General features: G+C 44.7%; 2 protein-coding genes across 2 annotated transcripts in view; both read left to right on the top strand.

The window, feature by feature from the left end:
• The first annotated feature begins 9,925 nt into the window (after positions 1-9,925).
• Positions 9,926-48,871, top strand: LOC116981660 (interferon-induced protein with tetratricopeptide repeats 1-like). The gene is made up of 2 exons (XM_033034748.1): positions 9,926-10,049; positions 47,431-48,871. The coding sequence occupies exons 1-2, from the start codon at positions 10,045-10,047 to the stop codon at positions 48,869-48,871; spliced, it is 1,446 nt and encodes a 481-aa protein (XP_032890639.1). The 5' UTR covers positions 9,926-10,044.
• An 18,844-nt stretch (positions 48,872-67,715) lies between these two features.
• LOC116981033 (interferon-induced protein with tetratricopeptide repeats 1-like) overlaps positions 67,716-70,598 on the top strand; it is an 8,076-nt gene continuing 5,193 nt past the window's right edge. Inside the window, exon 1 of the mRNA XM_033033653.1 lies at positions 67,716-67,783. The gene's annotated coding sequence lies outside the window, so the exon portion shown is untranslated. The remainder of the gene's footprint in view (positions 67,784-70,598) is intronic.

Genomic DNA, 70,598 nt, shown 5'->3' with positions numbered 1-70,598 from the left:
CAAAACGATACGATGAGAAGGATCAATTCTATATGTATTAGACACTTCACTGGAATCATTAAGGAGTACTTTTCTTTCAATGCTGTCACTGACGGAACTCATGCTACTCACCTCCCAACAGAATTCCTCGATTCACACGAGATCTCTGGTTTACCACCACACAAATTGGAGTTGAAAATAGTAACTCCGATCATGTTAATAAGAAACTTGGAACCCCCAAAGCTATACAATGGAACGAGGATGATTGTGGAAGAGCTACACAATCATCTGATTGTTGGGGTAGGAGATTGCAACCTTCACGTGGTCGGCCCTGTTTCGACGAATGCAATCAACCTGGCGCACACAATCCAATAAGATCAAATAGAACAAGTTGTCCTACAACTTCAGGCTGTGCACGCCATACGCAAGAAGAAGATCTGATCATTGCAAGAATCAACATGGGAGCCTTCAAAGATTACATTATTCATTCCTAGGATAGCACTCAATTTGACAGGTGAAGACATTCAGTCAACTTTTGATATGACAATCCATAAAGCACCTGGACAAACCATGGAGAAAGTGTTGATATACCTCAAGAAACCGGTATTTCAACATGGACAACTTTATGTGGCTCTTAGCCGAGGAAAGGTGAAGGAAAATGTCAAAGTTTTCCTGAAGGATCGAACATCGACCAAGGACGTTGTCATTAAACGCGTGCTGGTTGAACGATGACTTCTGAGATAGTCTCAGATTTTCTTCAAGTTAAAGTTTGACCACTCAATAATGTCTCTGTATTAAAATGATGTGTCTTTTTTTTCAACAGCTAGGAGACATCGAGACGCAGTGAGAAGCAGAACGCAAAAAGATACGCAACAAGAAAGAAGTGAACGTTAAATCTCATCTTTAACGTTTAAATTGTTGTATTTCAAGAGTTATTCACATTTTAAGCTTTAATAAATCCCTTTTTCACTTGCCGTGCCCATCAGCTGTGCCTGCGCAGTAATACTTGCGTGTTCTATGTCACAAAGGGAACCCAATGGGCAGGAATAGCTGCGCCACTGGAGATCCACTAAGAGTGGATGGGGGGGGGGGGGGGAGAGAAGAGCTAGGGGCAGAGTGGGGGGGGGGTTGAGGGAGGAGGGTCTATCAGGGGAATCACAATGGGAACCCGTCAGCCGCGCCTGCGCAGTTGGGGGCTATGGGTGAGTGGTGGAATATTGCGTTGGGGACCAGGTCTCCCATGTGACAATGGGTCCCACATAGTCTATCCATAACTAAAGCTCTGATCTTATGCTCTTCCAGTTTGTGCGGTTTTTCTATTTGTGCAAAAACGGTACACGATAGCACTATGGTTTTTCGCCAGCTCACTCACCGTTCTGCTGTGCCGTGAATGCGTGTAAAAGTTAGCTTGGTTTGAAAAACTTTAAAACCGCGCATGCACATTTCGTTCTTCTCTCCTGCCAATCAATGCCGCATGGATTAGTCTCTTCTCCTGTCACTATCATGGTCCGCCCCTGTAGATCAGTGTCACTCATGTCATGAGTCATGCTTTTGGAGTTACGCCCACGAGCTTTACAGTAACCTTCCCTGCTTGGTTCCCGCATTAATAGAAAAATGTGCTAGCATGAAGTTACCTGTGCTATGTCATTAATAAAGACATCGAAATCTTTGAAATTTTTACAAAATTATTTAAAATAAAACTGAAACCGAACGCAGAATTAATTATTTTTGGAACAATGGAAGCCAGCTTTGAGCTGACTGTTTCAAAAGAGCTTCCTTAATTACGGCTTATTAATGGCAAAAAAACTTATACTTAAATTCTGGAAAAACGCTCCCACACCAACGGTAAAAATGTGGATTTCAAATATGTCCAAAATGTTACACCTGGAAGACATAAGATTCTTCCTAGCAGGCAAATCAGACCATTTCCAAAAGATTTGGTCTCCATTTATCGACTTATTACAAGTATAGGGTGCAACATAACTGAAAATAAATGGTTTCAGGAGCTGGTGAGGGGTGTGTAAAGATACGAAGTAGGTATATCCCTTTTATCTTATTTTACTTTCTTATATCTTCTGTTCTCTATTTTTCTCTTTCTTTTTCTTTGGTTTTCTTTTTATCTCTTTTTCATGTTTTACGTTTCTACGGGCCTCTCTTGATCACTCTTTCACGCACTTACTATCATATCTAACTCTCTCTACTTTCCTTCTTTATAAAATTTAAAACAAGAGGTGGTACAGGAAATGTATTATGTTAATTTTACTTCGGAGTCACGTGAGTGACTACGTGAAGAACCCGCTCAGTGCGCAGGCGCGGCATTACGCCAGCAGTGCAACAGCGGCCTGCAATGGGAGTTAGGCTCTCCCGTTACAGAATGAACCGGACCGTCAGGTGAGTACCCTGAGGTCGGGTTTTCTTTTACAGGTGAGCCTTTTTCTGCTTGTGTTTTTTACAGGCAGAGAAAAAGGCTCTGGAACAAAACTGTCCCCCGTTTTCCCGTTGGGGAGGGGGGCAGCAACAGGCGGTAGGAGCGTTTACCCGGTGTTCCGTAATTCCCCGACACCGTGCCGAGGCCAGCCCGCTAGTACCTGAGCAGCGGGCTGGACGCATAGCCACTCGAGAGGCATCCGGCAGGTGTTCCCGATGTCGGACGGGACGTCTCTCCACCCGCACGGGGGGAGAGAGAGCCGCCTGAGCCGCTGGAGAGGCTCACGGAGCAGGTGCCTGCGAGACGCGCTGCTTGAGGGGCGCTCTCGCTACTACAAGGCACAAAAGCTCCAGAAGAAGGCGGTAGGAACAATTACCGGGCGCCCCGCTATCCCCATCACCGCGCCGAGCCCAGTCCCGCTAGTGCCTGAACTGCGGGCTGGATGTCTAGCCATCCGAACAGGCATCCGGCCGGTGGCGTCCGATTCGTCGGACGGGGACATGTCTCCACCTAAATGGAGGAGAGACAGCCGCCTGAGCTGCATCCAACAGCAATTGGAGCAGCTCCAGCGAGATGCGCAGAAAGAGCGCTCTCGCGGAGGGAGGTCAGGCACCCCCTCCACAGTGTTCTGTACACTGCCCTCTGCTCCCTCATTACTGGAGGCTAGCATTGGTGACCAGGGCTGGGCTGGTCTGGAACAGGGGCAGGCGGACAAATTTGGGAGTATGCCAGGGGTGCAGGAACATGAAGAACTGTTGGGTGTGATGGACCGCTTGTAGCAACCCCACGGGCTGGAGCACGGCTGGAACCAAGAATGGCGGCCAGCATCAACCATTACTGGAAAAGGTGCTCGCTGAGGTGCTGAAACAACACAGCACCAGAAAACGGTGTGGCCCTCAAAGTAAAAAGTGTCAACAGCCAAATCTGGGGGCATGTGGGTCACACATCCGGACCCAAGAACTCAAGCTACAGCGGATCCTAAGGCTCCTGACGTCGGCCATCACAGCCTTTGCTCGTTCCGTGGAGACCACGGAGATGGATACCTGCCAGCAGGATGTGCTGGCATTAATGTGTACCACACAATTTGAGATCAACAATCTCCGGAGGGAAACATAAGACCTGCCCTCAATCCCAAATTTGCTGGCTTGTGTAAAGCCCCAGCTGCGGAGACGGACGCGCTGCTATTTGGGAAAGATTTCAATAAAAAACTGAAGGAGATGCAGGAAGCATCAAAAACCTTCGGCCTAATGAGGGCAGGCCCCGGGACGAGCAAACCAAGACCTCCGATACCCAAGCGGCAGCACCCCACGGCATCCACCAGTCGACGTCCGCAATATGGGACTGGTGAACGCTTGGGGTCCGCACATTATCCCCAAAGATCTTTTAGATCAGGGCCCGCAGCGGACCCTCTGGAAAATGCGCCTCCCCCCAACATCGCCAGCACGTCAGAACAAAATCTTCAGGAAAATGAAGAAACAGAATCGCCAATAACCATGGAGGTAGGTGGGTCTGGTCCCTACCAGCATATAGAGAATAAGGGTGCTTTATTAACAGGGGGGAGATTACACTTGTTTAAAGAAGCATGGGGTATGGTCACAAGTGACAAGTATATACTCAACAACATTACAGGATATAAAATACAATTCATGTCAGAAAAAACGCCGCCAGTTCAACAATGGCCCCAAAGGGTATTTCTCCCTCCGTCAAAGAGAAACGTGAGGGACAAGCTGAACTGGTGAGACTTATCACAAAGGGGGTCATCGAAAAGACCAAACATGAACCTTTGGAATTTGTATCGAATATATTCACTAAAACCAAAAAAGATGGTGTCTGTCGCATCATCATTAACTTAACATCACTAAACAAATTTGTTAAGTATATACATTTCAAAATGGAGACATATGTTACTGCCAAACAACTGAATTCCAAAGGACACTTCATGGCAAGCATTTATCTTAAAGATGCTTACTATCTAGTACCCATATACAAGGATCATCGCAGATACCTAAAATTTATCTGGATGGTACAAAGCATTGCCCTATGGGCGAACTTCAGCCCAACATTATTCACCAAAATATTGAACCCAGCCATGGCAATACTAAGAAAACAAAAACATATTGTCATGGCATATCTGGAGGATATTCTGATAGTAGGGAAAACGATGGAATTGGCTGTGGCAGCAGTATCAGCTACAAAACAGCTCCTCGAAACTCTGGGGTTCGTCCTACATCCAGATAAATCTAAGTTGAAGCCATCCACTATCATGGACTACCTGGGCTTCACAATTAACTCAGTCCATATGACTGTTACCTTGCCAAAGGCAAAAATGGTTGAATGAGCACAATCATGCAACAAATTAATGGTCAACGAGCGACCAACTATTCGACAAGTAGCAAGAGTAATTGGGGAAATGGTAGCAGCATTTCCGGCTACACAATTCGGACCTTTGTACTATCAAAAAATTTACAGAGAGCAAAGGTACGGGCAATAAAACGACATACAGGTCACTATGATCGTGTCATGAACTTACCCACTGAAGCAATATCAGAGCTACAGTGGTGGGCAGAAAACGTTTGGCATAGTTTCAGCCCTATCTTTATCACTAACCCTACTTTAGTTATTCAAACTGATGCCAGTGCTCAAGACTGGGGAGCGACTAACTCCATATCCAGCACAAGTGGTAGATGGACTAAACTAGAGTCATCATTACTACTTACACTGGGCATTAACTATCTAGAGATGTTGGGCGCCTTTTATGGTTTAAAAGCATATGTATCTAATATGCAGCACTTGCATGTTCGGTTACAAATTGATAAATACTATGGTGATGGCTTATATTAACCATATGGGTGACATAAAATCATTATCATGCGACAAATTGGTCAACATGATTTGGCAATGGTATGTCGAAAGACATATTTGGCTATCAGCTACTTACCTACCAGGTAAGCTAAACACCCATGCCATGAGAAAATTAAACGCCTGGGTTGCAAGTTTGAACAGACCTTACCTGGAACTGGGATTGTCCAAACAAACCATCACCACCATGTTGGCATCCCTTCGAACATCCACCAAGAGGCAGTACTTAACTAGCATCAAAAAAGGGAGAAGTACTGCCAGGAAACATGGACAACATACGCAACAGCTACAGCCACCAACATACTGGAGTTCCTGGCCTATCTACACCACGATGTAGGGATCAGCTACAGTGCCATCAACACAGCGCAGAGTGCTCTTTCTGCTTATCTCAAACCAGCGCCAGGACAACAGGCGATGGGATCCCATCCACTGGTAGTAAAACTGATGAAGGGCATTTACAATATCAAGCCCTAAGCCCAGGTATACCCATATTTGGGATATCAGTGTGGTCCTGACATATCTCAGGGAATGGCCACCAGCCAGATCCCCCGGCCTCGAGCAAGCTACACTAAAGACGCTCATGTTGATGGCACTTGTATCCGCTCAGAGGGTCCAGTCACTACACCTATTGCGACTGGACAACATGATCACAGCTCCAGACCAGATCTGTCGTTATCCAGCGACTGGTCAAACAGAGCAGACCAGGAACACCTAATCCAGTCGTGGCTTACCCACCAGAACCACGGTTATGTGCCATGACCCACCTACTATCCTACATAGACACAACCAGAATATTCGAGGGAGATGAAAAGCCTTGTGGGTCAGTCACAAAAACCTTATGGTGGGGTACGAGCCAAACCATTGTGAGATGGCTCAAGCAGATGCTAGAAACTGCTGGGATAAACACTAACATGTACAAATTTTATTCCACCAGGGCAGCATCCATGTCGACGGCTAAAGAATGGACATGCCTATAGACCACATCCTGGCTACAGCAGGATGGTGGGAAGGGAAAAGACCGTTCAGAAATTTTATAATAAGCCGTTGGCAAAACCTGGTTTATTTGCAGTAAAGATTTACGAACTGCAAATATTTAATTTAAGCCCAGGGGAGCAACTTAATTCTTTGTTGTTATTGTTTAAAAAATACCATTGTGTTTTTCTACAAATAGACTCATTGGTTCATTACGATAACACTTCCTCCCTCAAGAACTTCGGCAGTGAGTGAAATGAAACTGTTACACGGTTTGAAATCACAGAGCTTTGAAATCTTCACGTAGTCACTCACGTGACTCCGAAGTAAAATAGTAAGATTAAACGAGAACTTACCAGTTTGAAGTTTGATCTGTATTTTATGAGGAGTTACGATGAGGGTATTACGTGTCCTCCGCTCCCACCCTCATTATATGGATCAAACTAATAAATTGATGTCTCCTTATCTTTACTATGTTTACTTCAAAATAACTGTGTCTATCTGTGATTCCACACCGCTGCTTGGAAGTATGCCGCGCCTGCGCACTGAGCGGGTTCTTCACGTAATACCCTCATCGTAACTCCTCATAAAATACAGATCAAACTTCAAACTGGTAAGTTCTCGTTTAATCTTACTATTTTGTCATATCACTGAAATGTACATTACTTCTAATAAACAAAATATTAAAAAAATTTAAAAAAAAATCTTTGAATCCGTGCGTGCACAGATCGATCTTCTCTCCTGCCAGTCAATGCCGCACAGATTAGTCTCTTCTCCTGTCACTATCATGGTCCGCCCCTGTAGATCAGTGTCACTCATGTCATGAGATCCTTTTGTAGTTACGCCCACGAGCTTTACAGTAACCCTCCCTGCCTGGTTCCCGCATTAGCTGAAAAACGTGCTAGCATGAAGTTACCTGTGCTATGTCGTTAATAAAGTATTTGGACCTTTATCATAGTGTAAGGCTTCAGTTATTTGGACAGCCGCAACACAACAGCCCCTTCCTGCGAATCGCGTCTTAACTGGAGCTGAGAGACGCTCTGGGTGGCTGGTGGAGGTCCACAACCGGATCATCTTTGGAGAGACTGGAAGCGGCGCGGCGTGGCGCGGCGGATGTCCCCAAACAGATGTCCCCCTCGCTGGCTCCTGCCCCCACCCCCGTGATACCCCCCTCTCTCATATGGCTATTCCCCTGTATTGTCTTCTAGCTCTCCCCCCACCCCCCACACCCCCTCCTGCTCACACGCCAGCGCGGCCGTTGCTGCTGGTGCTTCCGGGCCGATCCGCGGCCTGGCCCCGAGGGCTCCGAAGGCTGATACTCCTCCGGGGCATGTAAGAAGGGAAAGGAGTGGCAACCACGAGAGGTGGGAGAGGTGGGGGATAAGAGGGATAGGAGGGGGGTAGGGAGGGGAGATGAGTTATGGAGGGAGGGAGGGAGTGACTGAGGGTAGGGGAAAGGAGAGGGAGAGAGTGGTTGGGGCGGAGAGGATGCGAAGGGATAGAAGAGTGAGGGTGAAGAGGAGGGGGAGAGAGTGCTTGGGATGAGGGGAAATTAACTGTGAATGTGCGTTGGGGGCTATGAGTGAGTGGTGGAATGTTGCGTTGGGGAACCAACGTGACCCTGTGTGACAGGGACCCAATGGGTCCCACTTAGTCTATCTAGTCATTTAGTCTTTTCTGAACTAATCTAAATCTGAAGCACAGCCTCCATTGAGAAGCAATCAGTGCGGACAAGAACTGGACTGCATCAACTAGTGCTTGAAGGAGAAATCCACAATTCCGGAATTTCAACATTGTTGTGATTATCATTCTGAATTCAAATGTTGGCCCTACACGTTTAGCAAGAACAGTGTGTTGGTGAACTAGGAGCTGGACACACCTCACTGTGCTGCCAATCCCAATGTATTCAGCATTCCTGGTTGATGGAAACATGAAACTTTCCCACCACACAATTCATTTCTAGTGGAATATCAGGCTTGTCGGTTTCAGTTTCGATTTCCCATTTCAGACAATAATTCGTAAATCTCCACCCAGCCCACTGACTATAAAAGTGACCAGAGAGCTGGATCGTGTCCACTCGCTCTCTGCTGAGCTCTGAGGCATAGCGGCAATCGTCAACAAGTATCGTGAGGTGCGTTGCATTTTCACTTTATACCGTTTCATTAGAAATCTGGGCATTCTGAGACAACGACAGTAACGTCAGCGTGGGCAAGTGAACCAGACACATCTAATGTGTCTCTGTGACCATTGGGGTCCGCAGTTTGGTCTGATCTCGGGTTTGTGGGCATTTGGGGAACACGTTTGTAACCGGGAAGTTTAACTTAGCCCTGGGATCTCAGAACTCCTGGAGATATTGGGGTCATAATGGTTATGAAACATAAGATAGATAGATAGATAGATAAATACTTTCCGTTATATTCCGGGCCGGCTTGTAGCATGCTTACTTGTACCGCCCAGGATCATTAGACTTGTACGTGGCAGTCATAGCCTTCACATGGTAGTGTAACTCGTGGTTCATCCATGGATTGGGGAACAGTCCGATTGTCTTCATCGGCACGCACTCCTCTACGCACTTGCTGATGAAGCCAGTCACGGCAGTGGCGTGCTCATTCAGATTAGCTGCAGATTCCCTGAATATGGACTCAAAGCAGTCACGTAGAATGTCATCTGTGTCTGCAGACCAGCACTGAACCGTGTGCGGACGTGGCGTCAAAGAACGAGAAGCCAAAGCAAAGAAGTGGAAGCCCAATAACTGAATGGAAACAAAGCCGAAACGCCAAATAACCGAAAGCTTACGAAGCTGAAACGCCAACTAACCAAAAGGGTGGGACGCCTAAATGCAAACGAACGGAAAGGGGGGCACGCCTAAAAGCCAACTAACCTAAAGGCTGCGTCGCCTACAAGCCAACTATCCGATTGGCCTTTCGGTTATTTGACTTCCACTTCTTTGCTCTCACCCTTCGACGCCACGTCCGGGATCCATTGAACAACTCTCTATGCCAGATCCTCCTGCTTCCATTTTTCTCTATAGGCAGGGAGTAGATGCACAGCTAGATGGTCAGATTTACTGAGATATAACTGAGGGACAGAGCGGAAGGCATTGTTTATTAATGTGTAGCAGTGGTAGAGGGTGTACTGGCACCTGGTAGTACTTTGGTAGTACCCCCGGAGGTTGGCTTAATTGAAGTCTCCAGCTACAACGACCAGGGATACAGAGTGTTTTATCTCAAGCCTATTGATAACGGAGTAAGATTCATTCAGAACAAGCTTAATATCCACAGGAGGATGAATGCAGACTGTTGGCAGGATAGCTGAGATGAATTCCCTCATCACATAGTAGGTAGTCATTTACAGACTTCTGAACTAATCTAAATCTGAAGCACAGCCTCCATTGAGAAACAATCAGTGCGGACAAGAACTGGACTGCATCAACAGTGCTTGGGGGAGAAATCCACAATTCTGGAATTTCAACATTGTTGTGATTATCATTCTGAATTCAAATGTTGGCCCTACACGTTTAGCAAGAATAGTGTGGTGGTGAACTGGGAGCTGGACACACCTCACTGTGCTGCCAATCCCAATGTATTCAGCATTCCTGGTTGATGGAAACATGAAACTTTCCCACCACACAATTCATTTCTAGTGGAATATCAGGCTTGTCGGTTTCAGTTTCGATTTCCCATTTCAGACAATAATTTGTAGATCTCAGCCCAGCCCACTGACTATAAAAGTGACCAGAGAGCTGGATCGTGTCCACTCGCTCTCTGCTGAGCTCTGAGGCATAGCGGCAATCGTCAACAAGCATCATGAGGTGCGTTGCATTTTCACTTTATATCGTTTCATTAGAAATCTGGGCATTCTGAGACAACGACAGTAACGTCAGCGTGGGCAAGTGAACCAGACACATCTAATGTGTCTCTGTGACCATTGGGGTCCGCAGTTTGGTCTGATCTCGGGTTTGTGGGCATTTGGGGAACACGTTTGTAACCGGGAAGTTTAACTTAGCCCTGGGATCTCAGAACTCCTGGAGATATTGGGGTCATAATGGTTATGAAACATAATGTTGGTGATTCCAGGATCGGGTACGAATTCAAGGCAGAGTCTGTGCCGCTGGGTCACTGAAGTGTAAAATAGACACAAACAGCGGGAGAATCTCAGCGGGACAGGCAGCATCTCTGGGGAGAAGTGTAAGACATTTATTAGAAGGGAAGACACCAAGAGGACATTACGGAGCATTTCCTCAGACTGAACGAGGCGATTAACGGGATCTGACCGGAGAATCGGCTTTTGGCTTCCGAGAGCAGGGACAGTGAGTGAGATTCTGTTCATGGATGTCAATAAATGATGCAGTAAATAGAGCAGATGGCGATGTTTGTGAGTGAATGAGTGTGTGTGAGCTTGTGTTTGTGAGTGTGTGTTTATGTGTGAGGGCGGGTGGGTGAGTGTGTATGTGTGAGTGTGTGTGTGTGAATTTGTGTGAGTGTGTTGAAGTGTGGGTGTGTGTGAGTGTGTGTATGTGCGTGTGTGTCGGGGTGTGTGTGCCTGTGTGTGTGCGTTTGTGCCGATGTGTACGTGTGCATGCATGTGTGTGTGCGCGTCAGTGTGTGTGCGTCGGTGAGTGTGTGTGCATCGGTGTGTGTGTGTATGTCTTTTTTTTTTATTTTAATTTTATTTATTAGAAGTGAGTACAATGCATTGGTACAAAACGATGTTAACATATTACATTCTCTGTACAACTTCCCTTTTTTATTTAAAGAGAGAAGTGAGAAAGGAGAGAGGAAAAAGAGGTTGTGAAAAGTGAAGAGTAGATTAATGAGCGTGGGTGAAAAACCAATAAGGAAAAAGTGAAAGAAAAGGAATAAGTGAAGAAGGAAGGTACACAAAATTGCTGGAGAAACTCAGCGGGTGCAGCAGCATCTATGGAGCGAAGGAAATAGGCGACGTTTCGGGTCGAAACCCTTCTTCAGACTGATGGGGGGTGGGGGGGAGAAGGAAGGAAAAGGGGAGGAGGAGGAGCCCGAGGGTGGGTGGGAGGAGACAGCTAGAGGGTTAAGGAATGGGAGGAGACAGCAAGGGCTAGCAAAATTGGGAGAATTCAATGTTAATGCCATTCCGGACGCAAGGTCCCCAGGCGGAATATGAGGTGCTGTTCCTCCAATTTCCGCTGTTGCTCACTCACAGTGAAGAAGGAAAGCAGGAGGGAGATTATTCCATTACCACAGTGAGATGTTTTTTTTTTAAATATTCTAAATCATCTTTCACCCATACCTGAAACTGTTGGTTTTCATGATACTATGTCACCACATGAATCCAAGAAATCAATAAATGGGGACCAACTCCTTAAGAATAGGTCTTGTTTGTCTATTAGGAGGAGTCTCATTTCTTCCAAATGTGCTGTGTCCAGCATATTACTGATCCACATTTTAAATGTTGGTATATTAGCATTTTTCCAAAATTTAAGTATACGTTTTTTTCCTGTTATTAACCCATAATTGAAAAATGAGTTTTGGTGTGTATTTAATTTGTTCCCATCTCTACTTACTCCAAATATAATCATTTCAGTGTTAGGTTCCATTTTTGTCTTAAATAGCTTTGAGAATATATCAAATATATCACACCAAAATTTATAAAGTTTTGAACAAGAGACAAATGAGTGCGTAATATTGGCATTTTGAGAAAGACATTTATCACAAATGGGAGAAATATTTGGATAAAATTTATTCACCCTAGTTTTGGAATAATTTAATTTATGTAATATTTTAAATTGAATTAAGTTATGTCTAGCATTGATCGAACATTTATGTATATGTATCAAATATTTTTCCCATGTTTCTTTTGAGATTTTTAGCATTAATTCTTTTTCCCAGTCTTCTCTAATTGCCTCTGTTGATGGTAATTCTATATTTAAAATACTGTTATACAAGTATGATATTAATTTTGTTGACATTCATTACTTCTTCCAGTGGGTCTAAAATTATACTTTGGTATCTTGGTATATATTTCTTCATAAAGTCACATACCTGTAGGTATTTAAAATATTGATTGTTATTCAATTTAAATTTTGATTTTAGTTGTTGAAATGATAATAAATTTCCCAATACATACAAATCACCTACCTTTTTAATTCCCACTTTTTCCCATTGTTTATATGTTTTATCCATACCAGATGGTTTAAATACTGGGTTATTCACTATTGGTGTTAACGCTGATAAATTTCTTAATATTAAAGTTAATTTTATTAGTTTCCAGATTCGTATTGTATTTTGTATAATTGGATTCTTCTTACATAACATATTCTTCAGCTTTATTGGGGAAAAAATGATCGCTCCTAGTTCGTAGGGGGCGCAATCCTCTTTCTCCATTCTTATCCATTCCAACTGTTGAGCAGGACTGTCCAACCAATAAATTATATTTTTAATATGTACTGCCCAATAATAGTATAGAAAATTAGGTAATGCAAACCCCCCCCCCCCCCCCCCCCCACCTCTTTGGGTTCGCACAAGTGATTTCTTTTAATTCTATGTGCTTTATAATCCCAAATAAAATTAAAAATATTCTAATCTAATTTTTTTTTAAAGTGTTTTGGTATATATATCGGTATAGATTGGAATAAATATATTATTTGTGGTAGCGCTATCATTTTTATAGCGTTTATTCTGCCGATTAGTGACAGTGGGAGCGTTCTCCAAAATTTAATCAGTGAGTCAAATGTATTTAATAATGGTATAAAATTAGCATTAAATAATGATTTATATATTCTAGTAACTTGAATTCCCAAATACTTAAATTTTTCCGTTGCGATTTTAAATGGAAATTTTAATAGATCATTCGCTTTCTGGGGTTTTAATGACATAATTTCACTTTTATTCCAATTTATTCTATAACCGGAGAAAGAGCCAAATTCCTCTATTAAATCTAATACAATAAATTCGGGATGCTCGTTTGGGAGTTTGTAATATATAAAAGTATATCATCTGCATATAGTGATATTTTATTAATAGTATCCTTAGTATTACATCCCTGAATATCTGGATGCCTTCTTATCCTTTCAGCAAGCGGCTCTATCATAAGTGCAAATAGCAGGGGAGATAAAACACAGCCCTGCCTATTGCCCCTCGATAATTGAAATTTAGAAGATAATATATTATTAGTTAGTATTCTTGCCATTGGTTTATCATATAGTAATTTCACCCATCTGATAAAATTCTCTCCCATATTAAATTTTTGGAGTACTTTGTATAAATACTGCCATTCTACCTGATCAAATGCTTTCTCTGCATCCAGAGATATAACTGACTAGTCTTCCTTTTCCGTTTTGTATGAATACATTATATTAAAAAGGCATCTCAAATTGTTAGATGATTGTCTTTTAGGTATTAACCCCGTTTGGTCCGGATTTATCAATTTATTCATGTATTTACTCAATCATCTTGCTAAAGTTCTTGCTAAAATGTTCTGATCTGTATTTAGGAGTGATATGGTGTGTATGTCAATGTGTGTGTGTGTGTGGGTACACAAAATTGCTGGAGGAACTCAGCGGGTGCAGCAGCATCTATGGAGCGAAGGAAATAGGCGACGTTTCGGGCCGAAACCCTTCTTCAGTGTGTGTGTGTGTGTGTCAGTGTGTGTATAGGAATGTTACAAAATTTTGAGATTTTATAAATCAAGCCTGTAATTTATCCCATCACATAGAGCATGAACAGAATTTTAATTTGATACCTAATTCACTTTCATATCTTCTATATTAAAAAAGTTATGGTCATTTTCATACAGAAATTAGCATCTTGTTCCCTATTGCTTTAGAAACATAGAAAATAGGTGCAGGAGGAGGCCATTCGGCCCTTCAAGCCAGCACCGCCATTCATTGTGATCATGGCTGTTCGTCCCCAATCAATAACCTGTGCCTGCCTTTTCCCCATATCCCTTGATTCCACTAGCCCCTAGAGCTCTATCTATATCTCTCTCTTAAATCCATCCAGTGATTTGGCCTCCACTGCCCTGTGGGAGGGAAGTCCACAAATTCACAACTCTCTGGGTGAAAAAGACACTACATCTAGAAAAAATAAGGCTTGTCTTGACCGACAAACCAGATCAATTTTGCAAAATATGGTCTCCTTTTATTGAATTTCTTCAACAACATAATGGTTGAACACAAACTCAAAACCGATGCTAGGGTCGGGTGATGGAAGGGCAGTGGGATATATCTCCGTTTCTTTCACTTCTTTGTTAGCTCTGGAGTTTTTCTTTTTTCTTTTCCGTGTCTTTCTTGAAATTCTTTCTTGTCTCTTTCTTTTCTTCTCTCTTTCCCTTTTTTCCTTTTTCTTTTTTTCCGATTGAGTTATCTATCTATATTACTAAAAGTCTGATCTTGACCGCTTTTGGCCCACTGTGCTGCGATTTCCGAGAGAACGCCGCCACCTACGGCTGTTATTTTTGGCCACCTCGCTCAGAGCCCCGCTTCACCTTCCGGGACTGGAGGATTTTTCCTATCGATGAAAAATCAGAGAGATATTAATGTTTTTAAAATATTCGCCATTCTGTCTGCTGCCCCCACTGGCGGCAGGGGGGAGGGACTATAAAACCCGGAAGTGTAATCCCTCACTCAGTCTCTGCCAGATCCAGGGAGTGAGACGGTCATGGCTCTCTGAGCTGCTAATAACACTGAACGCACGTCTACTCCACGATGAGTCCCCTCTATGCAGCTCTAAGGTGGCTGCTGCCCAATTGTTTGCCTCGCCTTTTTAAAAAGTTTGTGTTCACAAAATGAATTTTGGTTGTCAGGTGGCTGCTGCCCAATTGTTTGCCTTGGCTTGGCTTTTAAAATCGTTGCAACAGTTGGCTGCCAGCCCAAGAATCCATTCGGCCCACAATGTCTATACTAGCCCTCTGGAAACCAGTACCTTCGTCCCGCAACACCAATACTAGTGCAACAGAAAGCCCTCCCCCCCCCCCCCCCCCCCCCCCCCCCACTGACGAGCAATATTGGAGTTTTTCTTTTTTCTTTTCCGTGTCTTTCTTGAAATTCTTTCTTGTCTCTTTCTTTTCTTCTCTCTTTCCCTTTTTTCCTTTTTCTTTTTTTCCGATTGAGTTATCTATCTATATTACTAAAAGTCTGATCTTGACCGCTTTTGGCCCACTGTGCTGCGATTTCCGAGAGAACGCCGCCACTGACGAGCAATATTGGAATTGGTGGAGCAATGGAATATTGCGTTGGTGACCAGCTCCCCCGTGTGATGCTGGGACCCAACTGGCCCCAATTTGTCTAGTTAGTTTATAAAATGTTAAAACTGAAGCAGTACGAAAATTGTATAACTGTTAAGTCGATTATTTTCTCTTTGTACAATTGCTTCTAATAAAAATCAAAAAATAAATAAAATGAAATAAATGATTTGTAAGAGGGAATTAGGAGCAACACGAGCAAGTTTGTGGATGACACAAAGCTGGGTGGCAGTGTGAACTGTGAAGAGGACGTTAGGAGGTTGCAGGGTGACCTGGACAGGTTGGGTGAGTGGGCAGATGCGTGGCAGATGCAGTATAATATAGATAAATGTGAGGTTATCCACTTTGGCGGCAAAAATAAGGGGGCAGATTACTATCTCAAAGGGATTAGGTTAGGCAAGGGGGAGGTGCAGCGAGACCTGGGTGTCCTTGTGCACCAGTCATTGAAAGTTGGCGTGCAGGTACAGCAGGCAGTGAAGAAAGCTAATGGAATGTTGACTTTCATAACAAGAGGATTTCAGCAGAGGAGTAAAGAGGTTCTTCTTCAGTTGTATAGGGCTCTGGTGAGACCACATCTGGAGTATTATGTCCAGTTTTGGTCTCCAAATTTGAGGAAGGACATCCTTGTGATTGAGGCAGTGCAGCGTAGGTTCACGAGATTGATCCCTGGGATGGCGGGACTATCATATGAGGAAAGATTGAAAAGACTAGGCTTGTATTCACTGGAGTTTAGAAGGATGAGGGGGTCTCTTATAGAAACATATTACATTATAAAAGGACTGGGCAAGCTAGATGCAGGAAAAATGTTCCCAATGTTGGGTGAGTCCAGAACCGGGGGGCACAGTCTTAGAATAAAGGGGAAGCCATTTAAGACTGAGGTGAGAAAAAACTTTTTCACCCAGAGAGTTGTGAATTTGTGGAATTCCCTGCCACAGAGGGCAGTGGAGGCCAAGTCACTGGATGGATTTAATAGATAGTTATATAGAACTCCAGGGGCTGGTGGAATCAAGAGATATGGGGAGAAGGCAGGCACGGGTTATTGATTGGGGATGATCAGCCATGATCACAATGAATGGCGGTGCTGGCTCGAAGGGCCGAATGGCCTCCTCCTGCACCTATTTTCTATGATTCTATGTTCCATGTGTGCCTGTGTGCGTCGGTGTGTGAGTATGTGTGTTGTGTGTGAGTGTGTGTGAGTGTGTGTGTGTGTGTATTAGTGCATGTGTGTCAGTGTGTGCGTGTGTCTGTGTCGGTATGTGCGTGTGTGTGTCGTGTGTGAGTGTATGTCAGTGAGTACGTGTGTGTATGTTGGTGTGTGTGTGTGTGTGTGTGTCAGTGTGTGCGTGTGTCTGCGTCGGTGTGAGTGTGTATTGGTGTGTGTGTGTGACTGTGACTGCATTTCCCCCATTCACAAGCCTGTGGTTGGGGATCGGGCTGATCATTGATGCCTGTAAGTGGATGTACTGGGATCTGCGTGGCACGTTGGAGAGAGCGCATCTTGCAGCCGCTCCACCAACGTCCGACCGAGCGTGGCCTCACCCCTCTCCCTCAACCCCAACTCTCCCCGCCCAGGTTCATCCCCCAAGCCGTTGTACTGGGAGCCATTGCTCAACCTGTTCTGCCCAGCCTATGTGGAAAACCAGCCCACACTGATCTGTTCCAGATCGGGATGGGGATGGGGATTAACGCGCCTCCCTGTGCGGGAACATTGTCGTGAAGGACCATGGATTCGCACCTTTACCATTCCGCCTCCATGACCTTCAGAAGACAGGCACAAAAAGCTGGAGTAACTCAGCGGGACAGGCAGCGTCTCAGGAGAGAAGGAATGGGTGATGTTTTGGGTCAAAGAAACATATCAAATAGGTGCAGTAGGCCATTCGGCCCTTTGAGCCAGCACCGCCATTCAATATGATCATGGGAGGGGGTCCATTTCAATCATCGCTGATCTCTGCCTCCTAACCCCATTTTCCTGCCTTCTCCCCATAACCCTTGACACCCATTCTAATGAAGAATTTGTCTATCTCTGCCTTAAGAGGGAGCACTCTTTAATCTAATTCCGTGGCCTCCACACTGGGCATGTTGTCCAAATCCTTTGGTCAGTTGTCTTAGAAGACCAGGCTTTCATAAACTGTTCCAAGAGGCTTAAATAAATGAATATTAAAGAATAAACATCCGAGGGGGGCTGACGACGGCTGCCTAGCCAACGGCCTGTCTGTCTTTTCTTTCTGTTTAGTTATTTTAAGTATGTGTTAAAAGTATGTTTTAGTGTTCTTGGTTTGTTTTGTGTGTGTGTGGGGGGGGTGGGGGGGGGGAGTTGGGGGATGGGTTTCAGGGGCTGTCCCATTTGGCGGCCTAATCCCCGAGTTAAAAAGAGCGTCTTCGACCTTCCAGCTTGAGGTCACTCGCCTGGAAAACCTCGAGCTGGATTGACCCGTCCGCATTGAAACCGCGAGCTGGATCGAATGACCGCACACACACACACACACACACAAACACATCGAAACGGCGGGGGCCAGGGAAAGCGGGAGAGCGCTGTCTGAAATTCACACCAGTGATGAAGAGGAAGGTAAAACATCTTCACAGTAACGGTAAGTCCTTTAGAGAGAGTGGAGGGGGGAGGGGGGGAGGGGGGGGGGGAGAGGAGAGAAGGAGAGAAGGGAAGAGAAAGAGAGAAGGGGAGAGAGGGTAGAGAAGGGGGGGGGGCGGGAAGGAGTGGAGACACTTTTAAGTACTAGACTAAGTGGGACCCATTGGGTCCCATGTTCACACGGGAGGGCTGGTCCCCCAACGCAATATTCCACTTCACCAATTCCAATATTGGTGGCCAGTGGGGGGGGGGGGGGGGGGAGGGGCTTTCTGGAGTGCTAGTATGGGTACTGTCAGCGAAATATCTCTCACAGTCCACCTTGAAGCTTACAAACTCCACCTCACTGACTACAAAGATGCTCTCATTGCTGCAAAATCTGCCCACCTCTCCTCCATATTCACCGATCCCTGCCTAAACCACAGAACCCTCTTCTCCACAGTGGGCAACCTCCTCAAGCCTCGAGCCAACACTCTCCCTACCTCTACTCCGGGTCTCTGCAACTCATTCCTCCACTTTTTCGCTGATAAAATCAGCACCATCTATCAATCTTTATCCCCTGTACCCGACTCCCCAGCATCTACTCCACCACCTACCAAGGCCCCTCCTTTCAACATCTCCACTGACCTCCTTACCGCTCCTCCACACTGCTTCCTCTCCCAGTTTGACCTGGTCACCCCTATTGAAATCTCCAAACTCATCAGCTCTTCCAAACCCACTACCTGCTCCCTCGACCCTCTCCCCACTCCCCTGATGAAGTCCTGCCTCCCCGTTCTCTATCCCTACCTCACTAATCTCTTCAACTCCTCATTGTCCCAAGGAATTGTCCCCTCCGCTTTCAAAACTGCTGCCGTTACACCAATCTTAAAGAAACCTGGTCTTGATCCCTCCTCTCTCATTAACTACCGCCCAATCTCAAACCTCCACTTTCTTTCAAAAACCCTGGAGCGTATCCCACCTCCTTGCGTATAACCTACTTGAACCCCTCCAATCTGGCTTTTGCCCCCTCCATAGCACAGAAACTGCTCTCCTCAAAGTCCTCAACGACCTCCTCACCTCTGCTGACACTGGTTCACTCAACATCCTCATCCTCCTCGACCTGAGCGCAGCCTTCGATACAGTGAACCATAACATCCTGCTCACCAGACTCAAAGACCTCGGCATTGAAGGCTCTGCACTCAGCTGGCTCCGTTCCTACCTTTCCAACAGATCTCACTTCATCTCTCTCCACAACCACACCTCTGCTACTCCCGCAGTCACTCAAGGCGTTCCCCAAGGCTCCGTACTCGGCCCCCTCCTCTTCATCATCTACATCCTCCCCCTTGGTCAGATACTCCGCCACTTCAATCTGGACTTCCACTGTTACGCTGATGACACCCAGATTTACCTTGGCACCAAATCCCCCCACAACCCCCCCCTCTCCCATATCAACTCCTGTTTGTCAGCTATAAAAACCTGGATGCAACATAATTTCCTCAAACTAAACAGCGATAAGACAGAATTCCTCCTCATAGGCTCCAAAGCCACACTCAGCAAAATCAATAACCCCACTCTCACCATCGACGGCACCACTGTCTCCCCATCTCCCCAGGCCCGTAACCTTGGCGTGATCTTTGATTCCACCCTCTCCCTTGAGCCTCACATCCGCCATGTCATTAAAACCTCCTTCTTTCATCTCCGCAACATCGCCAAACTCAGACCCTCTCTCACACCGCCCGCTGCTGAAAGACTAATCCATGCCTTCATCTCCTCCCGACTGGACTATTGCAACTCACTTCTCCTTGGCATCAGCTCCACCTACATCAACCGACTCCAACTGGTCCAGAACGCAGCCGCCCGACTCATCACCCATACCAAATCCTGGCATCACATCACTCCAGTCCTCAAACAACTTCACTGGCTTCCCATCTCCCACCGGATCACCTACAAAATCCTGATCCTCACCTACAAAGCCCTCCACCATCTGGCCCCCCCATATCTCATTGACCTCCTCTCCCCCTGCCAACCCTCACGGTCCCTCAGATCCACATCAGCCGGTCTCCTCTCCATCCACAAGTCCAACCTCTGCAGTTTTGGGGACAGAGCCTTCTCCAGGGCAGCTCCCAGGCTCTGGAACTCCCTCCCCCAACTGATCCGCAATTCCGTGTCCCTCACCATCTTCCAGTCCCGCCTCAAGACCCATCTCTTCACCTCTGCCTATCCTTAGCCCCACGTCCCCGTCCCTTTTCATCTGTGCATTAATTGCCTCATACTGTGTTTTGTATTGAATTCTGTCTTTACTTTGTGTACTAGTCATGTCTCTACTATTTATTTCATTCCACTTACATGTTTTTCCTCTACATGCTCAATTTTTATAAGGTGTCCTTGAGACTCTTGAAAGGCGCCCATAAATAAAATGTATTATTATTATTATTACTGTGGGCTGAAGGGACTGGTTAGTATGGACATTGTGGGCCAAATGGATTATTGGGGTGGCAGCTCAGTCAATCCAGCCCTGATCCAGCTGGTGGGCTAGCAGTATTCCTTGAAATTCCATTTCAAGCAGGGTGCAAGGCCACCAAATTCAGGTGCAGTTTCCTACCACTTCAAGCAGGGTGCAAAGCCACCGAATTCAAGTGCAGTTTTCGACTACTTCAAGCAGGGTGCAAGGCCACTGAATACAAGTGCAGTTTCATGCCACTTCAAGCAGGGTGCAAGGCCACCGAATGCTAGTGCTGTTTCATGCCATTTCAAGCAGGGTGCAAGGCCACCAAATTCAAGTGCAGTTTCATGCCACTTCAAGCAGGGTGCAAGGCCACCACACTCAAATGCCGTTTTATGCCATTTCAAGCAGGGTGAAACCACCATAAAACCACTATATAACCACACAAAGCACCCCATAAACACCACACTCACAGTTCAATAGACATTCAGTGTGTTCAGTTGATTCACAGCTCAGACAGTCGTGACCTCTCTCTCCCCATCTTGCAGAGACTGAGCCACACCCACACTTAGGGGTTTTATAATCCCTCCCCCTCCAACTGGAAGGGGCGTGACCTTCATGGTGTGATTGACAGGAGAGAGATTCACAACATTTTTTTAAACACTAATAACACTTTTATTTTTCATTGATGGGAAGAATCCTCTGCACCTGATGAGTGGCGAGGAACTGAGTAAGATGCCCAAAAATCACAGCCGTAAGTGGTAGCGTTTTATCTAAAATTAATATTCAGTGCAAACAGAAAGTTGTCAAGTTTCCACCAATACCAGCCATTTTTTTGTTGCCGTGCAGCCTTTCAAAGCAGTTACCACCACCAACAACAGCCGGTTTTTTTTGTTGCAGTGCAGCCTTTCAAAGCAGTTACTACCACCAACAACAGCCACTTTTTTTGCAGTGCAGCCTTAATCTATATATTGATGTAATTATTGTGGCCTTGTCAAACATAAGGGTTAGAACTACACGTTATGAATCCCAGCTGTGGAGACACTGGTATCGTTGTCTCGTTGTAGGACACTGATCATTCTTTTAATCTGGATTTTTAACTCATGTATTGTGTTTTTTTTAATATATAATTTATGATGCTTTTATAAGTAATATACTAAGATTTTATATGTACTTTACGATATTTTTTAATATGCAATGCATTTTTATGTAATGTTTCCCCTTGTCTGGACCTCAAGTCCATAATAAAGTTTATTGTTTTTTAAATTTAAAAAAAAATTATACCTTTAATAATCCTTTACAGGAAATTACAGTGCCATGACAGCTTCAAGACAGACATAACACCACACATTTCCTCAAATAGCTTCCATACTTAACAAGTTAAAATACAAGTTAAAATACAAGTTAAAATACAATGAATGAATACTAAAGTGCAGTTATTTATGCGCATTATATAACCTTATAGCAGCTGGTATACAAAACTTCCTATGTCTCTCAGTTTTGCACATTGGTGCAATCAGTATCTGACTGAAGATGCTGCTCTTGATCACCTTCAGGGCGTGGAGTGGGTGAGTGGGGTTGGTCATTATTGAACCCAGTTTGTTCAGAGTTCTGGCCTCTGCCACCTGCTGGACCGTTCGTTGCTCAGCCCCGACCACTGAGCCGGCCTTCCTGATCAGCTAGTCCAGTCTGTTTTTGTCCGCTATGCGGGCGCCATCTCCCCAACAGGCCACAGCAAAAAACAGAGCACTGGCCACCACTGAATGGTAGACACTGCACAGCAGGGGTTGGCAAATGTTAAATGACCTTAGCCTCCTTAAAAAATACAGTCGACTTTGTCCCTTCCTGTACACCGCCTCCATATGACTCTTCCAGTCCAGCTCACTGTCAAGCTGCACACCAAGGTACCTGTGGTTGGCGACCACCTCCACCTTAGTGCCCCTAAAGGTGATTGGTGTTGGTTGAGTCCTCCTCCTCCCCCTCCTGAAATCCACAACTATTTCCTTGGTTTTTGTGGTGTTAAGATGGAGGTTCTTGTGTGCACTCCACTCCACAAAGTTGCTTATTATGTCTCTATACTCCTCCTCATTGCCCCCTTTGATGAGGCCGACAACAGCTGTGTCATCCGAAAATTTCTGCAAAAAGCAGCTGTTGGTGTTGTATTGGAGTTCCGCTGTGTAGATGGTAAACAGGAATGGAGCCAGCACAGTTCCTTGTGGAGCCCCTGTGCTGCTCAGGATGGTGCTTGAGACATTGTTCTGTAGGCGCACGTACTGTGGTCTGAGGAAAAGGTAATCCAAACACCACAGTACCAGTGATGGATCCACTTTCATCTTCTCCATCTTCTCCCCTGGCAGTCGGGGCTGAATTGTGTTAAAGGCGCTTGAGAAGTCAAAAAATGTAATCCTTACAGATGCATCAGTAGTGTCCAGATGTGTGTACACCCTCTGCAGCATGTAAATGAGGGCATCATCAACACTGATGTTAGGCTGATATGCAAACTGTAAAGGATCCATTTGAGTTGACACACTAGTCCTGATGTAGAAGAGGACAAGTCTCTCAAATGTCTTCATAACATGTGAGGTGAGCGCTACTGGTCTGTAGTCATTGTGGTGAGTGGGATGGGTCTTCTTTGGGACAGGTACCAGACAAGATGTTTTCCACAGCCTTGGAACCTTCTGTAGACGCAAGCTCAGGTTGAACAGGTGTGTTAGGATACCACACAGCTCTGAAGAGCAAGTCTTCCGTAGCCTTGGGCTGGTGTCATCGGGCCCCACTGCTTTCCCTGGCTTCAGTCTGTCCAGCATCATCTTGACCTGAGCAGTATGAAGAGTCATAGGTGGGGCTGCTGGTGGAGTAGGAGGTGGGAAGAGGGGACTCCGTGCAGGTGACATCTCAGGAGTGTTGGAGAGAGGGAGGGGAGGTGGAGAGGAAGCAGCAATGGTCAGCAGACCAGGTGGGGGAGGCTGGGGTGGTGTGGGGCAGTCAAATCTGTTGAAAAATCTGTTCAGATCATCAGCCAGACTCTGTTCACCATCAGGCAGTGTACCGCCCTTCTGCTTCATGCCCGTGATCTTTCACATTCCAGCCCATACCTGCTTCACTCCATCTTGCTGCAGCTGTCGTTCTAGTTTGAGCCTATAAGCTTCTTTCCCCTCCTTAATCCTCACCTTCGGTTCCTTTTGAAGTTCTTTGATTTTATTCCTGTCGCCCTCCCTGAAAGCCTTTTTCTTCTCATTTAGTAAGGCCTTCAGGCTGCTGGTAATCCATGGTTTGTTATTAGGGTAGCAACGAATTACCCTGGATGGCATGATGTCATCATAACAGAAATTGATGTAATGGGTAATGCATTCTGTTAGGCCGTCAATGTCTTCCCCATACTCCTCACAGAACACATCCCAATCTGTTGTCTCAAAACAGCACCTCAGGGCTTCATCTGCCTCAGGATACCAGTCTCTTGATGTTCTGGTGGTGACAGGCAGCCTCTTGGCAGCTGGTGTGTAGGAGGGAGAGAGATGTAGCATGTCGTGGTCTGATCGACCAAGAGGGGGCAGTGCAGTACATTTGTATGCATTTTTCACATTTGCATACAAGAGATCCAGCGTTTTATCACCTCTAGTTGTACAGTCAATAAACTGTTTAAAAGTGGGCAAAGTCTTAGAGAGACAGACATGGTTGTAATCTCCAGACACAACAATGAACGCCTCTGGGTACTTGGACTGAAGTCTCGCGATAGTGGTGTGCAGCACGTCACACGCGACTTCCGCCTTGGCAGATGGAGGAATGTAAACAACAATGGCTACCACCACAGTGAACTCCCTGGGTAGGTAATATGGTCTTAAACTAACCACTAAAAGTTCAATGTCCTTGTTGCATATCTGTTCTTTGATAGTAGCGTGATTAGGGTTACACCACTTGTTGTTGACGAGCAGTAAAAGCCCCCCACCTTTCTGCTTACCGCTCGCTCCGGTGTCCCTGTCCGCTCGTATCGTCCTGAAGCCGGTGAAACTGATCAGAGAATCGGGCGTGTTTTGCGTCAACCACGTCTCTGTCAGGCTAACGATGCTGCTCTCCCGGTACAATTTCTGGTACCTGACCAGGGTTTCTAATTCGTCTAATTTGTTCGTTAGGCAGCGAACATTTCCCATGGTGATAGATGGTAGGGCTGGTTTAAAAGTCTCTCTCCATGTTCTCGCCAACCTCCTCTTGTTTCTCTTCACCCCTGCACGCGTTCCCCGATGTCCCCTCTGTAAGAGTTCCTTCGATATGTCATGTCGAATCCCGAATATTGAGCCATGTACCAGGCTTAGCAGTTCCTGACGGGTATATACCACGGCAGTTAGCTCCGTCCGACTGGCCGATATCAGGCACATATTTCCACTCCACTCCCGTTCCCCCAGATAGTATGGTTAAGTCTTGATTAAGAACTCAACAAGACGAAATAGTTGTAGCTATAACACTTATACGTAGTCTAGTAAAATACTAAATAAACATACACACTAATAATACTAAATAATACTGAATAAACATACACACTACACACAGCTGCACGCGACAGGCTGCCGTCTCACCGGCGCCATTTGTTATTATTATTATTACTTGTTATTATTATTATTTCAAAGCAATTACCAACACCAACAACAGCCATTTTTTTTGTAGTGCAACCTTTCAAAGCAGTTACCACCACCAACAATAGACAATTTTTTTGGACTGCAGCCTTTCAACGCAGTTACCACCACCAACAACAGTCATTTCTTTTTGCAGTGCAGCCTTTCAAAGCAGTTACATCCACCATCGACAGCCATTTTTTTTGCAGTGCAGCCTTTCAAAGCAGTTACCACCACCAACAACAGCCATTTTGTTTGGCAGTGCAGCCTTTCAAAGTAGTTACCACCACCAACATCAGCCATATTTTATTGCAGTGCAGTCTTTCAAAGCAGTTACCACCACCAACAACAGCCATTTTTTTGCAGTGCAGCATTTCAAAGCAACCATATTTTCATTTTGAAACCACATTAAGGACACTCACAGTTGAGTAGATATGTGTTCAGTGTTATTCAGAGCTCAGAGAGATGTGCCCTCTCGCTTCCTCCATCTTGCAGAGACTGAGTGAGGCACACCACTTCCGGGTTTTATAGTCCCCCCCCCTCCCACCAGCAGGGGCAGCAGAGAGAATGGCGAAAATCTTTAAACATTAATATCTCTCTGATTTTTCATCGATGGGAAAAATTATCTGGTCCAGTCTGGCAGAGGGGGGCTCTGAGCGAGGTGGCCAAAATTGACAGCCGTAAGTGGCAATGTTCTCTCGGAAATCACATCGCAGTTAGTCAAAAGGGGTCAAGATCTTACTTTTAGTAATATAGATAATAAAGTTTAGCGGGCATTTTACCTACCAGTAGGTCTTCCTTGGTCCTGAAAACTAATGAGCCAATCAAAATGCCCGGTGAGCGAAGAAGATTGATCACGCTGCCTTCGAATGCCTGTAACCAAACAGCGACCCCACTTCACTGCACTACTAGTTAAAAAGAACCATGTCGACCCAATTTTACTTGCAGAAAATGTTTTAACATGCAGAAAAATATTCTGCGACCTAGTTGAGGCCACGAGTATTCGGGAACTTCCCTCAAGCATGAAGAACAGTTCCAGCTGATAATTGCTTGTTTCTGAGCTTCCCCCCAGTCTAATTTCAGTAAAAACACTGAATCAAGCACTTGAAATGAATAAAATGTATTTTACCAAAAGCGCATCACAGATCAAACACTGTACCTATCCCCACCACAGGTTCGATCCCTGTATATGTCTATTCAAGCCCTCTAGGCCTCGCATAGACAGAGACACTCCAGAAGTTCTCCTGAGGATCGACCTTGAGCTTCGTGATCATGACCCTTTTATATGCCCCGCGAACCTGTGGGATGAACCACACAGGCGGTTGTCTTACACTTACCCAATTACAGATATCGATTAACCCCATACATAACAGACCTTTCCCAAACCCAATGATACAACAGTTCAACTCATTGTATTCACAACAGACTTCGAGATGAAGTCAACTTAGCAACATTTAACCTGATTTACAGAGTTTTAAGGCATAGCTTAACACCCCATCCAATAAACATCCAGCAGAGTCAGATTCTACAACATTATATATAACCTATTTACAAAGTGTATATCTCGTTTGCAACCACCCAATCCATTCTATGCATTTTGTGTCAGATTGACAAGGCTTGCAGGTTCCCTGTCCTTTTGCATATGAATTGTACCTAAGCTGCAGACTCTCTGGAACCTCTCGCAGCCTGTCCCAGCTCTGCAGAGATCATTCCCAATCTGACCAAATCTCCCAGCAAGCTCTGAAACGTAACCCCATTTTGAAGTCCTGACTGGTCCAATTTAGCTAGGACCTCCTAGGACCACGTGTCGACCATGCTGCGAGTTTGAAGGTCGAAGACACTCTTCTAAACTCGCAGATTAGGTCGCCCAAGTGGGACAGCCCCTTTAGGGGAAACATTAACCACTTACCACGACGGAGATGTGATTTTTCCGTGTTGTATCTCCGTCCCCCATTGCAGCCTAACATCGTGGAGCGCAATCTCTTACCTCTCCCGGAGACCGACCCGGCGCTTCAACGCAGGCGCTGCGCAGATGTACCAACGTAGAGCTGCGATCCCCTTGCTGGGGGTTGATTGTGGAGAGCTCCAACCACGGGTGTCCCTGTGGTCTTTAACATCGTGGAGCCTGGTTTAAACATCGCAGTTGCTGGTTAGAGATTGAGTCTGGGCTCCAAGCCATGGTTACTTTCAACCATCCCGATGTGGGAGTTCCATCACCCCGACGCAAGGGCCTCGGATGGCCGGTTGCGGGAGATTTTAGGGCCCCGACCGCAGATGGTTCAACAGGCCCGATCACAGGAGAATAAAGAGGGAGAGATTGCACTTTATTGCCTTCCACCAGAAAGAGGAATGTGGAGCCGATGTGGTGGATGTTTATGTGAAATTTAATTTGATGTGATTGTATATCTTACTACTTTTCACTTGGTGTGGCCCTATGGTAACTCAAATTTCACTGTACCTTATGGTACATGTGACAATAAACCCATCTTGCATCTTGCATAAGTAATGAGGCAGTAATGTGCTGGGTGAATTAGCAACATTTAATGGGAGCTGCCTGAGCAGGGTGCAAGCCCAGGTGTGTGTGTGTTAGGTCTCGCTTCAGCAGAGTGCTGCCCTCGGTCAGTGTGACGGCTGTGGGTCTGTCGGCCCTGCATCTGATCTCCGTCCACCCCAACACTCATGGGCAGGAGATGGAGACAGAACGTTGTGCTGGTGGTTACGTTTTGGAACACCGATGACTCATTACTTTGGCTCGAATGTGTACACAACTGCTTTACTCATCTTTTCATATCGGACTCTTAACTGCTGCTGTAATTTTAATCTACTTCCTGAATCGTATGAATGTAGGTTTTGGTGGCGTGGAGGTTGAGACACTTCCACTTCACACCTGGCCTTTGATGATGCCTCTGCTATTCAATTGTGGTGGCAGTTTTTCGTCATTGTTTGTCATCCCTTCTCCTGCTTTAAATGACTGATGGTTTACCTCACGTTTAATGGATTCAATGTGAAGTCACGTTGGTATTAGGCAATAAAAGTCCCGCATGATTTCCATGTTTTGGAGCTAAAGTGTGGTCTGTTCCTTTAACAATCACAGATGCAGCTCCTGCAGATAGTTTGTATAATGAAAGCTCTCTTGAGCGCAGACTTGGTAGAAGTATATAGAATTATGAGAGGCATAGATAATGTAGACAGTCAGAACTCTTTTCCTAGGGAGGAAATATCCTACACTAGAGGGCATAGCTGTTAGGTGAGGGGAACGTTGAACTGAGATGTGTGGGGCAAGTTCTTTACACAATGGTGAGGGTGTGGAATGTTGCCAGGAGTAGTGGTGGAGGCAGATAAGATAGTGGCATTGAAGAGGCTTTTTGATAGGCACATCGAAGTTCAGGTAATTGCAGAATATGGATCATGTACAGGCAGATGAAATCAGTTTAACGGCATCATGCTGGGCACAAACATGGCGGGCTGTACTGGTATGGGTTCTATGTCCTATGTTGAGTAGACCACACTAAACAATATAACAATAAATGTTACAGCATATTGACACATTATGCAGAAGAAGCCTCATTCTTCCACATTATTTCACCTAACAAATTACTTACTCATACTCGACTCATTGCATCTCTTTAATTCACTTCTGTTGAAAGGTCCTAGATCTGAAGATGACTGTTTCTCTTTCCACAGATGCTGCCTGACCTGCTGAAATATTCCAGCATTTCCTTTTTTTAAATCATGCAGAAGAATTGATGGATCTGATTTAGTCAGCCTTTCATTATTCTAATCCTTGCAATTCCTTATATTGAGAAGGAAATATCCTCAATCTGGACATATTATTAGTTTGTGCATTGGACCTCTCCCAATGGACAGACATTGTAATATATTTGACCATTTCAATCTGACATTTCATTAGTTGTTTTCATTTCACATACATCTTGATGAACCATTTCCGGTGTGGTTGGTATTGTGCAGACAGTTCACTTAGTTACCAATGGAGATTAAAGGACATATTGGACAGGATGTTGCCATTCTTTCAACAGTTGCTTCCTCTTTCTTTGTTAAAACATTTTATATCCCTGAGTATTTTCATCTGACAATTGGGTTTCACCCACTAGACACTCCATCCAATTGCCTCATAGAAGGCTTGGCAGCTTCTCAGCCCTATCCCCAGTCCCTTAATCTGAAATATATAAGCCCTGTATTGATACAGAAACGGTGTTAATTGATTAATATAACCTTGAAACTCACTCTGTCAGTTCCTGAGTCAGATACATTACTGGATTGAGTGAGTCCTTAACTGGGTGACAACCCTTCCATGTGTATTCAAATGCACGATACTACCTACATAGTATCTAGAGGCTAGTCATGAGTTACCAGCACCCGACTTATGGTTATCACAACATAAGAACAAGCTGCCATAAAACCCTTATGTTTGTACATTCATTTATTCCTAGGAATGGTGGCACAATGGCACAGTGCTAGAGTTGCTGCCTTACAGCGCCAGAGACCCAGGTTTGATCCTGACTTCAGGTGCTTGTCTGAACAAAGTTTGTACGTTCTCCCTGTGACCAGCGTTGCTTTTCTCCAGAATCTCTGTTTTCCTCTCACACTCCAAAGACGTACAGGTTTGCAGGCTAATTGGCTTGGTACAATTGTAAATCTTTCCTAGTGTGTGTAGGATAGTGTTAGTGTGCGGGGATCGCTAGTCGGCGCGGACTCGGTGAGGGTGGGCTAGAAAATGTTGGCAGTGGAGGATGTTCAGGTGAAGTGGTGGGGGCAGTGAGGGGTGAGAGGAAAAGCCACGCAGATAGTGAGGCGGCAGAAGATGACCAGATGATGGGTCAGCACAGGGTTAATGGTGAGGGTCAGACTGATGATTAGGATCCGGGGGCTAGGGAGTGGATGATGATGGGTATGCCTGACATGACTCACATTTGAGCAGATGATGGGAAGGTCTTCGGAAGTTGATGGAAGACAGAGGTAGCTGTAGGAGTGGGACAGGGCTAGACAATGCAGAAACTTTATTCATTCTGCCACCACAGCATTACAGTTTTGGGTCTGAAGAAGTGTCTTGATCCAAAATGTCTTCTATTTCTTTTCTTCATAGATGTTGCCTGACCTGCTGAATTACTACAGTTATTTGTGTCTACTTTCAGTGTAAACCAGCATCTGCAGTTCCTGCACACTAGTTTTGTATGGTGTTTAGTTTAGTTTTGAGATCCAGCATGAAAACAGGCCCTTAAGCCCAACAAGTCCACACTGACCATGGTGATTGTAGGGGTTTTGTGTTTCCCTTTACTCCACAAAAAGGATTCCCCTAGGTTCTAGACCTCGGAATTATGGTGGGATATGATAAAAAGGTTGAATTGACCAGAGTGTGCTGATGAGAGAAAACAGAAACCAAGATGGACTCAAAGCAAGTCTAAATTACAGGCTTTATTAAACAATGAGAAATCGAATCTCACCAACACTACATAATCAGTGGCTAAACTTATGCATTAAACTAAGACTATGGATGGAAAACTAACGGGCACGTCGTGAAACTTACTTTAACACAAGTTTACTCCCCCTCGACCTCTATCCTATTTCGGGAATTTTCACCAGGTCACCAAGATACTCACAGCTAAGTCGATGCAGGCTCACGGGCTGTCCAGCAGAGCAGGAAGAGCAGGAAGAGAGAGAGAGTTCTGGCTTGACTTCGACTTTTATACCTGAGCTTCCTTTGAAACCCCCAGGTGGTCCTCTGGATAAAAGGGGTTCTTTTGATGTTTCCCAGTTTCGATCTGGCATGAACAATAGGCTTCCGATGATAAGGGGTTTGCTGATGTCATGATCCCTCAGCCTGATCGTTATCATCCCCGATGGTGATTGTGCTTGTGCTGGCCTGTTTACCACCGTCTGCTGAGGCTTGGTTCCTCCCTTTGTGTATCCAAGAGAATCTCGTTATCTCCGTCTCAGCCTTTCCTGTTCACACCGTTGTGTGATGTCCAAGTCCACAGGCCAGACGGGTTTGATTCTTGATGTGGATTGGGGGGGGGGTTTCCGTTGCAGCCAGCAAATTTGTCTTTTAAAATATCCATGTGCTTATCCAATTTCTTCCATAATTTTGGAGGATTTGCCCAAATAACTTACATGCCCCTACGACACGTCCAGGCTCGCACGGACCGTGTCGATTGACAAAGTTAGTGGGCAATCCTCCAGCCTCAAGAGCTGTAAACACTCCTGGTGAGAAGGTGAAATTATGTACCCCGAAAGCCCCCTTAATCGCTAAACTAGGCCCTCGAAGCACATTAACTTACACTATACACCTTTTACTTTACATCAATCCCACAAACCATACAGTACCCTCACGACCATTCCCTGAAAATGCAGGGATTACAACTTATGTACAAAAACTATTGCACTAGAGTACAGACATTTTACAGTGATGGGGTGTCGTTATGGTGACGTCGGGCGGCTCGATTTACCAGCTGTTGTAATTTGGCCATCCTCCTCCGCCTTTTAAATTTGCAATTAATGCATAGCAAATACACCACAATTATCATCTGGCAGATGATCAGAACATGGGACACGATGCGGACCCATGCTGGTACTATGATCCAGGACTCCAGGTCCCACCAACTTGGAGACTTGATCTCTTCGATCTCCCTGGCGATATCCAGAGTCTTTTGTTCCAGGGAGAAGAAGTGTTTGTGCGACAACTCGACCGCCACCAGCAACTCTTTTAATTTTTCATTCACTGGGGGAATATCATGCCCAAAATGGGCAACATAATTAAATAAGTCAGTTACATTTTCTCGTACCGAGAGGTGAACCGAAGAAGGTTCCGGGATGGGTAATATTCGCTGTTGTGCCACATGGACTTCTGCCCTGGGTTTAAAGCAGAAGCTGCTGTGCGGTATCAGGCACCACAGCTGTGATCCATGCTGATACCGCTGGGCACTTGTGGTGACACAGTACGTCCCACTGCCTATATACGCCACCTGTGGAGGGACATGGTCTGCCGCCATCGCCTCCATGGTGCAGTTTATAGGCTGTGCCCCAACAGTCCTGAACCCACACTGAGGCCTAGCCTCAGCGCCCATGTGCTGGGGACACAGGATTACCTGTGCTCCCCGGCTCCGACAACCCAAAAGGTCAATGCCTGTCACAGCTTGCTCCCTCACTATGACATAGGGCGGGACCTTCCCGTAACGAATATGCACCCCCCCACGAACAACTCCCACGTTCTCCACTCGGTACAGAGGAGCTGGTCGTGCCGAGGTTCCCATCACCGGGATTCTTACGACCACTCCCATTATGGTGTGATTGGATTTTCCGCAATCCACCGGTACCGGGTAGGCCTCGGAGGCCACACGAAGCTGACAAGGACTCAAAGTGCTGTTATAAGGGTGTAGCGCTGCTAGGTGCTGGTTGCTTATCCAGGAGGGGACCCGACCTTGCCTCAGGTCTTCCAGGTTGCTCCTCCCCTCCCCCAACAACCACGCACCATACAGCCCACACACCTCATTCTGTGCAGCCTGATCGGACGCATTCCGGTCCTCTTTAATCAAAGCGTTTATCGTTTTTGCATGTGTCTCCAATTGTGCTATGATTTCTTTTAGATGTAGAGTCATTGCCACCTCTTCGTGTAGTCCCGATCCTACCACCGCATTTTCCTCCCCCAGAACCTTTCTTAACTGGCCCTTCAACTGATTGATCTGCAAGGCCAGTTCTACGTTGTCCATGCTATTAATAATAGATGTCCCCGTGTTAAATGCTGTAAACCCGTCGTTAACAACCCCTCGTCTTTGCCTACCGGACCCCAAAGTGAAATCCCCTCCCCCGCGGTACATCTCTTCTATGTCTATGTCCCCAAAATCCAGGTTGTGGAATTTCTGGAACATGACTTTTAATTCCGTCTCGCGGGGGCACCATGCGGGTAACCGCACTTCAGTCAAATCCGATGGACTCCTCCGTGACCCCGCGACGCGCCACGCTCATCCGGAGGCACATCATTGCCATCATCCATACGGCGGGGTTATCCATCTGGAAAACAAAGCAAAACACCTCCTTGCCTCCACAGACCTATCCGCCTAAAATGGCATTTGGGGTTTTGTTTTTGCCTGTTGTGGTCTACTTTTCCACAGCACATCCCTTCGATCCCGTACTGTCTGTCCCTGTACTCCCCTGTAGCTATACAAAACCTTATCTAATTACGCTAACTACATCTACTTACACACAAACTAATGCTATATACAACGCCACCCGTCTCCGGGTGGCCAACTCATAACTGGTCCCCGTCACGCTGGGGCCACCCCTCTGGTGGGCCCACTCGTGCAGGCCAGAACTCCTCCTGTCGAGGGGCCTGACTGCCCCTCACCTCCCTTTGCACTACGGGGTTTTGAGTTACCCCTACGTTCCCTGTGGAGACTGGGCTCCCTCCAGCCGCACTCCGTAGTGCCCTGTTTCGGCCACTCTCCTTCCCGGCCCTCCTGTGGCTGGCCCTAGCCCTAGGTTTAATTAGGGATGGGGACCACCTTACTGGGGGTTTAGTGACCCTGTCACTCCTACGTCTGACCGGGGGTTCCCACACCAGAGGTAATACCTCCATCTCCTCTGCTTCTGCTAGTTCTGCCTCTCTTAGGCAGTCTACGGTACCTGCCTGCGGAGGGCTGGAGTCAGCATCCTTCTCCGCTGCTTCCAGTCCTCGCCCTGGAACACAGCCGGCTACTTCAGGCTGACTACCTGTGGACTCGCCTGGCTCCCCTACGGTTTCCATATCAACCCGGGTCTGTTCTTGATCTTTACCCCCATACGGTCCCTCTATCTTCTTCTGCCTGCAAATGGCTGCTGAGGCAGCCTTTAAAATGGGGTCTTGTGCCTGGACCATGGTCAGGTCCGGGGCCAAAACCACTCCCGCACTCTCCTTTTCGCGAGGCTGCTCCCTGGCTGCAGCTACCTGTCCTTCCTCATGGGGATCCCATGCTTTCCCACTCCTGGCTCCTTCCCTGGCCAAGCAATCCGCCCTCTGATTTCCCTCGCCTCGTGGACTATAGGGCGCCCTACTAGATAGAGGGGATGTACGGGGGTTGTCCGTGTGGACAATGCTACTGGAAGCACCAATGTCCAGCAGATAACTCCCGACCACATCCTGGACCTCCATCTTGACCCAGGGTCTCCCACATGGGCTACACTCTAACGGCATAGGAATGTGGGCTGTTTCGCTGGCAGTCATAAAGGTGCCGGGGGTGCGGATACGGGCGCGCCCTGGCCTGTTGCCATGGCTACCTGTCCGGACCCTCCCGCCTTTGACTGCAAATAGGTAATTAGATCTTTTATTTTTATTGTTACCGGGGTCCTATCCCCCACTGCTCTACTTAGGTTTCTGCACTCCCTCTTGTAGTGCCTGGGCTTCCCACACCCGTAGCACACCGGCCTCATCTCGGAAGAGGTCTGGCTGCCTTCCTGTTTCCACTGCCTCCTTTTCGGGGGTGCCGGTACTATTTCGTGCACCTTGCCCTTAAAGGGCTCCTCCTCACTTCTCACCCCATTGCGATACGCAAGGGTGAGCTTCCTGATCACCTCCGCCTCGTTAAGGTTTGGGTCAGCTGGGTCGAACCAGTGCTCGGCCTTTGCCCTAACTCGCGGGAGGCAATTCGCCACCAGAGTCTTCAGCCAGTGAGCTGTTCTCCCATCTAAATTCTGCCTATCTAAAGGCATCCCACACGCTCCCTCATATACTGCCCACAGCCTGTCTGCGAACATGTCCGGGGACTCAGCTACCTGCTGCTCCGTCTCCCCCACCCTGGTGAAAGGACTACCCTGATTCAACCCCATGGCCTCCAGAACCGCTGTCTGTGCCGCTACCCATGTTTCAGGTCTTCCCCCTTCCCGGGAGGTCACCGCCTTGCATAGGTATGAATCTAGGGTCATCAGTAGCAGCTTTACCCGTTCTACCTCATCGCAATCGTTTATGTCGGCTGCCTGCTGCACCTCCATAAAATGCAATGACGGGTCTCCTGCCCTGGTTAACTTGGGAACCTGAGCCACCATCCCCCTCAGCACATGTGCCCCATGGGGAATGATGATATCACTCTCTATGGGCCCCCTATCTGCCTGCCCTACCGGGGGACCATATTTCCTTTGCCGTGCCGGGCACATCTGCCCTACTCTGGGCTGTTGCCCCTTTACCCCTGGCTCTCCCACCATGATCGGTAACCCCACCACCTCGTGGTGTGCTACACATGGCGCGGAAGCCGCTAACTGAGGGTGCTCTCCCGCCCCTCCTTGGGCCTGTCTCTCCCCGGACAACCCGAACCCCACCTGCCGACCCGGACCTATCCCCGGCGCCTCAGGAGGCGGTCTATTCCCCTTTACCCCTAGGAAATCATCTGCTGAGGGAAGCCCTCTGCCCCCGGGGGACCCCCCTGGTCCTACCAGGTGAACCCGTCCCCTAGTCTTGGACAGAGTCTCCTCCAGCTGCGCTATCCTCGCCTGGCAAGGCCCGTGATCACTATCGCCTAGCTCGCTACGGGTCACCCTGTATGCTGCTTGTATATCCTGGAACTTTCCCTCCAGCTCCCTGCACTTCTGTGTACTCTGAGCCAGGAGTTCCTGGGCGTTCCGTTCCCTCTCCTTTGCCTCTACCACCTGGCATTGGAGGAATTCCTGGGCATTTCTGTGGGACTCCCTCGCCTGCAAGATACACTGCCTGGCTTTACTGCATTCCTCAGATAGCCCTTCCCCTTCTCTAGCGCTTTCTTCAGCGCTGGCCCTAGCTTCTCTCAGTTGCTCTTCCAGTCTATCTATCTGTCTCTGCATATTGGCTACCTGCTGTGATAGGCACGCTAGCCAAACTGCCTTTTCCTGCCCTTTACTATACGCTTTGCTTTCCGTCCATTGAGCTGCAGCTTCTGCGGGCTGCTCTGCTCTCAACAGTGCTATCACCCATTGTTTGGTGAGATTGATCTTTTTAAACAGATAAGAGGAGATTCTCTCCTCCATCTTGCTACGTTCTCTCACCCCCTCTGACAAATCACATATCCCAAACCACCGAGGTCCTGCCATGGTCGCCATTCTGTAGGGGTTTTGTGTTTCCCTTTACTCCACAAAAAGGATTCCCCTAGGTTCTAGACCTCGGAATTATGGTGGGATATGATAAAAAGGTTGAATTGACCAGAGTGTGCTGATGAGAGAAAACAGAAACCAAGATGGACTCAAAGCAAGTCTAAATTACAGGCTTTATTAAACAATGAGAAATCGAATCTCACCAACACTACATAATCAGTGGCTAAACTTATGCATTAAACTAAGACTATGGATGGAAAACTAACGGGCACGTCGTGAAACTTACTTTAACACAAGTTTACTCCCCCTCGACCTCTATCCTATTTCGGGAATTTTCACCAGGTCACCAGGATACTCACAGCTAAGTCGATGCAGGCTCACGGGCTGTCCAGCAGAGCAGGAAGAGCAGGAAGAGAGAGAGAGTTCTGGCTTGACTTCGACTTTTATACCTGAGCTTCCTTTGAAACCCCCAGGTGTTCCTCTGGATAAAAGGGGTTCTTTTGATGTTTCCCAGTTTCGATCTGGCACGAACAATAGGCTTCCGATGATAAGGGGTTTGCTGATGTCATGATCCCTCAGCCTGATCGTTATCATCCCCGATGGTGATTGTGCTTGTGCTGGCCTGTTTACCACCGTCTGCTGAGGCTTGGTTCCTCCCTTTGTGTATCCAAGAGAATCTCGTTATCTCCGTCTCAGCCTTTCCTGTTCACACCGTTGTGTGATGTCCAAGTCCACAGGCCAGACGGGTTTGATTCTTGATGTGGATTGGGGGGTGTTTTTCCGTTGCAGCCAGCAAATTTGTCTTTTAAAATATCCATGTGCTTATCCAATTTCTTCCATAATTTTGGAGGATTTGCCCAAATAACTTACAGTGATCCATACACTTATTCTGTGCTACACACTAGGGACAATTTACAGAAACCAATTAACCTACCAACTTGCATGTCTGTGAGAGCACCCGGAGAAAACTCATAGTCCCAGGCAGAACGTACAAACTCTGTACAGACAGCACCCATATTCAGGATCAAACCAAGGTCTCTGGCGCTGTAAGGCAACATCTCTCTCCCATTGGTGTCACAGCTTATGCCAATGGTACCCCTGCTGGGAAGAATGTTTCCGTGTGTGTCACGTTAGAACATTCTACTTGGGGCTGTTGATTGAATAATCATTGTTAATGATGCTGCAAATCAAAAAAAAATTGTGTAGGAAAGAACTGTAAATGCTGGTTTAAATCGAAGATAGACAAAGCATACAAGCATATGGTGCAACACAACCATAGAAATAAAATGTTTTAGAATCAGGTGGCGAGTGGCCTGGAACATAAAATAGGTATATAGCTTTCAATCTCCTTTTTCCTTTTCTTCTTTTATTTTCATTTTATTTTTTTCGTCTCTTTCTCCTTCTACTTCTTCTTCTTTCTTCTTCCGTCTTTTGGACTATCTTTCGATCTCACGCACCACTTACGTCAATCTCTACTTTTCTACTCTTTTCTTCCTTATTCCTGTTTTGCTATTAAATTTAAAAAAAAGAAGTTGTATATGAAATGTAATATGTCAACAAATATTAGGTACTGAGGTACCACAATATTGTACTTCTAACAAAAAAACAACTCATTTTTAATTTGAAAAAAAAAAAGTCGAAGATAGTCACAAAATGCTGGAGTAAGTTAGTGGGACAGGCAACATCTCTGGAAAGAAGGAATGGGTAATGTTTCGAGTCGAGACCCTTCTTCAGACTGATTTTTGTAAAACAATAATGTTACATCAACATGTATGATGTGGAAGCAAATCATTATATATTTAAGAGGAAAGACGTGAATGGGGCAGTAAGAGGATCAACAGAGAAGGTGGGAAAGATTGTGGAATATAACTACACCCCAAACAAGCAGCCTGTTTGCATTTAGTGAATTGAATGGAACCCTGGCCAAAGGATCCAAGGCTAGATTTCATGCCTGGGCTATTGCAGGCTGCTGCAGTTACTTTCTCTCGCTACAACTATCTCTCTGTCCCATCAACCTTTCCTTCTCATTTGACTGCAGCTATTCTCTTGCTCCCTTCTTCCTTTGTCTTAAACTCTCTGCCACTCTCTTTCTTTCTCATTTTCAACTTCTATCCCTATTTCTCTCACTGTGCTGGTGGCATCTTCATTTGGGGTGCCAGGTCCACCTGTTTGTCTAGACCTTTGATCACATAATCCTCCAAATCAACCCAGCCACCTGTTTCCTTTCATATCGATCATCCACAGGCAGAGAACAATTGTTTTCCCATTTCTATCCCTGCACTATTACCCATGGACTTCCCCAGGATCTGACCTTAGTTCCCTCCCTTTCTCATTGAAATGCTGCCACCTGGCATTGAGATCCCATAATTGCACCTTGGTAACACTGCCTGGTTCGATCCACTCTCTGTTCATCAACCACAAAATCTCACCACAGAGTCCTTGCTATCTCCAGACGTAACTATAAGAACAATCCCTTAGCCATCATCCTGCCCTCTACTCTCATTGGACTTTGTACATTTCCAATGCAACTGATGTGTCACCACGGTATTCTGCACTCTATATCTGGCACACTGCTCTGTGGATCATACTTGAATTCAACATGATTACATTTATGTATAGGATTATCTGATCTGAATTGATAACATGCAAAGCAAAGCTTTTCATTTGCCTCAGTAAATGTGACAATATTAAACCTGAACCTAAGCCCATAACTTGAATTAATTCGAGACTCGACTGCAGTCGCTTCTGTCCCACTTAAATTTGACAAGATTAGTGCACCTTGACAGCCCTTTGAAGTCCACAATGTCCACTTTTTTCATGTATTTGAAGTCTCCATCATTACGTTAGGGATAGGTTCCCAGTTCAAATGTTAAGAGGCCGATTGGTGTGTCCTTGGCATTATTCTCTCAAAGTATTTGTACCTGTATACAACATGTGCAAAGCACAAGACCTCTAGTTCCACCATCTCTTCCATGGAACTATTGTATCAATAATCTAGTCATCTCATCCCGAGTTTTCTTGAGCACATGTGATTGTGTTGTCTCTGGGGATGGAGCTTAATATTTCAGACACTTAAGCATGAACAGTTGGGTTACCTGCGGTCTAGATTATGTCATTCCAGAATTTCCCTCACACCACCCTCTAACCTTATCCATCTTATCAGCTTCAGGCACTGCACCCAGCACTAGTTCTCCTTCCACTTAGTTCATTCCCAGCCCAGGTCAATTGCAACTCCTTCTAAAGCCATAGCCTCCTGCAGAGGACTGTTTGTTGTGTCACAACAAGTGCAAATTCACTGTGTAGGAAGGAACTGCAGATGCTGGTTTAAACCAAAGATAGACACAAAATGCTGGAGTACCTCAGGCAGCATCTCTGCAGAGAAGGAATGGAGGGATGTATCTTCTTTAGACCCTATTTCATGTCATAGTCATAGTATTAGTGTACAGAATTGAAATAGGCCCCTCTGCCCAATTCATCCATTCCCACTTGAGCGCACTGGCCCATATCACCCCTCCCCCCTCCCACCTCATATGCAAAAACAAGGAGCCCTTTCAGGCTCTTAGACCATCAATGCTCGGACCTAGAATGCTACATTGAACCTTTGATCATGCGTTGTTTATATAGGTATCTGGGTGGATTCGCAATGTTGCCTTTAATTATTCATCATTGTCATTACACGTATGAGTTTCAGTTTCTATTCCCAATCAAGAAATACAGGAAACTATAAAGGAAGTGTCAGGCATAACATTCAGAACACTTTTAGATTGATTCAACCTGTGAAAGCACTTCACGAGCTGAGAAAGGAATACAAAGTGTTTTCCATCCAAGCAACATAATGAGGGAAGGAACATTCCTACTGTGTCTATGCTTACCTGCAGATTATTATTGAGAATATGGTTTACTGAAAATTAGTGGATCAAATTGCAATTAATTTGAACAACTCAGAATGGTAACATTGGCTGGCACGGTAGTTTAGTTTAGAGATACAATATGGAAACAGGCCCTTTGGCCCTCCCGAGTCCACACCACCCATTCGCACATTTGAGAGTCAAGAGTGTTTTATTGTCTTATGTCCCACATTGAAACAGAAATTCTCATCAGCAAAACATTAATCCATTCTTGATGCCTGAATCATTGCAAGTTTCTACCTCCTCAGATACGGCCTCCACGAACTTGTGGTTTCGATACTGCTGAGTAATTCCAGGTTTTTACTGTCTTGTTTGTCATTGACGTAGAACACTACATCACAGGAACACAATTGCCCCTGTAAATTGCTCCTAGTGTGTAGGCAGTGGATGCGAATGTAGGATAACAACACTAGTGTGCAAGGCTGATCGATGGTTGGCGTGGATGTAGTGAGCTGAAGGGTCTGTTACCGTGCTATATGTCTAAACTCTCAACTAATTCCTTTGTCTGCACATGCTCCATATCTCCCCATTCCCTACATATTCACATGTCTATCAAAAAACCTTTGAAATGCCACTATCATATCTGCTTCTTTCACTAGCATTGGTATATTGCAGGCACTGACTACTATCTGTATATAAACTAGCCCTTGCATCTCCTTTAAACATTCTTCCCCACACATAATAGCTGTGCCCTCCAGGATTTGTTATTCCTACCCTGGGACAATGGTTCTGACTATTTACCTTAGTCGGAGCCGCTCTCCGGCGGTGCAGCCATTCCCGCCCATTGGGTTCCCATTGTGAGGTAGAACATGCAGTTATTACTGTGCAGGCGCAGCTGACAGGCACAGCAAGTGGAAAAGGGATTTATTAAAGCTTAAAATGTGAATAACTCTTAAAATATAACAAGTTAAACGTGAAAGATGAGATTTATTCAGTCCATTTGTTCTTGTTGCATCTCTTGTTGCATTCTGCAGCCGGGGGAGGGGAACAGCTTCAGGCGGAGGCTATTGGGGGCCGGTGGGGGGAGCGTTCTGTAGCCAGGGAGGGGCACGGCTTTGTTTATCGGCGGCCCAATAAGAAAAACACTCATGATGCAATCCAACTTTATTCCATTAATAAATGGTTTGAATGCGGGGTTGTTCAATAGTGGGGTTAGTACTGATAGATTATTTAATTTCAAGGATACTTTTATTTGTTTCCAAATTCTTATTGTATTGTGAATAATTGGATTCTTCTTATATATTATACTATTCAATTTTATCGGTGAGAGCAAGATCGTTCCTATATCGTACGGGTAGCACTCCTCTTACTCCATTATTATCCACTCCAACTGCTGAGTGGAACTATCCAGCCAGTACATTATGTTCTTAATATGCACTGCCCAGTAGTAATACATAAAGTTAGGTAATGATAAACCCCCAACTTCTTTAGGTTTACACAAATGCTTTCGTTGAGTTCTGTGTGCTCTGTAATCCCATATAAAATTAGTGATAGTAGAATCTAGTTTTTTGAAAAAATATTTTGGAATATATTTTGGGATCGCTTGAAACAAATATATTAATTGTGGTAAGAAAGTCATTTGTATAGCGTTAATTCTACCTATCAATGAGAGCGGGAGCGTTTTCCAAAATTTAATCATATCATTCAGTTTATTTAATAGTGGCATAAAATTGGCACTAAATAATGATTTGTGTCTTCTCGTAATTTGAATACCCAGATACTTGAATTTTTCTGTTGCAATTTTAAAGGGGAATTTTAGTAAGTGTCTCGAATCCTGTGGTTTTAAAGACATAATTTCGCTTTTATTCCAATTTATTCTATATCCTGAAAAAGAGCCGAATTCCTCAATTAGTGTTAATAAGGTGGGTATACTCGTTTGTGTATTAGTAATATATAAAATAATATCATCAGCGTATAATGAAATTTTATTCTTTGAGTCCTTAGTGTTATATCCGTGAATATTCGGGTGATTTCTAATCTTTTCGGCCAGCGGTTCTATCATAAGGGCAAATAGCAATGGTGATAAGGCACAACCCTGCCTATTACCCCTTGATAAGTAAAATTTTGGAGATACCATATTGTTAGTTAATATTCTTGCCGTAAGTTTATCGTAAATTAGATTAACCCATCTAATAAAATTCTCTCCCGTGTTAAATTTTTGGAGCACCTTGTATAAATACTGCCATTCTACCTGATCAAATGCCTTCTCTGCATCCAGCGTAACAACTGAAATATCTTCATTGTCCTCATTGTGAGAGTACATTATATAGAAAAGCCTTCTCAAATTATTAAATGATTGTCTTTTAGGTATAAATCCCGTTTGATCCGTGTTTATTAATTTGATAATATAATTATTCAGTCTTCTAGCTAGAATCTTTGCTAAAATTTTCTGATCCGTATTTAGAAGTGATATAGCTCTATAAGAACCCGGTTCATCTAAATCTTTTTCTTTTTTTGGTATAAGCGTTATTGTTGATTCTGCTAGAGTTTCTGGTAGTTTATTTTCGGTATAAGCATGCGTGTATAAATTGAGTAATCTTGGTACAATTGACTCCTGAAATCGTTTATAAAATTCATTACTAAAACCATCTGGTCCTGGGGTCTTCCCATTTTTCAGTGAGTTTATTATTTGTTTTATTTCTTCACTAGTAATCCATGCTCCTAATTCCTTTTGTTCTAAACTATCCAATTTAGGGAGATTGCAATTATCTAAATAATTTGTAATTTTACTAACATCTATTTATTTTAGTTGTATATAAATTATGATAAAATTGGGCAAACCTCTTATTAATATCCTTTGGCTGTGTTAGAAGCTCACCCTTATCCGATTTAGTTTTAGTAATAGTTTTTTCCTTTTCTTGTTGCTTCAGTTGCCTCGCAAGTAATTTATGTGGCTTATCACCAAATCCGAAGTGTGCTTGTTTTGTAATTTGGAATAATCTTATTACTCTTGCCGATAATATTCTATTGGTTCATATTTCAATAAGGTTATCTTATTATGTTTACCTATGGTTGGGTCAGTTGCATTGTCCAATTCTAGTAATTTTATTTCCTGTTCTACCCTGACAATCCTGACACCCTCTCACGGGCACCTCGACCAACCTGAGAAAAACACCTGTCTGATGATCAGCGCGTTTATGATGGTCTCCTGCCTCCCATCTGCTGGATGAGACATCCTAGTGTCACAAACAGCCTTTGGGTCCCATTATCACATGGGATTCCTGGTCTCCAACACAATATTCCACAACTCGCACTTATGCCCCAACTGCGCAGGCGCGGTTGATGGGTTCCCTTTGCGATGCCCCTGATCCCCCCTCCTCCCCTCACCCTCCCCCCACCCACTCTGCCCCTTGCCCTTCCCACCCACGCATTCACTCCATCCCCCCTCAGCCCCCCATCCACTCTTAGCGGCTCTCCGGCATCGCAGCCATTCCCTCCCATTGGGTTCCCATTATGACGTAGAACACGCAGGTATTACTGCGCTGTTGCAGGTGACGGGCACGGCAAGTGGAAAAGGGATTTATTAAAGCTTAAAATGTGAATAACTCTTAAAATATAACAACAAGTTAAACGTTAAAGTCCATTTGTTCTTGTTGAGTCTCTTGTGTTCTGCAGCCGGGGGAGGGAGACAGCTTCAGGCGGGGGCTGTCAGGGGCTTGTCACTGCCGCTGCCGCTCCCTATCGCTGGCGCTGCCCCTTGCGGGGCTGTCGGGGGGTGGGAGAGCGTCCTGCAGCTGGGGTAGGGGGATGGCTTTAGGTGGATGCTGCTGGGGGTGAGGGGAGGGTCCTGCATCTGGCGGAGGGGGACGGCTTGAGGTGGGGGCTGTCGAGGGTGGGTAGGGTGGGGGGAAGCGTCTGGCAGCCAGGGGAGGGTATGGCTTCAGAAGGGGGCTGGTGGGTGGGAGCGCCCTGCAGCTGATTAGGGGGACGGATTCAGGTGGGGACCAGTGGGGAGCACCTGCAACCGGCGGAGGGGGATGGGTTTAGGCAGGGGCATTCGAGGGCGGGTGGGGGGGAAGGACGGCTTCATGTGGCGGCTGTTGGATGCCAGTGGGGGGGGGGGGGCGTTCTACAGCTGGGGACGGGGACGGCTTCTGGTGGATGCGTCCTGTAGCTATGGACGGGGATAGCTTCAGGTGGGGGGTGGAGCACCCTGTAGCCCAGTGAGGGGATGGATCAGACAGGGGCTGGTGGGTGGGGGGGAGAGTCCTGCAGTTAGGGATGGGACTGGCTTTCTGGAGGGCTAGTACAGGTTTTGTGGGCTGAAGGGACTGGTTTCCAGAGAACATTGGATGGACATTGTGGGCCGAATGGTCTGCAGCTGGGGACAGCGACGGCTTCTGATGGACCTGTCGAGGGCCGCTGGTGGGGGTTTGAGGGGAGCTCTCCTGTAGCCTTCAGCGGCCATGGACTGTCACTGCTGTGGCTTATCATTGCCGCTCCCCACCAGCTTCAGGCAGCTTGGGACGGGGACGGCTCCCGGCCCCAGCCTCACTCAGTGGCTCCCGGCCCCGGCTCTGACCTCGGCCTCAGTCAACGTCTCCCAGCCTGGACCCTGCCTGCACACAGCGGCTCCCGGCTCCGGCCTCAGTGGCTCACGGCCTCACTCGGTGCCCCCGGCACCAATCAGCGGCTCCCGGCTCCACTCAGCTGCTCCCGGCTCCCGGTTCCACTCAACATCTCCTGGCTCATCGTGGTGGTCCCCGTAGGCGCTGTCCCCACTCACTCTCCACACTCTGCTCACTCAGCTCCTTCAGCTTTGTTCTCCTCACCGCCGGTGAATGACAGCGGGTATAGAAGGGGCGTTGCCGTCCCGGCGAATTACAGGAGAGAAGACAAATCTGCTGACATTTTCTATGTTTCTATGATTCAGGCTCTAAGCTCAACCTCTTTTTCCAAAATACTACTTGCATTGAAATAAACTCAGCTCAGCCCCTCAGCCCCACCATGTTCATTAAACTGTCCCTGATTGTCCTTTCTTTGGGACTTACTTTTTATAATCTCCATCTTCCCATAGTCTCTCCACTTGCTGACCTGCTGCTCCATTTCCCACCTCACTGACACTCTAAATTCCATCGAGTAGCACTAGAATACTTTCCTATGAGATAGTGGGTTCCTACCAGTTCAGGAGAAACGAATCCTTCTTGTATGGGTCTCACCTACCCTTAAATGGAGCCCAATGATGAATATACCTGACGCACTCCCTCCTGCACAAGCACCTTAGCCATGTATTGAACTGTACTATCTTTCTATTTCTTGCCTCATTAGCACGTGGTATGGGTAGTAATTTGAGGTTGCAACATGGATGGTGTAGACAGAACCTTTTTCCCAGGATGGAAATGTCCAACACTACGACATGGCTATAAGGTGAGAGGGGGATCCTGGATAACATGGAGGTCCTACACTTAACCTACTACCCAACTCCCAAAATTGCAGGACCTCATCTCCCTTCCTAAATATGCCATTGCCACCAACCTTGACAATCAACTCTGGGGACTTACCCTCCCCTCTCAGAATATCCAATGTACTCTCCCAGTCATCATTGACTCCAGCATTAGGGAGACAACTCACCATCCCAGAGTCTTGCCTGGAGACTGCTTCAATTCAGTTAGAAAATAAGCAAACGCAGCTATGCAATTTCGTTCAAACCAAGTGTTTGAATGGCAATAAAAAGCATTCTATTCTATTCTATTGTCTAATATGCTGACTACAGTGCATTCAGAAAGTATTAAGACCCCTTCACTTTTTCCACATTTTGTTACGTTACAGCCTTATTTTAAAATGGATTCAATTCGTTTTCTTATCATCAATCTACACGCAATACCCCATAATAAAAAAGTGAAAACAGGTGTTTAGAAATGTTGGAAAAGTAATTAAAAATAAATAACTGGAATATCACATTTACATAGGTATTCATACCCTTTGCTATGACACTCAAAATTGAGTTTAGGTTCATCCTGTTTGCATTGATTATACTTGAGATATTTCTACAACTTGATTGGAGTCCACCAGTGGTAAATTAAATTGATTGGACTTGAATTTGAAAGGCACACGCCTGTCTATATAAGATCCCGCAGTTGACAGCGCATGTCAGAGCAAAAACCAAGCCATGAAGCTGAATGAATTGTCCGTAGACCTCAGAGACAGGATTGTGTCGAGACACAGATCAGGGGAAGAGTATAAAAAATGTCTGCAGCATTGCAGGTCCCGAAGAGCACAGTTGCCTCTGTCATTCTTAAATGTAAGAACTTTGGAATCACCAGGACTCTTCATAGAGCTGGCTGCCCGGCCAAACTGAGCAATTGGGGGAGAAGGGCATTGGTCAGGGAGGTGACCAAGAACCCGATGGTCACTCTGACAGAGCTCCATAGTTCCTTTTTGGAGATGGGAGAACTTACCAGAAGGACAACTATATCTGCAGCACTCCACCAATCAGGCCTTTATGGTAGAGTGGCCGGACGAAAGCCACTCCTCAGTAAAAGGCACATGACAGCCCACTTGGAGTTTGCCAAAAGGCACCTAAAGGACTCTCAGACTATGAGAAACAAGATTCTCTGGTCTGATGAAACCAAGATTGAACACTTTGGCCTGAATGCCAAGCGTCACGTCTGGAGGAAACCAAGCATCGCTCATCACCTGGACAATACCATACCTATGGTGAAGCATGGTGGTGGCAGCATCATGCTGTGGGGATGTATTTCAGCGGCACGAACTGGGAGACTAGTCAGGATCAAGGGAAAGATGAACGAAGCAAAGTACAGAGAGATCCTTGATGAAAACCTGCTCCAGAGCGTTCTGGACCTCAGACTGGGGTGGAGGTTCACCTTCCACCAGGCCAACAACTTTAAGCACACAGCCAAGACAGTGCAGGAGTGGCTTCGTGACAAGTCTGTGCATGTCCTTGAGTGGCCTAGCCAGAGCCTGGACTTGAACCCGATCGGACATCTCTGGAGGGACCTGAAAATAGCTGTGCATTGATGCCCCTGAGAGAGCTTGAGAGGATCTGCAGAGAAGAATAGTAAAAATTACCCAAATACAAGTGTTCCAAGCTTGTAGCGTCATACCCAAGATGACGAAGGCTGTAATCGCAGCCAAAGGTACCCCAACAAAACACTGAATAAAGGGTCTGAATACTTATGTAAATGTGATTTTTCAGTTATTTATTTTTGATTTCTTTCGAAAAATTAATAAACACCTGTTTTAACTTATTTATTACGGCGTTTTGTGTGTAGATTGATGATAAAAAACAATAATTTAATCCATTTTATAATAAGGCTGTAACGTAACAAAATGTGGAAAAAGTGAAGGGGTCTGAATACTTTCTGAATGCACTATATTTGTGAGATTGGGACAGACCAGTTTCAGGTGATCTGACATGGAATTTGATGAATTTTCTTCTCTTGCAGCAGCAGAATGGGAGATTTGTTGAAAGAGAAGCTCAATCAGCTTCAGTGTCACTTCACGTGGGGCCCACAGAAGGAGGCCATTGACCTGGAGGATATGATGTACAGATTACAAGATGCCATAATCTTTGCAAATAAATATCAAGCCGCATCCTACAACCAACTCGCTTTTGTAAACTGCTTGCAAGGCAACAGTGAGGAAGCTATTCAAAACTTAAAGGAGGCTGAAAGGATTCTGAGGGAGAATCACAAAGATGCATTTGAAAGAAACAGCATCGTCACCTATGGAAACTTTGCCTGGGTGCATTACCACATGGGACAACTGGCCAAGGCCCAGTCCTACCTCGACAAGCTGGAGATGATCTGTAAACTGCTCACTGATGGTACTCGCTATACAGCAATGATACCTGAAGTGTATGGGGAGAAGGGGTGGTCATTGTTGAGTTCTACAGCTGTATATTATGAGGAGGCTATGAAATGTTTTGAGAAAGCTCTGGAGGAAGATCCCAATAACACGGAGTGGATCATGGGCAAAGCAACTGTTCTGTTTCGTCTGGAAGCATTTTCTGGAACCCCAGAGAGTCATGAAAGGAGTCAGTCAGTGAAGTATCTGCAGCGTGTACTGGAGCTAGATCCAGATGATTCAATGGCCATGGTGCTGCTGGCCTTAAAATTGATAGGACTCAATAAAAGGGAAGAAGCAAATAAATTAGTTGAGCAAGCATTGCAGAAGCCCAGTAAGGATCCATATGTGCTTCGCTATTCGGCAAAATTTTACAGAGGGGAAGGAGCAGTGGAGAAAGCAGTCAATCTATTGAAGCAAGCATTAGAGTTAACTCCACACTCATGCTTCTTGCACCACCAAATTGGAATTTGTTATAGAAGTAAACTGAACAAGCTTGGTAATAGAAATTCTCGCAGCCCCGCAACTCAGCAGCAAACTGAGTTGATCCGTCAATGTAAGTATCACTTTGGAAAAGCCTCTGAGTGCCGTCCAAAGTCAGCTATTAGACCAATGCTGGACTTTGCAGATATTTACATAAGAAGTGGAGAGTATTCTAAGGCAGAGGAGATCTACAATAATCTGGTGAAATTGGAGGGCATCCGTCCAGAAAACATACAGCAGATATGTTTACAGGCTGGGTCATTTGAACTGTATCAGAAAAGATCAGAATCAAGGGCCATCAGCCTATTTGTGAAAGGAATGAAGATTGAATATGAATCAGAAGAACGGAAAAAGTGTATGGAAAAATTGGAGATGTGGGCAGATAAAAAACTTTGCTATGCTCCACGTGACAGCACAGCTCTTGGTGTGAGAGGGTTACTGTGTCAGCTGGCTAGGAACCAGTCCAGTGCTATTGAATACTTTGAAAAGGCCTTGGAGATTGATCATGAGAATGAAGAATATCTGTGTGCTCTTTCAGAATTACGTCATAATCATTGAGGACCACAAGGATGCTTATAATATGCACCGATTTCATCTGATCTAAGGATAAGCTTGGTGATGTGTGTGTTTTACTAATTATATTCTGATAGCATCTTCTTTGAATGAAGGCTTTACTTATGAGTGTGAAGTTTTCAAAAATGATCTTGTGCTTCATTTAAACATTTTATTTTAATTATTCTACTTTTAAAAATAATAACACCTCAAGCACACCAATCAAATGGGATTTAGTTTTGTAAGTGTGGAATTTGTGTTTATTGTGGAAAGATGGGAATTGGTAAATGGCAGCACCAGGAACCAGATATCGTTGAGGCTCCTGGCAAGTTTCCTCATCTGAGTCTTTCACCTTAATCATTTTACTCTTTATTTTTTCTTGTTTCTCACTGCACGATTATAACTTTGGAATGATTTAATTTTCAGGATCATTATAAGATGTCCTACATTGACATGTCTATTAATTAAAGCTTCAAAGCTACAACCAAATCAAAGGAACACAAACAACAGATCCTTAAAGTGTGCATCCTACTGCTGGGGGTGTTGGAGGAAAGGCTGGGGAGGGGGTCTGTTGGGGGAGGGGAGGGTACCAGGATAGTTAATGGAATTTCAAGAGATGATATTATTGACAAAGGAAAGATTCAAGTTTACATTATCAGGCATAATAATTAATAATCAAGGACAATGTAGCTACCAAACTCTAATCCATTTTGAAAATACTAATGGATTCGTAATGGAGCCAGAAATTGGAAGTAATTAATGGAAAGATGAACCCTTCCATGTGGCCATCCCCAACAGTGTGGCTATAGCCAGATGGCATTCCTGTAATAATTTGTACTATAATGACTATAATACTTTATACTCTGTAACTTTGGCCAGAAACATGGCGACTCTTTGTGTACTTTGTGTATTGTATGCAAAATAAAGAATTTCACTGCATCCAAGTACGTGTGACAATAAAGTATCATTGAATTATTGAATCGTTCAACCCTCTGTGTAAAAAAGCGTGCCCCGCATATCTCCATTATACTTCACCCCATCACCTAAAAACTATGCCCTCTTATGTTGGACATTTCCAAAAAGATTCTGACTGTCTGTCCTAACTATGCCTCTCATAAGTATATATTTTTCTATCCTCTCATCCTCCGGTGTTCCAGAGAAAATGATCCAAGTCTATCCAACCTCTCCCTGTAGATGAAACCCTCTAATCCAGGCAACATTCTGGTAAACCTCTGCACTCTTGCTAAAGCATCCACATTTTTCCTGTAATGGGGCCACCAGAACTGCATGCAATTGCAGACAATTGTGGACATAGCCCAGACCATCATGCAAACCAACCTTCCTTCCATTGATTCCATCAATACTTTAAGCTGCCTCGGCAAGACCACCAGCATAATCAAGGATGAGTCTCATTTCCTTTTCTCCTCTCTCCCATCAATCAAGAGTTACAGTAGTTTGAAAATGCATACCTCCAGATTCAGGAGCAGTTTCTTCAGCCTTGTTATCAGGTAATTGAATGGTCCTCTCATAAGCTAGAGTGCAGCCCTGACGTCCCATCTACCTCATTGGAGACTTTTAAACTATCTTTAATCGCACTTTATCTCGCACAAAATTTTGCACCCTTTACCCTTTATCTGTAGACTGTGGCAGTTTGATTGTAATCATGTATAATCTTTTCATTGACTCGATAGCATGCAAAAAAAATGTTTTACTGTACCTCAGTAAACATGACAATGATAAATTAAACTAAAAAGTAATGGCCATTGATTGATTTAGTACAAATGATGGTTTGTGATCCAGGTAAAGGCTGATTCATTCTATATTTGATAGTGGGCTTTGAAGTTTCACAGATTCATCTGCATCTCAACGCACAGTCTTACTCAGTTTTTGCTGGGCCGATGGGGAATAAAATTCACAGTTGGATCAGAATAAATGAGTCTCTGTATCATCTTTCTCTCTCATTTTCCTTTCCCCTGACTCTCAGTCTGAAAAAAGGTCTTGACCCGAACGGCACCTGTTCCTTTTCTCCAGAGATGCTGTCTGGTTGCTGAGTTACTCCAGATTTTTGTGTCTATCTTCAGTTTAAAGCAGCACCTGCAGTTCCTTGTTACACATAATTCCAATACCGACACATATTGGACTGTACATTATCCATATCACTCTATTTCCAGCATGTCCATATGCCTGACCAATTGTCTCTTAAATGCCACTAACACATCTGCCTCACCACCTCCAGAAGCATGTTCCAGGCACTCACCACCCTCTGTGTAAAATATATGCCCCACACATCTCCTGTAAACTTTGTCCCTCTCAACTTAAAGCGATGTCCTCAATTATTTGATACTTCCATGCTGGTAAAAAGTGTGTAACCAGTATATCCTATCTGTGATTCACATCATTTTATATACTTCTATTAGGTTTTTGCTGCATCCTCCAGCATTTCAGAGAAAACAATACAAGTCTGTACAACCGCACCCTGTAGCTAATACCCACTAATCCATGCATCATCATGGTAAACCTCCTCTGCACTCTTGTCAAAGCTCCCATGTCCTCCCTGTAATGGGACAACTAGACCAGCACACAATACTCCAAATGTAGTCTGTAAAGCTGCATCATGACGTCTTGTATCTTCAACTCAATGCCTCATATTTGGTATTAAGCAAGTATACTATATGCCTTCTTCATCAATTTATCTACTTGTGTTGCCACTTTCAAGGAGTTATGGACTTGGACCCCAAGAGGGGACTGATATCCCCTCTGTAAACCAATGCTCCTGAGGGTCAGGCGGTTAAATGTAGATTTTATCCTTACATATGACCTCCCAAATTGCAACACCCACACTTGCTCAGATTAAACTCCATCTGCCATTTCTGCACACGTACGTGTTGCTGATTTATATCCTGCTGTATACTTTGACAGCCTGTCTCACAGTCTGCGACCCCAACAATCAGCAAAGTTCTCTTCAAACATACTAACCATCTACATTTACAACCAAGTAATTTACATATATATCACAAACAGCAGAGATCCCAATGGAATACAAAATCCTAAGGGAATGGGTGTTCAATGTTCAGTGTGTGTACGCAGTGGACTGAGGAACCCGTTTCCATGTTGTATCTCTAAACTAAATTAAACTACTCTGGTCAGAGACTTCGGTCTGCAAATTGTCCTTTTACCACAACCCTCTGTTTATAACAGTAAGCCAGTTCTGAAAACATACGATTGAATCACTGTTAATCCTGAGCATCTTAATCTTCTGAATCAGCCCATCATGAGGGATTTACCTTCCCTACAACTGACGTGGGGTTCACTGACTTGGTATAAATATAAATTGTCCCTAGTGTGTGTAGGATAGTGTAAGTGTGCGGGGATCACTGGTCGGCGCGGACTCGGTGGGTCGAAGGGCCTGTTTCCGCGCTGAATCTCTAAACTAAACTAAACTCACCATATTTACTTTGCAGGATCTCATCATATAACCATATAACCATATAACAATTACAGCACGGAAACAGGCCATCTCGGCCCTACAAGTCCGTGCCGAACAACTTTTTTCCCTTAGTCCCACCTGCCTGCACTCATACCATAACCCTCCATTCCCTTCTCATCCATATGCCTATCCAATTTATTTTTAAATTATACCAACGAACCTGCCTCCACCACTTCCACTGGAAGCTCATTCCACACCGCTACCACTCTCTGAGTAAAGAAGTTCCTCCTCATGTTACCCCTAAACTTCTGTCCCTTAATTCAGAAGTCATGTCCTCTTGTTTGAATCTTCCCTATTCTCAAAGGTAAAAGCTTGTCCACATCAATTCTGTCTATCCCTCTCATCATTTTAAAGACCTCTATCAAGTCCCCCCTTAACCTTTTGCGCTCCAGAGAATAAAGACCTAACTTATTCAACCTATCTCTGTAACTTAGTTGTTGAAACCCAGGCAACATTGCAGTAAATCTCCTCTGTACTCTCTATTTTGTTGACATCCTTCCTATAATTGGGCGACCAAAATTGTACACTATACACCATACTCCAGATTTGGTCTCACCAATGCCTTGTACAATTTTAACATTACATCCCAGCTTCTATACTCAATGCTCTGATTTATAAAGGCTAGCATACGAAAAGCTTTCTTTACCACCTTATCTATATGAGATTCCACCTTCAAGGAACTATGCACGGTTATTCCCTCTGTTCAACTGTATTCTTCAATTCCCTACCATTTACCATGTACGTCCTATTTTGATTTGTCCTGCCAAGGTGTAGCACCTCACATTTATCAGCATTAAACTCCATCTGCCATCTTTCAGCCCATTTTTCCAAATGGCCTAAATCACTCTGTAGACTTTGGAAATCCTCTTCATTATCCACAACACCCCCTATCTTAGTATCATCTGCATACTTACTAATCCAATTTACCACACCTTCATCCAGATCATTGATGTACATGACAAACAACAAAGGACCCAACACAGATCCCTGAGGCACCCCACTAGTCACCTGCCTCCAACCCGGCAAACAGCCATCCACCATTACCCTCTGGCTTCTCCCATTCAGGCACTGTTGAATCCATCTTGCTATTCCTGCATTTATACCCAACAGTTGAACCTTCTTAACCAACCTTCCATGAGGAACCTTGTCAAAGGCCTTACTAAAGTCCATATAGACAACATCCACTGCTTTACCCTCGTCAATTTCCCTAGTAACCTCTTCAAAAAATTCAAGAAGATTAGTCAAACATGACCTTCCAGGCACAAATCCATGTTGATTGTTCCTAATCAGACCCTGTTTATCCAGATACTTATATATATTATCTCTAAGTATCTTTTCCATTAATTTGCCCACCACTGAAGTCAAACTAACAGGTCTATAATTGCTAGGTTTACTCTTAGAACCCTTTTTAAACAATGGAACAACATGCGCAGTACGCCAATCCTCGGGGACTATTCCCGTTTCTAATGACATTTGAAATATTTCTGTCATAGCCCCGGCTATTTCTACACTAACTTCCCTCAATGTCCTAGGGAATATCCTGTCAGGACCTGGAGACTTATCCACTTTTATATTTTTCAAAAGTGTCAGTACTTCTTTTACTTTGAACCTCATAGTATCCATAGCTACTCTACTAGTTTCCCTTACCTCACATAATTCAATATCCTTCTTATTGGTGAATACCGAAGAAAATAAATTGTTCAATATCTCCCCCATCTCTTTTGGCTCTGCAGATAGCTGTCCACTCTGTCTCTCCAATGGACCAATTTTATCCCTCGTTATCCTTTTGCTATTAATATAGCTGTAGAAACCCTTTGGATTTACTTTCACCTTACTTGCCAAAGCAACCTCATATCTTCTTTTAGCTTTTCAAATTTCTTTCTTAAGATTCTTTTTACATTCCTTATACTCCTCAAGCACCTCATTTACTTCATGCTGCCTATAATTATTGTAGATCTCCCTCTTTTTCCGAACAAGATGTCCAATTTCCTTTGGAAACCAGGGCTCTTTCCAATTTTTACTGTTTCCTTTCAACTGAACAGGAACATAAAGATTCTGTACTCTTAAAATTTCCCCTTTAAATGTCCTCCATTTCTCTTCTACATCTTTCCCATAAAACAAAATGTCCCAGTTCACTCCTTTTAAATCATCTCGCATCTCATCAAAGTTAGCCTTTCTCCAATCAAAAATCTCAACCCTAGGTCCAGTTCTGACCCTCTCCATAATTATATTGAAACTAATGGTATTGTGATCACTGGACCCGAAGTGCTGCCCAACACATACCTCCGCCACCTGTCCCGTCTCATTTCCTAACAGGAGGTCCAGCACTGCCCCTCCTCTAGTAGGTACCTCTATGTATTGCTGCAAAAAACTATCCTGCACACATTTTACAAACTCCAAACCATCCAGCCCATTTACAGAATGTGTTTCCCAGTCTATTGAATTGAATTGAATTGAATTGAATACCTTTATTGTCATTCAGACCTTACGGTCTGAACGAAATTTCGTGCCTGCAGTCATACCTACAATCATACATAAAAAACAACAATAAACACAAATTAACATCTACCACAGTGTATCCTCCAAGCACCTCCTCACTGTGGTGGAGGCAAAAATCTTAGGGTTACTGTCTCTTCCTCCTCTTCTCCCTCTGCGCTGAGGCGATACCCCACCGGGCGATGGCACAAACAGTCCCGCGGCTCACCGAACCCCGCGAACGGGCAGGCTCAGACACCGCGGCCCGGGGTGGTCGAAGCTGCCACCCTCCAGTCCAGCATACGCAGCCGCTGGCCTGCGGCTGAACCCAGGACTCAGGTCACCGCCGCCAGAACGGCGTCCCAGCCACCAGAGCACCGTTCCAGCCCCGAGCCGGATCGCCCTCACGTGAGTACCGTTCCTCCCTCGGGCTGGGCCACTCCGACGGGAGTGCCGTTCCTCCCTCGGGCTGGGCCACTCCGACGGGAGCGCCGTTCCTCCCTCGGGCTGGGCCACTCCGATGGAAGCGCCGTTCCTCCCTCGGGCTGGGCCACTCCGACGGGAGTGCCACAGCTCCTCACGGGAGAGTCTCAGCCCCTCGACAGGCCGTCCTCACGAGAGCGCAGTTCCAGCCCCGAGCTGGGCCGCCCTCGCGGGAGCGAGCCCAGGGCAAGTCCTGACTGGCTCAGCCTCCAGAGTCTCGAGGCCGCCAGCTCCGCCATTAGGCCTCAGCGCAGACGGAGGCAGAGAAGGGGGATACGACAAAAAGTCGTATTCCCCCGAAGGGAGAGACAGCAAGCCCCGTTTCAACCCCCCCCCCCCTACATAAACACAACTTAAAAACCCAAAACGTAACAACACAAAACGAAAAAGAACAACACAAAAAAGTAAAGACAAACGGACTGCAGGCGAGCCGCAGCCGTTCCCAGCGCCGCCACTTCCGGTGTGGAAAGTTGAAATCTCCCACAATCACTACCTTGTGCTTACTACTAATATCTGCTATCTCCTTACATATTTGCTCTTTAAATTCTCGTTCCCCATTTGGCGGTCTATAATAGTAAGATTAAATGAGAACTTACCAGTTTGAAGTTTGATCTGTATTTTATGAGGAGTTACGACGAGGGATTACATGAAGAACCCGCTCAGCAGGCATGCGCGGCACACTTCAAAGCAGCGGTGTGGAATCACAGATAGACACAGTTATTGAAGTAAACATAGTAAAGACAAGGAGACATCAGTTTATCAGTTTGACCCATATTATTGAGGGTGGGAGCGGAGGGCACGTAATCCCTCATAAAACACAGATCAAACTTCAAACTGGTAAGTTCTCGTTTAATCTTACTATTTTACTTCGGAGTCACGTGAGTGATTTCGTGAAGACTTCAAAGCTCTGTGATTTCAAACCGTGTAACAGTTATTACTTCACGCACTGCTGAAGTCTTTGAGGGAGGAAGTGTGTTATCGTAATCAACCAATGAATCTGTTTGTAGAAAAACACAATGGTATTTTTTAACAATAACAACAAAGAAATTAAATTGCTCCCCTGGGCTTAAATTAAATATTTGCAGTCCGTAAAATCTTTCCTGCAAATAAAAAAGGTTTTGCCAACGGCTTATTATAAAATTTCTGAACGGTCTTTCCCCCGACCATCCTGCTGTAGCCAGGATGTGGTCTATAGGCACGTCCATTCTTTTAGCCGTCGACGTGGATGCTGCCCTGGTGGAATAAAATTTGTACATGTTAATGTTTATCCCAGCAGTTTTTAGCACCTGCTTGAGCCATCTCGCAATGGTTTGGCTCGTCACCCGACCATAAGGTTTTTTATGACTGACCCACAAGGCTTTTCATCTCCCTCGAATATTTTGGTTGTGTCTATTTAGGATAGTAGGTGGGTCATGGCACATAACTGTGGTTCTGGTGGGTAAGCCCAGAATTCCATGACTGGATTAGGTGTTCCTGGTCCTGGACAAGTGCTGTTTTTTAGCTACTGCCTCAGGGTCTGGTTCCCAAACGACATACATCGGTACCTGGTGATTTAGCCTTGATGCAAATAAATCGATATCTGGCGTGCCATATTGCTTGATAATTTTTGCTTGACATTTTTTGGGGTTTAACATCCATTCGATGTTGTCATTAAATTTACGTGACCTGGTGTCTGCCATTGTATTTAGCTTACCTGGCAGGTAAGTTACTGATAGCCAAATATGTCTTTCGACACACCATTGCCAAATTGTGTTGACCAACTTGTCGCATGATACCGATTTTATGCCGCCCATATGGTTAATGTAGGCCACCACCATAGTATTATCTATTTGTAACCATACATGCAAGTGATGCATATTTGTGCATATGCTTTTAAACCATAGAAGTCACCCAACATCTGTAGATAATTAATGCCCAGTCCCTGTGGTAACGATGACTCTGGGTTAGTCCATCTACTACTTGTTAGTGATGATAATAGGTTGAAATTATGCCAAACATTTTTTGCCCACCACTGTAGTTATGATATTGCTTCAGTGGGTAACTTCATGACACGATCATAATGACCTGTATGTCGTTTTGGTGCCTGTACCTTTGCTCTTTGTAAGTTTTGACAGTGCAAAGGTCAGAATTGTGCAGCCGGAAATGCTGCTACCATTTTCCCAATTACTCTGTTACTTGTCGAATAGTTGGGAGTACGTGGACCATTAAATTGTTGCATGATTGTGCCAATTCAACTGTTTTTTAGCCCATGGCAATGTTACAGTCACGTAGACTGAATTAATTGTGAATCCCAAGTAGTCCATGATTGTGGATGGCTTCAACTTAGATTTATCTGGATGTAAGACAATCCCAGGGTTTCGAATAACTGTTTGGTAGCTGATACAGCTAACATAGTCAATTCCATGGTCTTGACTATTTTTTTTTTTTTTAAGATATCATCAAGATATGCCATGACAATATGTTTTTGTCTTGTGAATATTGCCAGAGCTGGTTTTAGTATCTTGGTGAATAATCTTGGGCTGATGTGATCCATTGGGTAACGCTTTAAATTGCCATAGCTGCCCCATCCAGGTAAATTTCAGGTATCTGCGATGATCCTTGTGAATGGTACTAAATAGTAAACATCTTTAAGATCAATGCTTGCCATGAAGTATCCTTTGGAAATTAGTTGTTTGGCAGTAACAACCGTTTCCATTTTGAAATGTATATACTTAACAAACATATTTAATGAAGTTAAGTCAAATGATGATGCGACATCCACCATCTTTTTGGGTTTAGTGACGAATATTTGATACGAATTCCAAGGGTTCATGTTTCCCATGATACCCGTTGTAATTAGTCTCACCAGTTCAGCTTGTCCCTCTCGTTTCTTTAACGGAGAGGGAAAATACCCTCTGGGGTGAATGTTGAACTGGTGGCAGTTTTTCTAGTATGAATTGTATTTTGTATCCACTAAAGCCATTGAGTATATACTGATCACTTGTGATAGACTCCCGTGCTTCTTAAAACAGGTGTAATCTGCCCCCTGTTAGTATTAAGCCCCTATTTTCTATACGTTGGTAGGAACCAGACCCACCTACCTCCATGGTTATGGGTATTCTTCTGTTTCCTGCCGGTCCAACGAGTCTTGCACGTTGTCTGACGTGGCGGTGATGTTGGGGGGTGGCGCATTTTCCTTGGGGCCTGCTCTGGGCCCTGGCCTGAAAGGCTTACGGGATTGGCGTGCAGGCCCCGAGCTTTCACCAGTACCATGAGGAAGACCCTCCTGGTGGACGCGTTAGAGGTACTGCTGACTGGTTTACGTGTGGTGCTCATTCCAGACCCTGCCCTCTTGCGCCGATATTTTGGACACTTCATCCAGTTTTTTAGGCTTGGTTTGGTAACTTAGCCAGATAGCAGGATCTGTGGTTGTGAGGTCGGCGTTCTCACAGTCCTGTAACATTTTTTGAGTTGAGGGCAGGTTTTATAACTTCCTGAGAAGTTGCGGAGCACTGCGAACAGTAGGGTCAGGTGTTTTGCCATACTACCGTGACCCTCTGGAAAGAGCATGCGAAAATGATAACCGACGTCAGGGATATCAAATTCATTTTAAGATATTTGGGTTTTTAAAAGCGATGCCCAATGTACCCCCCAATAACGGTGGGCACTTTGAGTAAATGCAATTTAGGGGAGGCGTGATGAAATCCAACACCTCATGACTACCCGTCTTGGAGAGGTTTTTTGAAAGAACAGGTAGTAAGCTGGCCGTCAGTTGAGATTGAAAAGCCATCTCGCTAGTGGTGGAGCCACATAGCGGCCACACCCAGCAGCTCTTCCTGATCCTGTACCTCAAGCATACTCCCGATGTTGTTCAGCCAGTGACCCCTCTTCTTGACCAGCCCAGCTCTGGTTCCCATCAATCCCTCGACAAGGGAGATGGAGTGGGAGTGTTAGCTCCCTTGGCGGACTTGCCCCTGCTCCTGAGGCAAGTCTCGCTGGAGTTTTTAGCTCCATGACCTTCCACTGGCTTGGAGAAACAGACACTCTTGTTTCTTGTTTGAAGTGCTGATCCCATCTTCCGTGTCTGTCTCCAGCCTGAGGTTGGTCCTGACCTTGCTGTTAGAGGCTGTCTGCCGTTTTCGGGCAACATTTCAGCGGTTCTCGGGCGGCGAGTCTCCTTGTCGGGAGTCTGCAGGGGTGCCGGCCGGTTTTTAAATTTCCCTCCAGTCCGCTGCTGTTGGTCAGACAGCTGTTTTAGCGGACTGGGCATCAGCGCAGCACCCGTATCTGTGGACCGCAGCGTGTGCGGTCCCGTTGCCGCCTCTCCCCCCTCCACTGTCGGCTCCTTCCCTGGAGTCGAACGGGGGCCGCTTCCCTCTGCTGCTTTGCTCCCCCTGGAGCAAAAACAAACGCAAAGACCGACTTTACTCTGAAGGTAAGTACTTACCTAATGTTCCTTTCCTTCAGGCTCGTAGCGGGAGCGCCTGACTCCCGCTGCGCCGCTGTTGCACTGCTGGCGTTAATGCCGCGCAAGCGTGCTGAGCGGGTTCTTCACGGAATCACTCACGTGACTCCGAAGTAAAATACACCCCTATAAGTGTTGCTACACCTTTCCCACTTCTCAGTTCCACCCAAATAGCCTCCCTAGATGAGCCCTCCAATCTATCCTGCCAAAGCACTGCTGTAATATCTTCCCTGACTAGCAATGCAACACCTCCACCTCTTGCCCCTCCAATTCTATCACACCTGAAGCAACGAAATCCTGGAATATTTAGTTTCTAATCACAGCCCTCCTGCAACCATGTTTCACTGATCGCCACAACATCATACTTCCAGGTGTCTAACCAGACTCTAAGCTCATCCACCTTTCTTACAATGCTCCTAGCATTAAAATATGCACATTTAAGAAACCCCCCGTCTCTTATTCTCAGTTTACTTCCTTTTTTTTCTTTCTCCTCTTGTGTCCGAGTGCTTCCCTTTTCTGCTTCATCCTTTTCACTATTTATGTCATTTGTGCCAAAATGCACAATGATGTCCGGCTGCTCACCCTCCCTGTTGAGAATGTTCTGCAGCTGCTCAGAGACATCTTGGACCCTGGATTAGGTGGACAACACACTATCCTGGAGTAGACCAAAAATGCTGGAGAAACTCAGTGGTGAGGCAGCATCTATGGAGAAAAGAAGTAGGCGACGCTTCGGGTCAAGAACCTTCTTCAACACAACCTTGAAGAATGGTCTCGACCCGCAACGTCGCCTACATAAACCCGCTGAGTTTCTCCAGCATTTTTTGTCTACTTTCGATTTTTCCAGCATTTGCAGATCCTTCTTAAACACACCGTCCTGGAGTCTCATTGTCTGCCCTTAACTAACATCTGCTCTCACTATTTCGAAGGATGTTTCCAGGGCCTGAGATGTAGGGAGAGGTTTGGCAGGCTTGGACTTTATTCCTTGGAGTGCAGGAGGCTGAGTGGTGATTATAAGATTATAAGAGTTGTACAAAATAATGAGAGGAATAGATAGGATTAATGCATAGTCTTTTAGCTAGAGAAGGGGAATTTAATGCTGAAGACTGAGGTTTATGGTGAGTTGCCACATCATTTGCTGCATGTTTAAATGGCCTTCCCAGAGATTGGTGTTTCTAAGCCATAGTCTTTTTTTGCATTGTTGAACTACAGTGTAGAAGCACATCCATTCACCCAGCATAAACTCTAATTGATGTCATGAACTTACAGATCTGCAAATTTGCAGTCGGTGTTATCATTGATCCTGCTGAAATACTTCCCGACATGAGAGTCAGCGTTGCATGCCTTCACATGTGTGTGCACATTGGACATTGTGAGAAACAAATCGACAATTATAATGTTGCAATGCAACTGAATTTGTAGCTAATGAGGACCAAATATGAATGAAAGTCAACACAAGGAACCACAGATGCTGGTTCACAAAGAAAGACAGAGTACTGGAGTGACTCAGCGGGTTAGGCAGCATCTTTGGAAAACATGGACAGGTGATGTTACGGGTCGATGATTGTGGTTGGTGGCCCCGATCACGGGAGAACAAAGGAGGAAGATTGACTGCACTTTATTGCCTTCCATCGCAGTGAGAAATTCTCAGAAATGGTGGATGTTTATGTTGAAATCAATTGGTCACTTCCGGTGGCGCTATGGAGTAGGAGAGACTCGCGCCAACTAGCTCCGTGAAAAAAAACGAAAAAACGGGGGGAAAAGACAGATCCTACCTGCAGAAAACGGCACCGATTGTTTTGCAGTAAGCCCGTGACGTCATCAGGCGCGCGACACCGGCAGTATGTCGACTCAGCATACTCCCCCCCACAAGACAAAAAACGGCAAGACTAAAGAGGTAGGCCCAACTGAAGCCTCGGCCTCAGGTTTAACAGCATCCCGAGAAGACATCTCAAAGAAGAAGAAAAAGACTGAGTTGGAAGAATTAAAAACGTTTCTTAAGGAGGAACTTAAAAATCTTAGACAGAACTTTAAAGAGGAGCTGACATCTTTTAAAAAAGAAATTAAAGAACAAATTAAAGAAGATGTTACAGAGAATGTACACAAAGTCCTTGAAGACTGGAAATTAGATATGGAAAGAAATATGACTCAAAATGTTGAAGAAGTAAATGAAAAACTGAATATGATGGAATCCAGATTTGATTCTAAACTTGAACCTATCTTCCAGACATTAAACCAACACCACAAGATTGTAAAAGAACTTGAGGAACTTGCTGAGACAAGCACCGCAACTACAAAACAACTCATCACTGAGAACCAACGCCTATCAAAGTTATTGCGTCAAATAACCAAAAAATGTACAGACTTGGAGGGACGACAGAGGCGTCAGAACTTAAGAATCGTGGGCATCCAGGAAGGCAGAGAGGGGACTCGTGACCCCCGTGAATTTGCTGCAGATGTACTGAAAACAATTTTGAACCTGGACCAGGCGCCATTACTTGCCCGAGCGCACAGAGTGCCGAGACGTCCCCCAAATGTGGGCGACCCTCCAAGAACAATGATAGTAAAGGTCCAATATGACCATGTATTGGATGACATGTTGAGGAAAATTGGCAAAAGTAGAAATCTTGTATATGAAGGAGACAAGATTAGCGTATTCAGAGATTATCCTGTGGAAGTTGCTAAGAAAAGAGCATTGTTCACAGAAACAAGAAGAATACTGAAGAACATAAAGAATCTGTGATATGGACCGTTATACCCCGCAACACTAAGAGTTAGTTACGAGAAGAAGGAATACTTCTTCATCAAACACATGGAAGCATTTGAATTTGCCAAGAACATCGAGGACAAGATCGAAGATTGAAAAATATTCAACACTTAACACCTACCTGGATACTGCTATCTCGCAGAGAAGATATGGAACTCTAAACTTTAAACTATTATATTTAAGAGTTGCCTAAAATTCGCAATAAGAATTGGGTAAATATCCTGCAACGGATATATAATATTTACATTTTAGTACTAACTTCTAACAACTATTAATAATCAAGAATACTAACTAACACTAACTATTGATAATAAGATTATTTAGATTATTTAAGAATTAACTAAAAGTATGAAATATAAGTAAAGTGTGATTCAGGTATTTTATAATGAGAAATGTATGGTGGCTCTCTCTCTGATGTTTTTGTTTTTGATTATTCTTTGATAAATGTTTATATTATACAAAACTAACATTTCAATTTGAGACTACTAATTATACCATTAATGGAATATAATCATTATTTCTTTCCCCCCCACAAATTGTTTGCATTGAATTGGAAACTTTCCTTTCAAGGAAAGTACGGAGCTAGTATTTTTATAAACCAAAAGCTACGGAAGTCTATAGATGCTTAGCCACATTAGGGTGGCTATCACTAACTGCACTAATTGTAGTTGTAGTTGCTTTTCTTTTTTACTTTCCACACTTTACTAACCCAATTTGCTATCATTTTTTTTTATCTTATATCATATTATATTTTGTATTTGGAATGGAATTGCATATTTTATTTAAGGAGATATGTTCGGATGGAAAACAGACGTGACCTAAAATTCATCTACCTGATGTTCAAGTATAAGGTAGGGTTGAGTGTGTTGAATCATCTGCTCTACCACTTAATCACAAGATGCAAGACATGAATATAAAAATTGGGGGTGAGGGAATTAAATTCTGTAGTTGGAATGTCAAGGGAATTAATGAACCTATCAAGAGAGGCAAAGTGTTAGCTCATTTAAAATCATTGAAAACAGATATAATATTTCTCCAGGAGACACATCTTAAAAAGGAAGCACAACACAGATTGAAAGCAAAATGGATTGCTAAAGCATACCACTCTTCATTCTCACATAAATCTAGAGGTGTTGCAATATTAATTCGTAAAGGTATACCCTTTAAACATATATCAACGATAGAAGACATTGAAGGCAGATATATTGTAATAATAGGGGAGTTATACTTAAAAAAGGTGACTCTCCTCAATGTGTATGGACCAAATTTTGATAGCCCTCTGTTTTTTAAGAGAATTCTTAACAATATCCCGGAATGTACACAACAAAACTTAATAATCGGTGGAGATTTAAATTGTACATTGGATGCTTGTTTGGATAGATCATCAACTCAAAGAAAACTAAAATCTCGATCAAGTGAATTTTTAAATTCATACATTAATACTACTAATATTAAGGACGTTTGGAGAATTGAAAATCCATCGGGCCGAGAATATTCATTTTACTCACCAGTACATAAAACTTACTCAAGGATAGACTATTTTTTAGTAGATTCAAAACTTATCCCATTTACCTATAACTCACAATATCATAACATCATAATCTCAGACCATGCTCCATTAACATTTATGATCAAAGTAAACGGAATGGCAGAGACACAGTCACAATGGAGATTTAATCCCCAAATCTTAAAAGATAAGTTATGTAATGAATACCTAGTAAAACAGATTAAAATGTTTTTTGAGGCTAACGATAGCCTGAAATCTCTGCTTCCCTTCTTTGGGAAACATTTAAAGCATTTGTACAAGGAGCATTAATTTCTTCCCAATCATTTTTTAATAAAGAGAATAGGGCCAAACAACAGAAACTGGAAATGGAAATAAAGCAATTAGACACAGAAAATGCAGCAGCACCATCCACGATAAAACACAATAAAATTGCAGTATTGAAATATAAATTAAACAAGATATATTCAGACCAAGTTATAAAACTTTATCAACATACAAAACAATTACATTTTGAATTTGGTGATAAACCACAAAAACTATTAGCGCGTCAACTTCGCAAATTGGACGGGGAAAAAACAATATACAAAATTAGAACAGACAAGGGAGAAACATTAACACTGCCTAGAGATATTAATGATAGATTTCTACAATACAACCAAAAATTGTATTCATCTAAAATAACAGAACAATCAACGGGAATGGAAACATTTTTACAGAATTGTAAATTTGCGGGTCTAGATCAGAAAGAGAGTGAATTGCTAGGGGCTGAAATTACGATAAACGACATCGAAGAGTCAATCAAATCTTTAAAAAACTGAAAGTCTGCAGGCCCCGATGGTCTAAATTCTGAATTTTATTTAAAAAATTATGATTTGCTTTCCCCACGCCTACAGACAATGTACAAATACGCATATACTCAACAGAAACTCCCAGAAACTCTAAATGAATCTACAATCATACTCATACCAAAAACGGACAAGGATCTTGAAGACCCAGGTTCATACAGAGCTATAGCCCTCTTAAATACTGATCAGAAAATATTAACTAAAATTCTATCTAATAGATTGAGCTTAGTGATCAGCAAATTAATACATCCCGACCAAACAGGGTTTATCCTCAAACGGTATTCATTTTATAATCTGAGAAGATTATTTAATATTATATACTCCAATAGAATCCCTAATGCAGATCTAGCAATTATCTCGTTAGATGCTGAAAAAGCATTTGACCAGGTAGAATGGCCATATTTATTTTCGGTGATGGAAAAATTTCAACTAGGAGAGAAGTACTGTACATGGGTTAAATTGTTATATTCTAATCCAATAGCTAGAATAGTAACAAACAAAATGTTATCAACTAAATTTAATCTCTCTAGAGGCTGTAGACAAGGATGCTCACTATCCCCACTATTATTTGCTCTTGCAATCGAACCCCTAGCAGAAAGCGTTAGAAACCATCCAGGAATATTTGGATACAATACTAGAGACACAAGGAATAAAATCTCCTTATATGCAGATGATGTACTAATATATATTACAAAGTTAGAAACTAGTATTCCAAACCTATTAAATCTAATAACTCAATTTGGTCAGTTTTCGGGATATAGAATTAATTGGAATAAAAGCAAAATTATGCCAATAACAAAATTCAATTTACATACAATACAACAATCCCCTTTTAAAATAGTTAAAGATAAATTTAAATACTTAGGAATCTATGTAACTAAGACATATACCTCTTTATTTAAACTAAATTTCCCACCCTTACTGAATAAACTACATAAGAATATTCAATACTGGAAAACACTCCCCATTTCTATGCTTGGGAGAATTAATGCTATAAAAATGATTGTTTTACCGCGACTGCTGTACCTACTTCAATTAATTCCGATATATATCCCAAAAACTTTTTTCAAAAAAGTCGACTCCATTGTTACAAGTTTTGTCTGGGATTATAAGAATCATAGAATAAGTAAAAAACATTTATGTAAGTCAAAGATAAATGGAGGTTTGGCTTTGCCAAATTTCTTATTTTATTTTTGGGCAGTCCATATTAAAAACATGAATATATAGGTATATAGCTTTCAATCTCCTTTTTCCTTTTCTTCTTTTATTTTTATTTTATTTTTTTCGTCTCTTTCTCCTTCTACTTCTACTTCTTTCTTCTTCCGTCTTTTGGACTATCTTTCGATCTCACGCACCACTTACGTCAATCTCTACTTTTCTACTCTTTTCTTCCTTATTCCTGTTTTGCTATTAATTTTTTTTAAAAGCAGTTGTATATGAAATGTAATATGTCAACAAGTGTTAGGTACTGAGGTACCACATTATTGTACTTCTAGCAAAAAAACAACTCATTTTTAATTTGAAAAAAAAAAGTCGAAGATAGTCACAAAATGCTGGAGTAAGTTATCGGGACAGGCAACATCTATGGAAAGAAGGAATAGGTAATGTTTCGAGTCGAGACCCTTCTTCAGACTGATTTTTGTAAAACAATAATGTTACATCAACATGTATGATGTGGAAGCAAATCATTATATATTTAAGAGGGAAGACGTGAATGGGGCAGTAAGAGGATCAACAGAGAAGGTGGGAAAGATTGTGGAATATAACTACACCCCAAACAAGCAGCCTGTTTGCATTGACAAGATTAGTGCACCTTGACAGCCCTTTGAAGTCCACAATGTCCACTTTTTTCATGTATTTGAAGTCTCCATCATTACGTTAGGGATAGGTTCCCAGTTCAAATGTTAAGAGGCCGATTGGTGTGTCCTTGGCATTATTCTCTCAATGTATTTGTACCTGTATACAACATGTGCAAAGCACAAGACCTCTAGTTCCACCATCTCTTCCATGGAACTATTGTATCAATAATCTAGTCATCTCATCCCGAGTTTTCTTGAGCACATGTGATTGTGTTGTCTCTGGGGATGGAGCTTAATATTTCAGACACTTAAGCATGAACAGTTGGGTTACCTGCGGTCTAGATTATGTCATTCCAGAATTTCCCTCACACCACCCTCTAACCTTATCCATCTTATCAGCTTCAGGCACTGCACCCAGCACTAGTTCTCCTTCCACTTAGTTCATTCCCAGCCCAGGTCAATTGCAACTCCTTCTAAAGCCATAGCCTCCTGCAGAGGACTGTTTGTTGTGTCACAACAAGTGCAAATTTACTGTGTAGGAAGGAACTGCAGATGCTGGTTTAAACCAAAGATAGACACAAAATGCTGGAGTACCTCAGGCAGCATCTCTGCAGAGAAAGAATGGGGGATGTATCAGTTCAAGACCCTTCTTTAGACCCTATTTCATGTCATAGTCATAGTATTAGTGTACAGAATTGAAATAGGCCCCTCTGCCCAATTCATCCATGATGACCAAATTGCCCAACAGAGCTAGTCCCACTTGAGCGCACTGGCCCATATCCCCCCTCCCCCCTCCCACCTCATATGCAAAAACAAGGAGCCCTTCCAGGCTCTTAGACCATCAATGCTCGGACCTAGAATGCTACATTGAACCTTTGATCATGCGTTGTTTATATAGGTATCTGGGCAGATTCGCAATCTTGCCTTTAATTATTCATCATTGTCATTACACGTATGAGTTTCAGTTTCTATTCCCAATCAAGAAATACAGGAAACTATAAAGGAAGTGTCAGGCATAACATTCAGAACACTTTTAGATTGATTCAACCTGTGAAAGCACTTCACGAGCTGAGAAAGGAATACAAAGTGTTTTCCATCCAAGCAACATAAGGAGGTAAGGAACATTCCTACTGTGTCTATGTTTACCTGCACATTATTATTGAGAATATGGTTTACTGAAAATTAGTGGATCAAATGGCAATTAATTTGAACAACTCAGAATGGTAACATTGGCTGGCACGGTAGTTTAGTTTAGAGATACAATATGGAAACAGGCCCTTTGGCCCTCCCGAGTCCACACCACCCATTCGCACATTTGAGAGTCAAGAGTGTTTTATTGTCTTATGTCCCACATTGAAACAGAAATTCTCATCAGCAAAACATTAATCCATTCTTGATGCCTGAATCATTGCAAGTTTCTACCTCCTCAGACACTGCCTCCACGAACTTGTGGTTTCGATACTGCTGAGTAATTCCAGGTTTTTACTGTCTTTGTTATAGACATTGACGTAGAACAATACATCACAGGAACACAATTGCCCCTGTAAATTGCTCCTAGTGTGTAGGCAGTGGATGTGAATGTAGGATAACAACACTAGTGTGCAAGGCTGATCGATGGTTGGCGTGGATGTAGTGAGCTGAAGGGTCTGTTACCGTGCTATATGTCTAAACTCTCAACTAATTCCTTTGTCTGCACATGCTCCATATCTCCCCATTCCCTACATATTCACATGTCTATCAAAAAACCTTTGAAATGCCACTATCATATCTGCTTCCTTCACTAGCATTGGTATATTGCAGGCACTGAATATAAACTAGCCCTTGCATCTCCTTTAAACATTCTCCCCTCCTCCCCTCACCCTCCCCCCCCCCCTACTCTGCCCCTTGCCCTTCCCACCCACGCATTCACTCCATCCCCCCTCAACCCCCCTATCCGCTCTTAGCGGCTCTCCAGCATCGCAGCCATTCCCTCCCATTGGGTTCCCATTGTGACGTAGAACACGCAGGTATTACTGCGCAGTTGCAGGTGACGGGCACGGCAAGTGGAAAAGGGATTTATTAAAGCTTAAAATGTGAATAACTGTTAAAATATAACAACAAGTTAAACGTTAAAGTCCATTTGTTCTTGTTGAGCCTCTTGTTGTGTTCTGCAGCCGGGGAGGGTGACAGCTTCAGGCGGGGGCTGTCAGGGGCCAGAGGGGAAGTGTCCTGCAGCCAGGGGAGGGGCACGGCTTCAGGCGGGGTCTGTCGGGGGCCATGCAGCACAGCCGTGCTCTACCGCTGTCATGGCCTACCGCTGCCTACCACTGTTGCTGCTGTGGCCGACCTCTGCCACTGCCTACCCCTGTTGCTGCCATGGCTTGCCACTGCCACTGCCACTCCCTATCGCTGGCGCTGCCTCTTGCGGGGCTGTCGGGGGTCGGGGGGTGGGAGAGCATCCTGCAGCTGGGGTAGGGGGATGGCTTTATGTGGATGCTGCTGGGGGTGAGGGGAGGGTCCTGCATCTGGCGGAGGGGGACGGCTTGAGGTGGGGTCTGTCGAGGGTGGGTAGGGTGGGGGGAAGCGTCTGGCAGCCAGGGGAGGGTATGGCTTCAGGAGGGGGCTGGTGGGTGGTAGCGCCCTGCAGCTGAGGAGGGGGATGGATTCAGGTGGAGGCCAGTGGGGGGCACCTGCAACCGGCGGAGGGGGATGGGTTTAGGCAGGGGCATTCGAGGGCGGGTGGGGGGGAAGGACGGCTTCATGTGGGGGCTGTTGGATGCCAGTGGGAGGGGGGGGGCGGCATTCTACAGCTGGGGACGGGGACGGCTTCTGGCGGATGCGTCCTGTAGCTATGGACAGGGATAGCTTCAGGTGGGGGGTGGAGCACCCTGTAGCCCAGTGAGGGGATGGTTCAGACAGGGGCTGGTGGGTGGGGAGGAGAGTCCTGCAGTTAGGGACGGGACTGGCTTTCTGGAGGGCTAGTACAGGTTTTGTTGGCTGAAGGGACTGGTTTCCAGAGAACATTGGATGGACATTGTGGGCCGAATGGTCTGCAGCTGGGGACAGCGACGGCTTCTCATGGACCTGTCGAGGGCCGCTGGTGGGGGTTTGAGGGGAGCTCTCCTGTAGCCTTCAGCGGCCATGGACTGTCACTGCTGTGGCTTATCATTGCCGCTCCACACCAGCTTCAGGCATCTTGGGACGGGGACGGCTCCCGGCCCCAGCCTCACTCAGCGGCTCCCGGCCCCGGCTCTGACCTCGGCCTCAGTCAACGTCTCCCGGCCCGGACCCTGCCCGCACACAGCGGCTCCCGGCTCCACTCAGCTGCTCCCGGCTCCCGGTTCCACTCAACATCTCCTGGCTCATCGTGGTGGTCCCCGTAGGCGCTGTCCCCACTCACTCTCCACACTCTGCTCACTCAGCTCCTTCAGCTTTGTTCTCCTCACCGCCGGTGAATGACAGCGGGTATAGAAGGGGCGTCGCCGTGCCGGCGAATGACAGGAGAGAAGACAAATCTGCTGACAGAAGAGGAGACCAATCTGCGGATGGACAGTTTTTACGATATTCAAACCTTAATAACATTTGTAATATTCCACCGATCGGAACAAAACTTGGTGGACTTGTAGCGCAAACCAGAAGAGGACAAGATGAGAGTTTTAGTTATGTGTATAGAAATAATAAAATATAGATAGATAGATAGATAGATAGATAGATAGATAGATAGATAGATAGATAGATAGATAGATAGATAGATAGATAGATAGATAGATAGATAGATAGATAGATAGATAGATAGATAGATAGATAGAAGATGCCATGACCGATGAAGACTTTGATCACGCTATCCACCTACGTTGCCACTTTCTGCGAGTTAAACGCCAAGATTCCTCTTATCCTTGTGCAGTCTTACCTTCTCCTTAATTACCCTCTTGTCTTTAATGGATAGGATA

The sequence above is a fragment of the Amblyraja radiata genome, chromosome 15, assembly GCF_010909765.2.
Source record: "Amblyraja radiata isolate CabotCenter1 chromosome 15, sAmbRad1.1.pri, whole genome shotgun sequence".
Lineage (NCBI taxonomy): Eukaryota > Metazoa > Chordata > Chondrichthyes > Rajiformes > Rajidae > Amblyraja > Amblyraja radiata.
This window is presented reverse-complemented; position numbering and strand designations above follow the sequence as displayed.